The following is a 72,089-nucleotide window of genomic DNA, read 5'->3' on the forward strand; positions in this document are numbered from 1 at the left end:
ACCTTAAAGAAAGCACGGATTTCCCATTTACATCAGCTTCACTCAGGCATTATATCTGAACAGGATGTTTAAATACATCTAAAGTTTATAAGGTTCAATGCACATGCTAATCATATACCCCAGATACCAAGATCTACACTAACTCTTCCTCTATAACCGAATGGTAAAATCTGATAAAATCTGATGCTACTTAGACTATTTGAATAAGTGTAGAATTCTCCATGTGAACAGGGATTCTATGATCCCATATAGATTCAATGAGTGAATGCAAGTATCTTTAAACTAATTTTAACTTTTTGGTGCTGTTTTCATTATGCTATACAATGAAATGCTACATATATTTAGATTTTGATGCTATCTAAATATCTAGAGTGTCTAACTCTATGTGATGTAAATAGATGAAGACTGTATGCATAGGCATGCTGAGAGCCCAGGCCAGCTCCATGTATTTCAATGATGCCTAAGCAGGTCTATTTGAAACTTGTCATGCCAAGTAAAATGATATCAGTACTTTTTTCATCAAGTGGATGTGTGGATCAGTTCAATTTTACTGATTTTACTCCCTAAACATTTTCTAGTCCATTATTATTTTTTTAAAAAATGTGTCCTTAAAACGATTCATAAGATCTACATTTGGTTTAATTCATAATTTTTCTAACATATAAAGCTTTCTATGCTAGTTTTTAAAAAGCATTTTTCCTCCATTGTTGTTCTAAATATTCTGCCACATTTTTTTTTTACAAAATGTAATTCTCTTTCACTATTTTTTCCAGTTGCAAGTTAAGTACATGTGGAAGCAGGATTCTGAGCCTGCATCCTTGATTAGATGGGGAATTGCACAGGCTAGGAATTTAGCATTAATCAGAGATAACTTAATTTGACGTAAGATACAGAGGTACATTGTTGATCAGCTGTTTGGTAAAGAGCAAAGTCTCTTGGATAAGTCTCCTAAGGCTCTGGTTCTTGCCAAACAGCTGATAATTAGTATTCAGAATATGCCCAACCCAGCATTGTATCTGAAATATGCTGAAACTTTGCTTTTAGATTTTCTGTGTGAAGTTTATTTCCTGCTTGGTTGCTTGTACTAGTAATATAATAAAACACTGGGGTGCAAATATAACAGAACATTAAAATGATTCCTTTAATCCAAACAAGGCCATTTGATGACATTTTAGAACTAAATCTTTACAGTAATTGGCAAAAGAAAACTCAGGACCGTATAGGTTGGAAACATGTGGAAGAGGACTTCATCCTGCAGTGGACAGACAATGGCTAAAATGATGATTACATATATACAAATACATATAGGTATGACAGTAAAAGCAACAAGTAGTCACCAAAATGTCACAAAAGTGCTTTTCAAAAGGTAGTTGGATTTTCTTGGTTTTTTTCCTTGAAAACATTTCACTTCTCAACCAAGAAGCTTCTTCAGTTCTGACCATATGGTGGAGAATAGAAGGATTTATATTCTTTTCAGTCAACTGGTTGTTAGCACTCTGAAGGTCAGTCCTTAGCTCCCTGAGAGTTGCTGAGGCCACTTCAGGATTTACCTGTAAATCAGAATCAGAGTTGCAAATGGGTATGAAATCTTCTTGGGATGTCCAATTGCCTTTTGAAAAGCACCTTTGGGACAACCATGACCTGGATGATTGAGAACCTCTGAAGACTCTCCATACACATTTAGGCACCAAAATGATGGGTTAGATTACATTGCAATGGAGGGGCTGAGGTTTAGGCTGAGTTTTGGATTTCTTATCAAAATTAGAGCTAAATCAGATCTTGAGTTGTTTGGAAAAAGGGTTTTTACATCATATTAAGCCAACACAAACAATTCACATTGGAATATGGTTTACTGTAATGAGTGAGTCCAGCACTGTAATTTTCACACCATTATTTATGATTTTGCAAGTTGTGTGAACTGAGTGGGCTGCTACTTATTTAACAGAAATAGCTTAGTTTGATCCCCGTCTGTAGCCTCCAAGTCATTTCCTATGACCTACCCCAATACAGTTAGTCTTCAACTTGTAATAGCTTATTTAGTGACCGCTCAAAGTTACAACGACACTGAAAAATATGACTTATGGATGTTTTTCAAAGTTATGACCTTTGCAGCATCCTCATGACCATGTGATCAAAATTCAGATGCTTGGCAACTTATGACCATTGCTGTGTCTCAAGGTCATGTGATCACCTTTTGTGACCTTCTAACAAGCAAAGTCAATGGGGAAGCTAGATTCACTTAACAACCAGGTCACTAACTTATCAACTACAGTGATTCACTTAACAAGTGTGGCAAGAAAGATCGTAAAATGGGGCAAAATTCACTTAACAACTGTCTCGCTTAACAACATACATTTTGGGCTCAACTGTCATAAGTCAAGGACTACCTGTACTTTGTAGATGTTGCTACTGCTGCCGCCCAGTAAGATAGTGCTATGTGCAGTGTAGACTGGATTAAAAGCCCAAACAAGAAACTATTAAAATACAATACTTAAATAATATCACCCAAGCATGAATCTACCTCAAACCATAAAAAGATATGGAACCACATCCACATCAACAGTTTATCCAACTTCCAGACCCCATGTCTGAAGGAACATTCTGTATTCAGGTTCTTACAAAATGCTAGCAGGTTCAGGGGATATAGTGTTCCAGAAGTCATGCTTTCCAAGGCCCCTCTAGATGGCGCTGTTTAATAAACATGATCTTTTGGATCTAATGGGATGGGCAGAAACAATGGGAGAGAGATGATAACTGGGTCCCATGTGATAAAAGACTTTATAGGTAACAACCAACACCTTACATTTGAAAGCATACTGGAAATCACTGCAGCTCATGGAGCAGTCATGTAATGTGGGCATACCAAGGTGCAGTTATAATTGTCTGGGCTACTACCTTCTGGATCAGTTGCAGCTTCCAAGTGATATTCAAGGGCAACTCCATGTACAGTCTACTTGAACAGGGACCAAATCATGAGTGACTGTGTCCAATGCTTCCCAGTCCAGGAAACGGTGTAATTGATGGACAAGATGAATTTGTTCCACAACCACAAACAGAAGCTCAAGTCCAGGAGATACCCTAAATTGTACATCAATTTTGCCTAGGGCAGTGCTAATGATAAAGCTGGATGGGGTTGTTGCAGCATTATTTTGCTATTTTGCCGTAGCACTATTTTGGAGCTATAAATAAACAATGAACTAATTTAAAAATAAACTAGAAGACCAATCATATATTTCATGGAAGAGGATTCAATTTCATCATCACTTTGGAAGAACGTTTTGTTTAAAAATGTGATAAAAGAAACATCAGGATGAAATAAGACATCATTTTGGCAGTATGCCAAGTCTTCTAGTTCGCTTCACTGTTGGACAATTGCTGTTTTTGACCTGCTTTTAATATTGCACATTGCCCAGAGAGATTTTGAATTGGGTGGTCTTACAAATTTAAGACATTTAATTTAATCAATTAAATTAATGCTTGATAAATTTTTGGTGAGAAGTTCTGAGTCTCATATAAGCAACACAATGTTTAATTCCTTTCATTTATAAAATATCACACAATGTTTAATTCCTTTCATTTATAAAATATCAATGTCAAAATATAATTCTGCTAACTTTTTATATTTTTGAAAACAAATATACTGAAACACAGCCATTTCTAATATAGCCTGATTGTTATGAAGACAAGCAACAATCTGATCTCTAAGTTACAAACCTACTTGCTAACAATGCAGGAAAAAAAATAATGGTCTCCCTTACAAAGCTGTTGTACTGAGTTAATGGATATGAAACAGGAAAAATACATGTTTAATATTAATTTGAACTGGAAATGTGTAAAGGAAGATAGGTTTTTTACAGTCAGGGTAAAAGTGTGATTGGGGAATGTCTGTGGAGATTCTGAGTCCTTCAGGCCATAGTTGTCTCAAAGGTGCTTTTTCAAAAGACAACTGGATGTGATTGAGGAAATTTGATGGAAAAAGCTTTTTTGGTTCACATGCCAGAAAGTATTTAAGTTGGAAGAAGAATTTACTAGATGCTTTTAAAAGCAAACCATTCAAAAATATTTTTTTATTTTATTTATTTTATTTTTTATTACATTTATATCCCGCCCTTCTCCGAAGACTCAGGGCGGCTTACAAGCTTAGCAGTAGCCTTCATTCTATGTATATGCCTGCTTGTTAGGGCTTTCACACACACCCCAAGCGGCATTATTACAAAGTAAGCTTATTGCCCCCAACAATCTGGGTCCTCATTTTACCTACCTCGGAAGGATGGAAGGCTGAGTCAACCTTGAGCCTGGTGGGATGCGAACCTGCACTAATATGTCATAAAGCCAATACTTGAAATGATTTAGAAGTTTGTTTCATTTCAATTTTCAATTAAAAATAGAATATGTTTTAACTTTCCCAGGTATTTTAATAGAATTCATATGCAATGCTTCGACACTTAAAGGTATTTAAGCATTGCTTTGAAACTTAAAGATATTTAAGCATTTGCTAAAATTCTGAGATTCTGCTGGTCTAGGTTTTTTTTCCCCCCAGGGAAGTGTCTCTAGTAGCACAATGGTATGATGTGATGACTATTTGTAGAACCAGATATGTATTAGAAAATGGAATTATGAAATTACCATTAACTGTTTACCTGAATGAAGCTGAACAGGGAAAAAGCTCATAATTTTGTCCCAGAGATAATACATTAGGCCATGCTCTGGGCCTAATCCTTTTTGGTCCTTAATACAAGATTTTTCAGTCCACTCTAGAAGGATGTTGTTTTTCTCTCCAGCTTGGGCTTCCAAATATTGTTGTCAGCTTGTAATTTCCTTTGCTTCTCATCAGCCAGAACAGCTGAACTAGTTTAGTTCTCAGCAGTAATAAGAAGTTGCCAGAGAAAATGAATCACTAATACGTGAATTGCTGGCTAGTATGAAGTGATTCAGAAATATACTGTAGAAATATACTCTCAGCAAGCTGTTGCAAGCTGTGTCATTTCCATCAGGTGATTAATATTCTTTCTATTGGGTTAAAAATTCTATTGGATTAAAATTCCTAGAAACTGCAAAACAACAACAACACATAAATATAAACAAAGTGGTACTGTATGGAAGGCTAATACTCTCAAATTTTAAAAATCTCTATAGTGGGATTTTTGTCTTTTTTAATAATGAAAATAGCTGCCTGTATCCATGAGTTCTGTTTTAGAATAGTTTTAAGACTAGAAAATGTGTTGCATATAATTGAAAAATATCTCTGGATTTCTGGAGAAAATGGCTACTAGCTGTTTGAATTTTGATTTTTGCTGGTGAGAACTGAAATGAACTCAGATATGTTAATTTTTTCTATGAAAATTCCATAGAATTTTAGTGAGGTATTAAGCCTTACTGTTCAGTGGAACATAATGACTAATAAATACATTGCCAGTTTCTTATCTAAATGGTAAAGGAATCAAATGTTTCTTTATATAATCTTAGCAAGTTTGTGTCATTTCAATCTATATTTTTGAATGCAATCTAACAAAATTATGGACAAATTAGTTATGGACAAGCCCTTTTAATTAAAAAGCCTTCTCTTTACTTTGTAGATCTTCCAAATTATAGTTACAACCTCAAATATTGTATTCTTGGGCAAGTTGATAAGACAGGTGACAACTTAGCAGTAGTGTGTTAGGATAAAACAGTTTTTATAGAGCCATTTCAAATGGGGCATCATTCAGAATTTTGGTGCGGCATGCCATCAGTGATGCCATTTACTGCTTTGTACTTCCAAGGAGATAAGCACTGATAGTCTTGATTGTTGACTAACATTAATAATGGATTAGCTAAAATTTAATCTGGACAAGATTGGAGGTAGTGTTGGTAAGGATAAAATTGGACTCTGGGATTGAGATGAAGCTTGTTCTGAATGGAATTATACTAATAAACAGCAGGCTTGCATGTTTGGGTGTGCTCCTGATCTCCAGCTGTCACCAGGTTGATAAGTAGCAGCTTTGACAAGGAATATATTAGCACAATTATGGATACTGTACCAACTGCCATACTTGGTAATTTGGTTAGCCTTGGCAACAGTTATCTACATTTTGATACATCTTCTGCAATGTATTTCATATGAAATATTGAAAAGGCGGACAATGCAATTGGTAAAAGGATTAGAAACCATCCCATGTAGAGAATAGAAGAGAAGAGAATATACAGGTAGTTCTCGACATACAACAGCTCATTTAGTGACCGTTCAAAGTTACAGCGGCACTGGAAAAAGTGACGTATGGCTATTTTTCACACTTATGACCGTTGCAGCCTCCCCATGGCCTGATGATCAAAATTCAGACACTTGGCAACCGACTCATATTTATAACAGTTTCATTGTTCTGGGTCCTGTGATAATCTTTTTCAACCTTCTGACAAGCAGTCACTGGGGAAGCCAGATTCACTTAACAACCACATTACTAACTGAACAACTGCAGTGATTTACTTAACTACTGTGGCAAGAAAGGTCGTAAAATGGGGCAAAATTCACTTAACAAATGTTTCACTTAGCAACAGATATTTTGGGCTCGGTTGTGGCCATAAGTCAAGGACTACCTGTTTGTATAAATATCAACAACCTAAGATATGCAGATGATACCACTCTAATGGCAGAAAGTGAAGAGGAACTGAAGAGTCTCTTGTTGCGAGTGAAGAAGGAGAGTGCAAAAGTTGGGTTGAAACTAAACATTAAGAAAACTAAGATCATGGCATCCGGCCCTCTTAATTCCTGGCAAATAGATGGGGAAGAAATGGAGGTAGTGACAGATTTTATTTTCCTGGGCTCCAAGATCACTGCAGATGGGGACTGTAGTCAAGAAATTAAAAGACGCTTGCTCCTAGGGAGGAAAGCCATGGCAAATCTAGACAGCACACTTAAAAGCAGAGACATCACCCTGTCAACAAAAGTGCGTATAGTCAAGGCTATGGTCTTCCCAGTTGCAATGTATGGCAGTGAAAGTTGGACCATAAGAAAGGCTGAGCGCAAAAGAATTGAGGCGTTTGAACTCTGGTGCTGGAGAAGACTCCTGCGAGTCCCTTGGACTGCAAGGCGATCAAACCGGTCAGTCCTAGAGGAGATCAACCCTGACTGCTCTTTAGAAGGCCAGATCCTGAAGCTAAAACTCAAATACTTTGGCCACCTAATGAGGAGGAAGGACTCACTGGAGAAGAGCCTAATGCTGGGAAAGATTGAGGGCAATAGAAGAAGGGGACGACAGAGAATGAGGTGGCTGGATGGAGTCATTGAAGCAGTAGGCGTGAGCTTAACTGGACTCCAGAAGATGGTAGAGGACAGGAAGGCCTGGAGGAACATTGTCCATAGGGTCGCAATGGGTCGGACACGACTTTGCAACTAACAACAACAACAACAACCTGTTTGTAGCTCAGGATTGAATTGTGGAGTCCCTGCTACTCTCTGGGCTTGGTTGCAGGTGTTTCATTACCTGGCTAGGTAACGTCTTCAGTGCTAGAAGGGAGTGGGTTTTGCTCTCTATGTGCAATTGCCCGCCCTGTCATTGTTGGCATAAGAGTTGTATTCTCCTTGGAATAAGGATGGATGCGAACTTTTATCAATAGATGATGGGTTGAATTTCTTATTCATCTTTATTCTTACATTTCTCCTTCCTTTATATTTGAGCAGAACCATGAAGTTTAGAAAATTACAGTAAGTCACAGTAAAAAATGCCCTATATTTTTTTTGCTCTTAAATATGGAAGAACATTATATCATCTTAAGGTACTTTAAAAATCCGATCAATTTTAATGTATTCTTTGTATCTAAAAATATACGTTGCATTTGTTGCTATTTAATTGGCACAGAGAGCAATTAAAGAGATCCTGGAAGCAATGCTGGTTCACAAATGGTAGATTTGTGAAGACAATAATGTATGTTACAAAGCTGAATTTAATGAAATGCCCCTCAAAATAAGAAAGGACCCAGATATCCTAGTGAGCTTACCACAGATTAAGCTTTCTCCATGTTTTAGTATTGGAGGTACAATGTTAGACAGAACAAAAGAAGAAAAAGGTTTAGGCATGCTCAGAGCAGTTGACAGCAAAATGAGCAAACAGGGTTGTCAGGCAACTGAATGCAAACAAAATTCTGAGATGCAACACTAGAGGTACCACCTGCAGGAAAAAGGAAGATCCTAATCTCACTACGTGGGGCTTTAGCCAGAACCAATTTGTAATATTGTGTCCTGGTCTGGAGACGTCATTCAAAAAAAGATAGTGATAAGATTGAGTGAGTCAGAGATGGGCAAGAAAAATGGTGCAAGATCTGAGGGACAAAACATTTCAGGAGAAATTGGAAGAACTGAATCTATGCAGCCGGAGGAGTAGAAGGGAAAGGGGTGACATCGCCGAAGCCTATTAAGGGTGTGAATAAGGTTCTAGAAGGCAGCATTTTCAATTAAGCAAAAGTCAGGAACACGGGAGCATAACTTCCAACTGATGGGAGGAGAGTTCAAAAGGAATATTAGAAAGTATTACTTCACAGAAAGAGCAGTGGAAGCTGTGGGTCAGTCATCAGTGGAAACAGTGGGTCAGTCATCAGTAACTGAGTTTAAACGTGCTTGGAATAAACACATGTCCATCATCCAATAAAAATTTAAAATACAAAATTAAAATTAATAAAATATAAAAATAATTAAAAATAATAAATAAATTAAAAAGAAAACAAAAAATAAATTCAAAGGCAGACTTGCTAGACCACCCGAGCTTTTTCTGCCACCAGTTTCCTGTGTTTATAAGAGACAGTCTTTAAATGACATTGAGAATGATTTGAGAATCAAATAAATATTGGTATGACAGGGTCCAGGAATAAGATTTTAGAAAGGTACATCATATGGCACAAGTTGCAGACAAATGTTATTCTAGAAAGCAGAAAAAGGATTTGATTCAGAACACAGCTGGATTAATTTAGATGCCCTTCTTAGTTCCCCCTTTGTTCAGTGGCATAAATCAGGAAACATTATTCTTTGAGAGACCAACCTAAAGCTATTATTTGCAAAACAGATAGTATTATAATTTGTTGTATAATGGAGAGAATAAATTGCTACCTCAGCAGAGATTAAAAAATGAATACATTTTGAATTCTCTTAAATTCATTACAGCAAGGAAGCACATTTCTTTTTGGAATGCATAAATCAAGTAACATGCATCATCAGCGGCTAAGATTATAAGCTTTACTGTATATACAAGTCAATAAATTCCACTGTAATCTGTGGACCTTACTCTGAGTAAACATACTTGGAATCAAGTTATTAGTTTTTTCCTAATATAACACGCACGAAAAAATGCAGCTTTTATAAAATACAGTTTTATCTACACAGAGTAAATAGCATGTTATTTTTATTGAATATAACTGTCCTATTACAGGGCAAAGGGACGCGGTGGCTCAGTGGGTTAGGACACTGAGCTTGTCGATCGGAAGGTCGGCAGTTTGGCGGGTCGAATCCCGAGTGCCGCGTAACAGAGTGAGTGCCTGTTACTCGTCCCAGCTTCTGCGAACCTAGCAGTTCGAAAGCACGTAAAAATGCAAGTAGAAAAATAGGGACCACTACGGTGGGAAGGTAACAGCGTTCTGTGCGCCTTTGGCGTCTAGTCATGCCGGCCACATGACCACGGAGATGTCCTCGGACAAGCGCTGGCTCTTCGGCTTTGAAACGGAGATGAGCACCGGCCCCTAGAGTCGGAAACGACTAGCACGCATGTGCGGGGGAAACTTTACCTTTACTTTATTACAGGGCTGCTTTAAGTTTTCTCTGTTCAGTGGCATTCTGCTGTTACTGATACTTATGAACATTTTAGAGAGATCTGCAAAAGTGCTTTAGTTTCTTAGGCAGACATTATGAACTTGGAATGGATTGGCGACACTGTGATATAATAAACATGAATCATTTAATAAAAAAAACCAACTAAATTTGGGATCAAATCTATGGGATTCCCATGTTGATTATGTGAGAAACTGTTGAACATATTGTACATATTATTTTGGGGGCTGGGACTTTCAAACTTCCTTTGTGATGTATTATTGGTTCTTATTAGCTATTGCTGTAAGAGTGGGAAACTTCAAGACCCTGCTGCCAATTTTAAATTAGTAAGTAACCTATGCCAAAATCCATATTTGAATGTTGCTCTTTCTCAAGAGCGTCTTTGAAAGTTGGAAACAGATAATGATTATTAGGAAGCACAGTAAAGCAAGATGAAGAAACAGCCAGATCCTTCTGGCTGGAAAACCAGAACTGTTACCTAAGATAAAAAAGGCATTTTTCACTGTGAGAAATGCAAATCCCATATCTGCATAGCTAGTTATTATCAGTGGGCTGCTTTGCTTCACCTGATATTACTCACTTCCATGTTTAGTCCAAAGAGAAACATGAAGACTTATAACTCTTTGTTTCTCCTCTTCCTTGTTTACAAAATAGTTGAAGAGGTAATATAGAAAAGTGGAGGAAGAAACCAGGGTTAGCCAGCACAGTATAGTTGCTTTGGCTGGAATTTGGACCCTAGCACATCCCAGTGATGCTGGTCCCCAGGCCCAACTCTGTTTAGAAGGAAACTAATAGCACAAGTTTTCATATATACTTACTATGCATTCCTGGCTCTTTCACTTCTGATCAACCATGATCAACAAGCATTATATGGGCAGCATATTAATAAGAGTAAAATACTCATCCTTTTATTTATTTATTTATTTATTTAATTTATTTAATTTAATTTCTATACCGCCCTTCTCCCGAAGGACTCAGGGCGGTGTACAGGGCAATACAATAAAAATACAATATACAAAAGTTAAAAAAAAATTAATACTGCAGCCCAAATCCAATAAATTAGTACAAAATATTTAAAATACCCCAAACCCATCAGACCAGGCCAGCTTGTTTAAATAAGTATGTTTTTAGGTCACGTCGTAAAGAGCAAAGGTCGGGAGCCATCCGGAGCTCAACCGGTAAACGGTTCCAAAGGTCTGGCGCGCCCACAGAGAACGCCCTCCCCCTGGGGGCCGCCAGTCAACACTCTTTGACCGACGGCACCCTGAGGAGGCCCTCTCTGTGGGAGCGCACTGGACGACGGGAAGTTGATGCCGGCAGCAGGTGCTCCCGTAAGTAACCTGGACCCATGCCATTTAGGACCCATTTATTTTAATTTATTCTATCATTGATTTATTTATTCTATCATCGTTGTCATTGATAAATGCATCCAAAAAATTGTGGCATGTCACTTTTGACACCTGTTTCATAGGTTCAACATCAGTATCCAGAGGATGTGGGTGATTTTGGTTGATTATTTTGTATTTTGTATTCACTGCTCTGAGAAATAATGTAATATATTATAATACAAGTACAAAGTAAATGATTTCTCACCGGTTATTATCTCCAGAAACCATGATAAAAGTGAGAGTTACATTATTAAAAACAAATCTGAATAAATCTTTATTATGGTCATAGACCAACATAAGGAGGGTGGGATATATAAACAGAAGGTATATATCAGTAATATTTGACAATTCCAAGTTGTGATTAAAATGCTGTGGGCTAGCTTGGACTGAGAGTCACCCAGTTTGCTTCTGTGGCTAAAGATAAACTAGAACTGGTTCCCATATACCCAGTTTAATTTTTATTTATTTATCACATTTCTATACCGCCCATCTCCCTCAAAGATACCTTTAAGCACAACATTAGACTGCTGGGGTTTTTTTGGAAAAGGGTAACACTGTTACAAACATTTGATGGTTCATATGTTTCATTCAGCTTAATGCCATGGTTGGTTTGAATTTTCAGATCCCTTGATATAAATCTCAGCAGTTAATTTACTTATCTTAATTTTTATTAACTTTATGCAAAAATTAATTGTAAATAACGACGTTTGTTTTTAGTTCTAAAAAAATGGCGAAGATATCTCTTTTTTAAACGGCAAAACTACACTATAGAAAAATCGCTGAGAACCCAGTACCCTCCAGATATGCTCTAGGGGAGACAATGAGAATTTATAATCCGAGAGATCTAGAGGGCACTGTGTTGGAGAACGTTCCCATAGGATTGAAGAGGCTGTTAGGAGTATTTAAGATTTGAAAGAAACTGTTTTTTTCATTGGTGAAGTATGCTGAAGAGTTAAGGTGGGAGGTGAAATTGAGCTTTGGGTGTAATCTGAGAGATTTGAATGCTTTTTAAGATGAACTGAACTGTGTGCATATGTGTGTGTGTGTGTGTGTGTGTGCGCGCCTGCAAGAGAATTGACGTAAACTTCCTGTGAGAATTCTGTGTTCAATGGCCAGGCTTTGCTGAGTAACAGAGCAAGAAGTCAGAACTGTGATTATTTGCACTGACCAGAGCTTGTCTGGCTGGGGCTGTGCTGTCTCCACACAGTTGGACTAGATCACGCTTGACACAGCGAGAGAGGGAGAGAGCAGCTTGTGGCTCCAGCATGTCGGGCCCACTAGGCAGGTTGATGAATGTGCTGGGCTTTAAGAGCTTGCCACCCAGGCCAGGCCAGCCCATCCCATCCACAATGACTTACAGTTTCCCAGTCTCCCTCCCTGCACCTCCCCCTCACTTCTTCCCCCCTGCACCATGACTGCTCTCCACATAAACACTGCTACTCTATCTTCAAAGCCTAGTCATCATGTCAGTGTGTCAGTTTAGAGCAGGCTGGGATCACCCTGCTGGAAAGCCAGGCCGCTGTTGGCTGAGCCTCTTCAAATAAACAGCGTTAAGACAAGGCGTTTCTTTCTGTTTTCTAAATTGCAGAGACTGCTTTCCTCCTGGAGGCGTTGAAAGTATTCCTCCCCCCCCACACTCCTTAAAACCTAGGCAGGACAGCACCAAATTGATGTGAAATATTTCTTGCAGGGTTGTGACACATTTCCCCATTTATGCCTCTTCCCAGAGGTTATGTTGTGCCTCCTCCTGAGAACCTTTGCAGTGGAGACGTCTGTGTGGGAAGGAAGCCTTGAGGGATTGCACAAGGCTGTCATCTCTTCGGAAAAATGTGCTTTACTTTCATATTGTTCCCAGCAGGATCTTCCCATTCCATGCATCTGTTTTCATTTTCTTCCCAATAGTCATTTCAAGATATTTTCTCCTGCATCTTTCTTTTCTCTTCTTCACCCTCTGAAACCCATTCAGACATGATGAATTTCTTCTGTGCTTGGAATAGGGAAAGAAACAATAAAAATTTATGAGTGCCTAAGGAAGGATTGTTCAACAAACCATCACTAATTCCACAAGTCATCTCTGCAAATATTCAGTATTAAAGTCTTAAAATGCATGTAAATACTTGGAACACAACATAAGGAGATGGACCCAGGAAGTGTTTTTTTTAATGATGTAAAATTGCTTATGTTTAAATTTGTATAATTGGCTGTCAGGGTAAATAGCATGGCTGATTTGACAATGATTGATCCTTAATATGATTTCAGGTTTGTTTGTTTTGTACATATTTTGGTGGATTTCCACTTTTAGTATATCACATTAATGTATTTATTTAGTTAAATAAACAATGCACTACTATGTGAAGCAAACTATTGGCACTGATACTGAATGCATTTCTTATTCCAAAGGAGTATTTTTGAGACAACAAATACTATTGGCATTTCTAGAAGATGATGGGTATCACTAATTCAGTTGATCAGGCGATGATAGTTAGAAAAGAAACAAATAAAGCTTCTTTTTAGCTGCTTAAGCTGCAAAAGTCTAGTGAGAGATGTTAAGATGTTAAGTATAAGCAAAAGTCACCATCCATCCTTCCCAAACAGAATGGTTGGACAGTGAAACCAGTTATTGAGAGATGCAGTGGGCTTTCTTTCAGTGGCTGTCCTCAAACAGCTAGAAAAAAAATGCTTCAATGGAAAGCTTTAATAAAAAAATGCTTTAATGGAAAGAAGAAAAACAAGCGCGAGGGAGAGAACCACACAGAAATCCTTCCTCTTCTATCTCTTCTCCTTCAGGCTTGCCCCACAGAAACCTACTTCCTCTATGTTGCAAAAGCAGTTTCAAAGTAGATTTAAAGAGCTTAGTCTCCATGAATAGGACATACCGCTTTTCTGGAACCCATTTTCTATTGGCACTGAAATTTTGTTGATCCGATTTACCAAGTGGAACTGGCCGAACTACAGAATTGTGACTCTCTGAAAGATGCATTCAAGTCAAGAAGCTTTACTAATTTCTATGCATCTCTCCCCTCTGAGACATATCTTAAACTCAGGAACCATGCACTTAAAATGGCAACCATCTTTGGCAGCACCTATGTCTGTGAACAGACTTTTTCCGAATAAAACATCTGAAATCTCCAACCAGATCCAGACTAACTGATGCTCACTTGCATCACTGGTTACGACTAGCAGTGACAAATATTTATTTATTTTATTTATTTATTTTTATTACATTTATATCCCGCCCTTCTCCGACTCAGGGCGGCTTACAAGCTTAGCAGTAGCCTTCATTCTCTGTATATGCCTGCTTGTTAGGGCTTTCACACACACCCCAAGCGGCATTATTACAAAGTCAGCTTATTGCCCCCAACAATCTGCGTCCTCATTTGACCTACCTCGGAAGGATGGAAGGCTGAGTCAACCTTGAGCCTGGTGGGATGCGAACCTGCACTAATTGCAGGCAGCTGGTGTTACTTAAGGAGGCATCAGCCCACTGCTCCACCAAGGCTCTTGTAATATGGAAATATGGAACCGGACATTGACTATCTTATAAGCAAGGCCCATACTTCCCATTGAAATACTAATAAGCTTATGTTAATTAAAATTATTCTTCATATTAAATATTGTATTGTTTTCCCCCTGTTTTTATGCACTACAAATAAGATATGAGCGGTGTGCATAGGAATTTGTTTGGTGCAAGTAAAAAAAAACAGATCCAGAAGAAAATATTCAAATATAGACAAATAATTAACTCAAATAATTTTTATTAATAAAAACTTATTAACATTATATCATTATTTTTTCCCCAAACTATAGTCAGGCCCTCCAACAGTCTGAGGGACAATGAACTGGCCCCGTTTAAAAAGTTTGAGGACCCCTGTTATAAAACAACTCTTACATCCAGTAGTATTGTGATCTGATGTAATGCCTAAACTTACTTCCTATTTATTTAATTCTGAGATCTTTTGTTGCTTCACTTTACCTAGTACAATTTAATTTTACTAATAATCAGTGAAGCTATACTATTCCCCACATCAAATTTGGGGTGGGACTGTGTGTATAAAGTATAATATTGTTTGATCTAAGAAAAGTCCAGTGTAAACATAACTAGCAGTACTTTTTTTTTGCTTTTTAGCGAAGCCATAGTTTTAAAATATGTCAATAACCTTCAGCTTGTGACCCAGGTATTTTATATTTAAATTTAAGAAAAGCATCATTAGAAGAAAGGATATAAACATGCTGTGAAAACACCTGCTCACTCTCTTATACATAACATGCAAAAACAAGTTGATTTCCATCAAGTCTGTATTTGTTTCCCAACAGGTAAACCTGGCATCATTTTTGGCATGATTTGCAAGCTAATTGGCATTCATGCTGATCCTGTATTGAACTGATTCCAACCACATTTTTTTTCTGTGTCCTTGAATAATAATACAAAATTGCAAACTGTTATTGGCTGTTTCTCTCTTAAGTTCATCTGCTTGCACAGATTGACTCACTGTATTTAGTCTCTGTGGCATTTTGTTGTCTGAAGCATAACAGGTGAATATGCAGGCAGATCTCATACCTGGGATGAGTGTCCCAGGGGATTAAGAATAGCTTAAACAACTTGGTTTTTATAAACTGTAATGGTAGAGAAAACAAAGGTGGGGACTTCCAAAGAGACTGAAGAGCAACTGAGTCCAAACACATAAATCTGGGAGATATCATCTAAAAGTTATAAATTCAGCTGGAAAAAAATAGACATTTTTGTAGGCTTCCCCCCTCCAGATTTTTAAACTATTGTTCCAGAGTGTATGTTCTGAATTTTAGAACGTGCATTTACCAGAATTGGTGAATTTCATAGCTGCGCATAAATTTAATAGCGTTTAACTATTTGTGAGTCAATAAAGGTCAGGTCCATTTACATAACTGGTGTCCATGTTAGAAAGGCATTAATCTATACTGGCAATAAAAATAATTAGGTAAAGTGTGCAGGAAATGCTTATTTAATTCTTTTCAAACCCTTCAAAATAACTCTGCTCTAGTCATATAATTGCTAAGGAAGAGAAAGGAAGTTTAACAATAGTTAACAGCTGTCAAATATACTGCTGAGTGGTCTTTCTCTTACAGATACTTTGGGGATATTTTCACCCTAGATTGATTTCCCCCCCCCCCTGGATTTGGCCTATTTTCGGACTCAGTCTTTCTTTCTTTGGCCTCTCCTCCTAGACCAAGTGTGGTCCTATTCTGTTCTCATACAGTTTTCCTGATGATGGACAGAGTATCAAACATTTTATGATTAGTTTACAATATTCTGTTGGGTTAAAAAGAATAAAACATGTTAGAAACATTCTTAAACTTGATATTTGTAACAAATACTATCTTTATTTTTTACGGATGTTTGTAATTGTTCAAGAACTTTTTTTAAAAAATGAATTATTCTGCTATCATTTTTCAAAATATAATTTCCTCAGTCAGGCTTCTTTATTACCAATTTTGCCAAAACATACCCGGCTTGACATTAATGCATGTACTCCTCTGAATTTGGTGAAAACCAAATGCCTAGAACTGCTCAGTGAAAAAATGATGAAATTGTTTTTTTATTCAGAAAGGTATGAAACATGTTTATAATCATGGGCATTTATCCATGAAAGAGGGAACCCTCTAATTTCCTGATTTTAGGGAACCATGAAGCCGTGTAGGCATTTTGCAGCTATCTCAAATATGTAGAGTGACCATATGAACAGGATGTCATCTTTTGAGGAGATCACAAACCTCAAAGGCTTCAGTTCAACCATTAAGTCTATTCAATAAATGGGCTTATAGTCCCTGAGGGTATCCATCCATAGCCCATTGTATAAGTTTTGGATCTCTTCCTTGAAGCAACCCTTAAATCAAAGTAGGAAGAACATATTTCAACATATTTTGACTCTGTTTTCCTCTATGAAATGAGATATTAGTAATGAGCTTACCAAAGAAAAATTAATTGAAAGATTGCAGCTTTGAATAAAAACTATTCACTTGAAAATAATGGATGGTAAAAAGTAAAGGTAAAGGTTCCCTCGCACATGCGTGCTAGTTGTTTCCAACTCTAGGGGCCGGTGCTCATCTCCATTTCAAAGCCGAAGAGCCAGCGCTTGTCCGAGGACGTCTCTGTGGTCATGTGGCCGGCATGACTAGACGCCAAAGGCGCAGGGAACGCTGTTACCTTCCCACCATAGTGGTCCCTATTTTTCTACTTGCATTTTTATGTGCTTTCGAACTGCTAGGTTGGCAGAAGCTGGGACGAGTCACAGGCGCACACTCTGTTACGCAGCACTCGGGATTCAACCCGCCAAACTGCCGACCTTCTGATCGACAAGCTCAGCGTCCCTAATGGATAGTACATTTCTCTAAATGTTTGTCATTGTGCCAGTTAGTTTATGGTGAAAGCTATTTCCTACTATTTCCTACAGCTTGCCTTCAGAAATCGTGGGCACTCCATCACTGGAGGTTTTTAAGAGACTGGACAGTCAATTGTCTGAAATGTTATAGGTTCTCCTGCTTAAGAGGGGGGCTGAACTAGAAGACCTCCAAGGTCCCATTCTATTCTATTCTATTCTATTCTATTCTATTCTATTCTATTCTATTCTATTCTATTCTATTCTATTCTATTCTATTCTATTCTATTCTATTCTATTCTATTCTATTCTATTCTACTGTATTCTATTCACTTTTTTCTGATCTGTCATAGTTTTATGTGTATGTTATACTCTTAGAATACAGTGTTGTATATGAAAAAAATTCAGTGTTATTTTTTATAAACTACAGTATAGTTGCCATTTAACTAATTTAATAGCATTTGTTAAAAATACTAAAGTATACATTTCTGAAGGTTTCTTCTATTTTGTTCATGTGCTGAATTCTCTGATTATTTTTAAAGCAGGGCACTATTAAAAATATATGTAGCTATGCAAAATTAAGATCAAGCTAGACCTGTTTTGTGGGTATCTAGGGAGGAGGTATGACTATTTGTGACCAATGGTACTTTGCTACGGATGAGCACCCATGCTAATTTTATGATATTGAAGGAAGCAGACCAGTTTTATAAAAGTGACTGCACATTTAAAATGTTAATGCCATGTTGATCTGTCATATAAATCTTTCATTACTGCTTTTACTGTAAGGATAACGTATTAGCTAATAATCTAAGCCAGTCTTCCTGAACATGTATCCTCCAGATGGATTGGATTGCAGATCCCATAACTCCAAGGCTAATAATTTTTGATTTGATTGTATTCTAGTATAGAGGCTTTCCAGAAAGCAAATGTTCATGAGCATTGTAAAAATAATTACTCTGAAAATGTTTACTATATGAAATAGTTTTTTATCAGACTCATTTCCCCCCATACTGCATGATTGTTATTAAAAATGGATAATCACTTACATTTATTTTCTTATTTTCTTGATTGCTGAATCTCATACTGTAAAATCAGCAATGAAGTTAAGAGATCTTTAAATAAGAGAGTTCAATATGGAGAATCCCCTTTGTCATTTCATAGATGGGGTTTTCCATTTTACCATTTATATATATATAATAGCAATTAAACATGCAGATTTAAACCTGCATCTACTGAAAAGTCTTTCATTTCCAAAGCTTTTCTTTGCTCTTCCTAAAAGCTTGGTATACACATAACTCACGGCTTGAATCATGGGAATAACCTCAGGATTATATGAGTTCTAGCTTCAGTATATTAATTAACAGATAGAATTAAGTCAGAAATGGTCAGTTGCATTTAAAAATTTCATTATCTTCACATTAACGTACAATAAGCAGTGGCAGGAAAGGAGGTGGGCTAAAGGTTGCCTAAAACTTTTCAACAGTGTGGGAATTTCTGTCAAAATCTTGGATGATGTGATTATCTTTAGGAGGTGAATCACAGGAAAAACAGTGTGATGTGTATTTATGTAGATTTCAGGTTGTATCTAATGTTCCTTGTTCAGAGAAAAAGGGGCTAAGGAGGATTGGATTCAGTATACCTTGCCTAGGAAGCAAAACTAAATGTTTGAGGATATCAGTTAAAAATGTAGCAAAAATGTCACGAGAGAGGGTTACATGTAGGAATTTCTGTACATCGTTGTGTGAGGGATAGAAATATTTAGAAGACCACTGCAAATTGGAATGCATAGATGAGAAGCTGAAGTAATGCCAAAGAACTATCAAGCTAAAGAAAATAAAAATATGTAGAGAGTGTTATGATTAGTGCCTAAGCTCTTTTCCAAATGATAAAAGCAAAACACTATTTATTTTAAAGCGTTAACTTTAAAAAAGGTCAAGTACAAGTTAATAATGTTTCCTTGCTATGGAGAGAATGAAAAGGATAGGCTGGTGTCTTGTTTCTTTCCTTTGGGTATGGTTCTTCAAGTATGAACCCTGATCTGAATTAGGACAATGATGCTAAGCAGGAGGCAGTCTGCTAATGTTTGCAATCCTTTTTTCAAAGAAAATATATATTAAAATAAAAAGACTGTATTTCTCATCATGTGGAATACTGTATCAAAATGACCTAGTTCCTAAAAATGATCATACAAAATAAAAAGTTGTCATCAATTGATGAGTTGGGATGGATGGAAGGAAACCACAATATGATCTTTTGCTGCAAACAAGCCTGTGATATCCATCTATTCATCCATGCCTGCATCAAGAAAGAGTTGGGTTGATTTTGCTTCCTCCACAGAAAGATTCAATTATCTCAGTTTTTTTTAAAGTTGGCAACCTATAATGTAAATCAGACTGTCTTGCCATATCAGCATTGCAGACAAAACACTGCTGAAACATAAAGAATAATACATATTTAAGATTTATAGTGATTTTTGTGTGGGCGTCTTATCTCTTTAAACTTTGTCCAAGTTTAGTCAGTTACCTCAGGAGAGGTCACAATTTCTCAGTATAGTAGCTAGGCAAAAATCTAGTCCCATTACAAAATAATTCCTGAAATTAAACATCAAATTTAACATTAAAAAAAACTTTATGAATTCTGTGTCAGTAGCACAGAGGATATTAGATGGTATTTTAAATTCTATCCTTATCTCTTAAATTCTTTGGTAGACTTCTAGAATGAGGTAATTTCTCATTGATATAAATTACTCGGAGAAAAGCCAAACCAGCAAAGAACACAGAGCATGGGAACATTAGTTGTACTTCCATTTGGAAAAGAAAATAACCTTCATAATTTAATAAGCTTTTCAATTCGTAATTGAATTTGTGTTTTTTTAATTAGAAAAAGGCCAGTGGAGTTGTGAGATTTCTTTTAAGAACTAGCCAGTAAGCTAAAAGTTTTTCTTGATAGAAGGGATATGTAAAACTACTTTTGAAAGTGAAACTTGATACAAGATATAGAACACTGTTCACTGTTTGTCTTCTAAAATGACTTGCCTCTTCAAATAATTAAACCATTATCAAATGTCAAAATAAAATCATTTTACTTTAGTAGGCTGTAAAATTCCAGACAACTATAAGATGACAGTAAACTCTTTTCTGCCATCTAGTGGTCATCCATACTTTTGCAGTTCAGATATGAAGCTCCACTTTTTTTACTGTTATTTTTAATTTTTCATTCATTATTCATTCATTCATTCATTCATTCATTCATTCATTTTTATTTATTTTTTTATTTTAATTCCATTTATATCCCGCCCTTCTCTGAAGACTCAGGGCGGCTTACAAGCTTAGCAGTAGCCTTCATTCTATGTATATGCCTGCTTATTAGGGCTTTCACACACACCACAGCGGCATTATTACAAAGTCAGCTTAATTGCCCCCAACAATCTGGGTCCTCATTTTACCTACCTCGGAAGGATGGAAGGCTGAGTCAACCTTGAGCCTGGTGGGATGCGAACCTGCACTAATTGCAGGCAGCTGGTGTTCCTTAAGGAGGCAGTAGCCCACTGCTCCACCATTCATTCATTCATTCATTCATTCATTCATTCATTCATTCATTCATTCATTCATTCAATGAATTACTCTGGCCTATGGATCACTCTGGCTTTCTATTACTTTCTTACACTTTTATTTATTAATTCATTTTTTAAAAATTCTTTCTCTGTTTTGGCATATGTAGAATGATAAAAACGACTGAAACACTGGGAGGTTTATTGGACTGCTTTCCACCAATACAGAAATTTAAAACATGTGGTTGTTTTCATTGTTACTGTTATAATTATTATTTTCATGTCAGTAAGTATGTAAAGAAAGTTTCGAATATGAAGGAGTGAGAAATATACTGAGGGTTCTTTCCTGTCTTCCCAAGGTTCCCCTGAGTCTTCTCTGCTTTCTAAAAATATACCAGCATTTCCCACCACTCTTCAAACACGATAGTTGTAAGATGTTGGTCTTTTTTTGTTTAAAAAGGGACATATCCTTTTCCAGTACATAGACTCTGTACTGAAAGCCAGAATGCTTTGTTGGATGGAATATTCATGCCCATGGTGATTTAATTAAGGTTCCAGTGCTATACCTAATTACTAGGAGCAAGCCAAACTAAATGTAGTACAGCTTACTTTGAATAGATATGTAAAGAATTATACTATAACTGACTCACAATCAACTGCAGTTCTCTTAAAAGGAATGTAGAAAAACTGAACTAAAAGACAAACAATAGAAGCATGTTTTAAATTGCTGCCTAAAACATTCTTGGAAATGCTAATTTTTATAGCTTTTGGTAAGATTAGAAAAAAAAATCCACCTTTCTTTCTTGCGTCTCTCTCTCTCTCTCTTTTTAAATGCATGTTAAAACCACATGAATACCAAGTCTCTGTAGACATGGTTTGTAATCCCAGAAATTACAAACTGCTGTTTGCATGAATTACTTCTCCTCCTTGATGCCCACCCTCCTTGCAACAATAATAGCTGAACTGTTATTACATTTGGCTCAACCAAGAATACTGTGGAAATGTTGCTCCAAAAGGAAGTGTTTCTACCGCTGCATCTCTTTCAAGAGTTATTTTCCCATGTCATTTCTGGAAATGTTTCAGGAAACCACATTCCCTTTCTTCTCCCCATCCAGCAGTCTGAGCTTTTCCCTTTTGGAGTAAAAGTCAGATGTCTTCAACAGAAAGAAGTAATGGGAACAAAAAACTAAGCTGAAGGGAAAAAAATCCTTTAGCCCTTTTTACACTTCATGATAAACTGCACTTAAAAGCACATATAATTAATACTAATGCATTTAGCTTTACTGTTTAGTTCTAAACTCTATTTAAAGAAGCATTTCATAATTAAAGCAAATTTTCCCCTTTGAATGATAAATATCTGTAGATTTAGTTTGAAACTTTTGGTATTTCTTGTACAATTCTGTGATGGTAGTGAAAGACGGTGTTGTAGTGGGTTATAGAATTTAGAGCTGCCACGTATACTCTCTTCTGGGACCTATAGCTGTGTATGGCTGGTATTGTCACCATTGGGAACATTATAGGCTTTATGTTGCTTCCATCAACAAGGGGTTACATGTGACTGTATTTTCTACCACTTGTATTTTTTACCTGGGGCTGGAAGAAAGGCATTTGGCTTACTTCTTTCTGGATTTGGCACCACATGGTGGTGATTTTCATTATTATGCAAGACCATCCATGAATTAGTTCTGGCTGAAAGGAACTCTTTGGTCATTTGCTGCCAGCTCTATGGTTCTCTTGCTGCTCTGAGGCTGGAACTCACTTGTTATCAGTCATTTGTTGGTGCCCTACCCTACAACTGTCCTTCACATCTGTTACCTGTCAGCCACATGCAAGTTTCAGAAGTAGCATTTTAGGAACAGTGCACCTGACAGGTCATAGGGAAGGCTGTACATCATTGATTAGCTTACATTTCCTTAATTCTTCTCCACTCCCTGTTGTAGAGATATTAAAAACTCAATTTTTTAAAACTCAATTTCATGTTTAAAAATAGGGAATGAGCTGCAATTCTGCATGTTGTCTTTTGATATATCTTATTAATTTCATGGTGATTTTTACATGTAGCTTTTTTTCCAAGCTACATCATCAGACATTTACAAATGCATTATTATTAATTAATAAATTATTTGGTTTAAATAGCAGCATTGGTGATGATTACCAGCATTTTTCAGTGGTCATTTGAACTTTATGAATTGTGAGGAAGAAAGATCAAAGTACAAAGAACAGGTGAAGAATGAGATTTTGTGTAAAGCCATGCCTATTCTTTTAGTCCCAGCATAGTCAGCCAAATAGAATTAAGTCATTCAATATGAAACAAAATGCATCTATAGGATATCCAAATTGGCTTTGTTGGACTGTATCCACTGAGCCTAGGATTTTGCTAATAAATGAATGTACTGATTTCTCCCCCTGTGACCTGATTAAAATGATTACACAGCATTTCCTTTTAATATGCTACATTTGAACAAAGAGATATGCAGACTCTATTGTCAGATGTTCCACATTAAACAAAACCATGCATCTTAAAAACACAGGATTAATTCATGAAAGGTGCAGGTCTCTGGCTCCATCAAGAATTCCTATCTCAAAATTCATTATTTTTTTTAAAAAAATACCCTGGCTGAAAGAAGTTACTAGTTGAAAATGAGCAAACCTTGGCCACAACAAACTGGGAATCTTACTAGTATTAGTCCCAATTAAAGGAAACTCATGCTTTTCTTGAATTAATTGCCATGCACTTCACCACCTAGCAAAGAGTTAGTATATGAAATGATACTCAGAAGAATAGATTCCAGATCCATTGTCCCACTGAAATCTTTCATCTGTTCTTTTAATTTGTCACTCTAAAGATAAAAGATCCAAAATCTGTCAAAGCAGTTGAGAATATCAGCCAATAAAAGCAGATACTTCAGATTCACATATGAAATTGCACCTTTCTTCCTGTAATGCAATCTCCAGAATTTGGGGATCTGAACTCCTCAGAGGGGTCTTCTTTCTAAGTCAGACCACCAACTACTGCTACTGGCCAACAGTTTCCGTACTTTTGTCAGTCCTTTGCTTCTTCCAAAATCTCTGGACTAGGTTACACCTTGCCCAACACTGTTCCATAGGTTTTCTGTAAGATTTTTCCAGAACCTCTTTAGGAACAATTTTTCCCTTTGACCCCTTTCAAAAATACCTTCCTTTACATGTGTGTACTTTTTTGAAGTACCCTTTCAGGAAAAAGATAGGATACACTTCAGTCAAAATTAAAAAATAAATAAATACAATTTTCCTTGCTTTCTTAATCTTTTCTTGATTGTTTTTCCTAGGTTCCTGTCACACTCTAATTTAGTCTTCTGTTTTTCCCTACTTTACTACTTTCTTTTGCCACAAGATGTTCCTGACCACATGATGCTATGTGCTAGCTATAGGTCAGCAGACTGGGTCTTATAAGAAAAGTAAGATATAAACAGCAATATTCTGTTCATAGTATATTTATTCTTCATTCAAAAACTTCCATGATCTACACTTCTTTCTTTGGCCAATGGAAAGTGAATATGTTATGACATCATAGTAGGTTTCTATATAAAGGCATATAGGTGACAGCCAGTTTTTGAAAGCATTGAAATAATAGCTTTTATTTGACACTGTATTTCTTTAATAAAAATGTTTAGGGTTATATCTTTTGCTAGAGCATATTATTCTCATGTAGATCTTCCTAATTCAATTCTGGCATTTTTATTTAAGAGGTGACTGTATTAGGTAGCAAGGCCAGGAATAACCCAGGAGATTTTTTTGCCTGTCAGCAGACAGCTCTGTGCTTTGTCTGCCATTGGTCTGACTCAGAATAAGGTAGTTTCATTTGTTCCATTCCTTTTATGTAGATAGATTACATCTGTTTCCTAGGTACATCTTCCCATAGGGGTGGCTTTACTAATTTGTATTACAACAAATGCTGAAAGTATTCACTTCTATAATCTCCTTCTTAAAAAACACAATGCTTTGACTTCTTTGCATCAGAGGAACAGCTAAGCTGCCTATTATATTTTTATTTTTTAAAAAGTATTTGAAAATTTGAACAGATCTGAGCTGTTTCTCATTCTTTTCCTGCAGAAATATGAATCAACTTTTGGTCTTCAAATATAAAATCAGGAGCGGACTATATGAATAGTTCAACAATAAATTTAAAAACCGACATTTTTCTTGTAATAAAATATAAAGAATTTAATAAAATTAATTAAGAAATATGTTGCAATATAATTTTAAATACAGGTTTAAATGTAATATGATGCTACCCTGTCACTTTTAGGAAATAGAAATGTTTGAATCTAGGCCACCAAGATGTAATCTTGGTTGAAATTCTATTACTAAAATGTCCACTTAGTAATTGAAATGGAAAGACAACATATTTCCCAAGAATTACATTGTGTTTTTACTGTGCTTCATATATAATTGAAGTGTTAATCTGGCTATATTTTGCATTTAATTGTTTTGTCTATTCTGGATCCTACCAAATTCTCAAAACCTTGCCAGTAAGTTTAAGTTTAAGTTTATTGAATTTATATACCGCCCTTTTCCCGTAGGACTCAGGGCGGTTTACAAAGTATTTAAAAACGTCAATACAATACAAAAGTTAAAAACAGTTAAAAATAATTAAATTTGATCCCTGAAAAATATAAAACCCCATTTAAAAAACTCTCAGCCTGGGCCGGAAAGCTCAAAGAGCCAGGTCTTCAGGTCCAGGCGGAATGACCGAAGGTCGGGGGGCAGTCCTAAGCTCCATGGGCAGCTGGTTCCAAAGGGCAGGCACACCCACTGAGAAGGCCCTCCCCCTGAGTGTTATCCGCCGGCAGTCTTTTACTGGCGGCACCCTGAGAAGGCCCTCCATGTGGGAGCACACAGGACGAAGGGAACTTGATGTTCCCTCAAATATCCCAGACCCAAGCCATTTAGGGCTTTATAGGTCACCACCAGCACCTTGAATCTCACCCGGAGGGCAACCGGAAGCCAATGCAGCTCGCGGAGTAGAGGTGTAAACATCTGTGAACAGTAGGGTAAAGAAATATAAATGACAATAAACTTCTATATATGTAAAAGTGAAGGAACTATGGCCTCTATAAGCATTTATAGAACACAATGTGTTAAATATTTTTATTCAGGATTTTAATGACTGTTTCAATGCATGAAAATAAATATATAACATAGTCAAATATGATTAAGATAGTGAACACTTTTCAGCACAATCTTGTGAAAGAAAAATTGAATTTAAGAATTATGATAGTATGCCTTTATTAAAGTATTACGGTAGTAATTTCATTGAGAAAAATAAACATACAGTAATGTAGGGAAGCACTGACTATACAAGTTGGAAAATCACCTCAGGTCTATTTATTCAAAATCTGGATCTATTCCTGAGCAGGGAAGCAGGACAGGTGGAGGAGGAGGGTGGGTGGATCACAAGTTTATTATATTTTGCTTACATTAAACTACAGCATTGCTTGTGTAATAGTGATGGTTCCTGCTTGCTTTTAGAAAAGTGGGAAGATTAGGCAAGACCATCATGGCTATACTTCCTTTCCTTTTTTGTTACTAGAGACATAAAAGATTCAGAATGAAAATTAATTTCTTCTCTATCTCTGTATAGTTTATTGGAACTATCATGAGGTCATGGCAGCTGGCATCAGGGTTGATAAAGTATGGCTAAGATATTCTCAACAGGTTTTGGAGTGTGCTATGTTTAACTAACTGTCCTTGGTTGCTCAATTCCCTGTATAAAACAATGAATGGCACCAGGGTGCTTTGATTTAGTCAGTAATGTAGATTTAAGAGCATCTCTCTTAATGTTTTACAGAACAGATTGAACCTATAGATATCTTTTAAAGGAAGAAGTCTGTCAAAGACAATGGATTCATATTGTCATTGCAGGAGGTCACTTTGTTGGTTAGCCTCCCTCTGTGCTGAAGAAATTCCTTTACAGATTCTCTCAACAGTACTCACATGATATATTGGGACCCAGTGTAAGGGTCATGGTATTTACAAGATCTCCTGTGTTTTCAGAGAGAGAGAGAAAGGTGACCAGAAAATAGATTTTTAGCCCTCAGGCTGGAAAAAAAGGTGTGTGTGTGTGTGTGTGTGTGTGTGTGTTGGAGAGGGTGGGGGGGTGTTAGCGAGTGCAAAAGAGAGATATTGGTTTGGAGAATGCAGTCCAGAAGGCATATCTAATTGATTGAGAGGGCTTTCATGATTCTATGTAAACAGTGTTTTGCACGGTGTAATTCTTTCCTTAATTAAGCATCCTGAGGATTAAGTTAATCAAAAAACAAGTGCACAAAGTCATCACTCTTGAGCAGTCAAAAAAAAGCTATATCTATCAAGTCTTACTGAAAAAGAAAAGTTTGTGATTGGCAGGCATGTCAAAATAAAGGGTTTAAAGCTAGTTTCCAAAGTCCCCATGTATTGTAAAGAATTAATGGTCTGATTTTCTAAAGCATTTATAACAAGTATAAAATAATGACTGAATAAAGTAATATGAAAAGTAACACAGCTTGCCAAATACTTAGGATTTCAAAGATTATGGCTAAGGAGCATCAGACATGTAAATATTAGATAAGAGTCACCAAAGCAGAAGGCTCAATCTTCGTATTTCCAAAACGAGTTTTACATTACCATTCCTCACCCTCATCCCCCTTTCTTGACTATGCATTAAAATTTTTAATGATGAAATTGCAATTGTGTTATCTGAAATACAAAGGATGATCTACTTAATGGAAAGGATTTTGTCCTATCTGTTTATACTGCTTTTCTTCAGGGACTTCGCATTATATACTGTACATACTAGTTATAAACTCATTTAATGGTCACAATAACTTTGTGAGATAGATTAGAGAAAATGGTAAGTCCAGAGAGCTGAATAAATTACTCACAGCTTTAAATCTGGTCTCCATAATTATTTTCCAGGACCAAAATATGCACTCATTATTATTTATGGCTATCCTGATGATACTCTATCAGTCATTTAAATCTCCATTGATTATGCATATGAATTTCTGCTTAGTAAGCCAATATGTATACATTAAAAAAGATCAACAGTATACGTTGATATAGTGACAATAATCCTAATAATCTAAATGCTAAACTCTAGTTCAGATTGCATTGCACAATGCAGATCTCAGAACCTGTTATATTATCCACAATTCTGATGAATAGCCAAATCAACTGAAAATTATCAATGAAAATGCCCTGGCTCTAGTTAATTAAAAATCATTATACTTCTTTCTTTTCAAATTTCTACTTGTAATTTGAATGATGAACTTTAAAGTTTGAAGCTGACTTACAACCATTCATTTAGTGATCATTCAAAGTTACAATGGCACTGGAAAAAATGTTTTATGACCGTTTTTCACACTTACAACCATTACAACATCCCAATGGTCAGGTGATCAAAATTTGGAGGCTTGGCAACTGACTCATATTTATGATGGCTGCAGTGTGCCAGCACCAAGTGATCACCATTAATGATCTTCTGACAAGCAAAGTCAATGAGGAAGCTAGAATCACTTAACAACCATGTTATTAACTTAATAAGTACAGTGATTGACTTAATAGCTGTGGCAATAAAGGTCCTAAATGGGGAAAACTCACTTAACAACTGCCTTGTTTAGCAACGGAAATTTTGGGCTCAACTGTGATTTTAAGTCAAGAACTACCTGTACAGGCACTTTCAAATATATATAAATACATTGAGGCCTATGTGAACATACCATTTTTTTCATTTTTATTTACCATTTGTCTCTTGGAGGCCCTGGTCCTTGAAATACTCACTTAATGCATCTGCCTCTTCTTTTATTCTTCAATTCATTTTCAAATGCATTCCCCAGAATGCTGTATTTTTTTTTCATAGTAACTCAGAATTCAGGTCCACTGAGCTGAATAGAATTGACTTGCAGGGATGTGTACATAGTGCAACCACAACATGCTCATTGCACATGGAAGAAAGATTGATAACATGTATTCTAAATCAGGGGTCCCCAACCTTGGCCACTTTATGACTGGATGAGGAATTCTGGAAGTTGAAGTCCACAAGTCATAAAGTGGCCAAGGTTGGGGACCCCTGTTCTAAATGATGTTTCTAAAGTTTTTTTAAAATTGTTGAGATGTATTCTAACTTTTGAAGATTATTTTTGAAAAGACATGGAAGCCTCTTGTTTGTGAAATGTTACAATACGAACAGTTTTCCCAAAGAAATCTCTACTCAGTAGGCATGTGACAACAATATAGTACAGCATAGTGTTTAGAAAATAAATACACAGCATAAAAATAAACACCATCTTATTGTAAGAAAAGTAGAAGATCCAAAACAGGATACCTTTTTTTACTGACCAATAAATTCTCTAATTGTCCTTCTTCCTTAACTGCAATTTTCTGTCTCAGAAAGGTGCAGGCATGAAACTTTATTTTCTTATTTTGATTACTGAGGGCAAAGAGAGAGAAATCAGTTCTGCTCTGTATTTTGGGAAAAGCAGAAACTAGATTATTCCTATTCTTTTCCACTGTCTTTTTGGTACCTTTGTTCATTCTCTAATATTGATTTGTTTTAATTAAAAATTTAATTTAACAGAAGGGAACTTATTGCATGATTGATTGCCTGGAGAATGATTGTATTCACTAGATTTAATTTTAATTAAATTTAAAGATAAATGAAGTCAAATTAGATTTGGGTTTTGTTCTGGCAACTTCTCCTAGTTTTGGAATGTAGCTTCCATTAAGCTATTCAGAGGCCAAAGAAAGAGAGGGAGGGGGAGGGAGGGAGGGAGGGAGAGAGAGAGAGAGAATATGAGAGAATTTGTATAACCATACCTTAACCAGTTTCACAAATGACCTTACTAGGGAGCTCAGTATAGTTAGTTTCCAATAAGATTGCAGCTCGGATTTTTCTCATCTAAGTAATGATCTTTTATCAGTTCCCTATAAATAAGAACTTGTTGGACCTTAGCTTTGAGACACATTATATTTTGGAAACATATGGAAGCATGTTTGCCTGGAAGATATGTAATGAAACTGGATTTTTGAGGGGAAATAGTATAATAAGATTGATTGAAAAGATTTAATGTGAAATGGTGGTAACACTGATGGGATATCATGTAAATTCACATCTGTTTTCCAAGTGGGTTGAAGCTGTAAGATTTCCTAAAGACAATGACACAAAGCAGTTCACAATGCAAGCCTAGTTCTAGGCTCATCACTTATATGGCATTTTTTCAAAACTTCTTATTTATTGTAGTTCACACACTTTTGGCCATCTCCTAAATTTTGAAATACCGTATTGTACATGTAGTTGCATACAACAAAATTCAGAGAAAATCCCATTAAAACAGATATATCTATCAACACAAAACCAACAACAAAAGATATTTCAAAGGTGCCATTCAGTTAACCTGCTGGAACAGTGCTGCTATAGCCTAATTTTGAGTAATAGGATTGTAGAGTAGGGGGTCATCCACACACTCAAGGGCAAGTGGGGGTTACTATATGAGGGTCTGTTACTGGTCAAATGAGGAAAGGGAATTGCAGTGGGCCCTTTCTAAATGATTAAATTGGTCAGGCTGACCAATTATCAAAACGTTGCCTGATTATCTTTTAAAGATGATAAACAGTGCAATGCCCCTTTTCTTCATCTTTTCTTTTCCATCTACCACTATTACCCTTATGCTCTTGATATTAAAAGTGGTTTAATAATATTTAATAATAATATTTAATAATATTAATACAATTTTAATCAGTCCAGTTTAGTGATTCATACATTATACTGTAGTAAGGATTTAACTGTACTTTATGGGGAAAAATTGTTCTGAATATAACACCATTTGGTTTTATTGAAAGCTTCTTTGTATGATTCTCATACTGTTGTTGTTGTTGTTAGCTGCGAAGTCGTGTCCGACCCATCGCGACCCTATGGACAACATTCCTCTAGGCCTTCCTGTCCTCTACCATCTTCTGGAGTCCATTTAAGCTCACGCCTACTGCTTCAGTGACTCCATCCAGCCACCTCATTCTCTGTCGTCCCCTTCTTCTATTGCCCTCGATCTTTCCCAGCATTAGGCTCTTCTCCAGTGAGTCCTTCCTTCTCATTAGGTGGCCAGAGTATTTGAGTTTTAGCTTTAGGATCTGGCCTTCTAAAGAGCAGTCAGGATTGATCTCCTCTAGGACTGACCGGTTTGATCGCCTTGCAGTCCAAGGAACTCGCAGGAGTCTTCTCCAGCACCATAGTTCAAAGGCTTCAATTCTTTGGCGCTCAGCCTTTCTTATGGTCCAACTTTCACTGCCATACATTGCAACTGGGAAGACCATAGCCTTGACTATACGCACTTTTGTTGACAGGGTGATGTCTCTGCTTTTTAGTGTGCTGTCTAGATTTGCCATGGCTTTCCTCCCCAGGAGCAAGCGTCTTTTAATTTCTTGGCTACAGTCCCCATCTGCAGTGATCTTGGAGCCCAGGAAAATAAAATCTGTCACTACCTCCATTTCTTCCCCATCTATTTGCCAGGAATTGAGAGGGCCAGATGCCATGATCTTGGTTTTCTTAATGTTAAGTTTCAACCCAAGTTTTGCACTCTCCTTCTTCACCTGCAACAAGAGGCTCTTTAGTTCTTCACTTTCTGCCATTAGAGTGGTATCATCTGCGTATCTTAGGTTGTTATTTCTTCCGGCAATCTTAATTCCAACTTTTGATTCATCTAGCCCTGCCTTTCTCATGATGTGCTCTGCATATAAGTTAAATAGGCAGGGCGACAGTATACAGCCTTGCCGGACTCCTTTCCCAATTTTGAACCAATCAGTGGTTCCATGTCCAGTTCTCACTGTTGCTTCTTGACCCGCATATAGGTTTCTCAAGAGACAAATAAGATGGTCTGGTACTCCCATCCCTTTAAGAACTTGCCACAGTTTGTTGTGATCCATACAATCAAATGCTTTAGCATAGTCAATGAAGCAGAAGTAGATGTTTTTCTGGAACTCCCTAGATCCAGCGTATGTTGGCAATTTGATCTCTAGTTCCTCTGCCTCTCTGAAATCCTGCCTGTACTTCTGGTAGTTCTCGATCCACATACTGCCGAAGTCTAGCTTGTAGGATTTTAAGCATGACTTTACTAGCATGAGAAATGAGTGGAATGGTGCGATAGTTTGAACATTCTTTGGCACTGCCTTTCTTTGGAATTGGAATGTAAACTGATCTTTTCCAATCCTGTGGCCACTGTTGAGTTTTCCAAATTTGCTGGCAAATTGAGTGTAGCACTTTTACTGCACTGTCTTTTAAGATTTTGAATAGCTCAGCTGGAATACTGTCACCTCCACTAGCTTTGTTGTTGCTCAGCTTTTCTAAGGCCCACTTCACTTCACATTCTAGGATGTCTGGCTAGAGGTCAGTGACCACCTCATTGTGATTATCTGGAACGTTAAGCTCATTCTTGTATAGTTCTTCTGTGTAATTTTGTCACCTCTTCTTAATCTCTTCTGCCTCTGTTAGGTCCCTGCCATTTTGGTCCTTTATCATGCCCATTATTGCATTAAACGTTCCCTTCATCTCTCCAATTTTCTTGAAAAGATCTCTGGTCCTCCCTATTCTATTGTTTTCTTCTATTTCTTTGCACTGTTCATTTAAGAAGGCATTCTTATCTCTTCTAGCTATTCTCTGGAATTCTGCATTCAACTGGGCATATCTATGTTTTTCTCCCTTGCCTTTCGCTTCCCTCCTTTCCTCAGCTATTTGCAAAGCTTCCTCAGACAGCCATTTTGCTTTCTTGCATTTCTTTTTCTTTGGGATGGTTTTGGTTGCTACCTGTTGTACAATGTCGCAAACCTCTGTCTATAGTTCTTCAGGCACCCTGTCTATCAGATCTAATTCCTTAAATCTATTTGTCACCTCTACTGTATATTCAACAGGGATATGATTTAATTCATACCTGAGTGGCCTAGTGCTTTTCCCTACTTTCTTCAGTTTAAGCCTAAACTTTGCAAGGAGAAGCTCATGGTCTGAGCCACAGTCAGCTCCTGGTCTTGTTTTTACTGACTGTATAGAGCTTCTCCATCTTTGGCTGCAGAGCATATAGTCAATCTGATTTCTGTGTTGACTGTCTGGTGATGTCCATGTGTAGAACCGTCTCTTGGGTTGTTGGAAAAGAGTGTTTGCTATGACCATCGTATTCTCTTGACAAAATTCTATCAGCCTGTGCCCTGCTTCATTTTGTACTCCAAGGCCAAACTTGCCTGTTATTCCAGTTATCTTTTGGCTTCCTACTTTAGCATTCCAATCCCCCATGATGATAAGGACATTATTTTTTGGTGTTAGTTCTATAAGGTGCTGTAGGGCTTCATAGAACCGGTCAATTTCATCCTCTTCAGCACTGGTGGTTGGGGCATAGACTTGGACTACTGTGATATTGAATAGTTTGCCTTGGATTCGAACTGAGATCATTCTGTCATTTTGAGGATTGTATCCCAGTATTGCTTTTCCTACTCTTTTATTGACTATGAAGGCTACTCCATTTCTTCTGAGGGATTCTTGCCCACAGTAGTATACCTGATGGTCATCTGAATTAAATTCACCCATTCCTGTCCATTTTAGTTCGCTGATACCTAAGATGTTGATGTTCAGTCTTGTCATCTCTTGTTTGACCACGTCCAGCTTGCCTTGATTCATGGATCTTATATTCCGGTTCCTATGGAGAAAAAATCTTTACAGCATCGGACTTTCCTTTCACCACCAGACACATCCACAGCTGAGCGTCCTTTCGGCTTTGGCCCAGTCGCTTCATTCTTTCTGGCGCTACTAGTACTAGCCCTCTGCTCTTCCCCAGTAGCATATTGGACGCCTTCCGACCTGAGGGGCTCATCTTCCAGCGTCATATTGTTTTGCCTTTTGGTACTGTCCATAGGGTTTTCATGGCAAAGATACTGGAATGGGTTGCCATTTCCTTCTCCAGTGGATCACGTTTTGTCAGAACTCTCGGCTATGACCTGTCTGTCTTGGGTGGCCCTGCACTGCATAGCTCATAGCTTCATTGAATTACGCAAGCCCCTTCGCCACGACAAGGCAGTAATCCATGAAGGGGTCTCATACTGTACAGCATTACTATTACTACAGTAAAGAAAAACAATATTTATTCCTCTCAATGATGGTGTAATTTTACAGTTACATTGTAGGTGAGTTGTTCCTAATTGTAGATTATTTTAGAGGCCTTTTTCAGCTCTACAAATGAGGAAAAGAGGAATTGAGAGCAGAATTGCATATCACTGATTATTCAGCTCTGAACCTGCTGCAACCTGCAGGCTACACAAGATTGTGACTAAAAATGGATACAAGCAAATACAGCCTGTCCTAAATTGCCCAGTCCATTCATACATACAAAGAGATACAGATGAAACATTAGAGGAGAGCAGAAACACACGTTTCTTCATTACACATAACAAAATACAGATGTCTGTACAGCCACTGCAAGTAAATGAGGTGGAAAGATTTCTAGAAATCATACTATACACATTTTCCCTACCTTTTAAACATTCATGGAAGGAACTCACATGATAGAAGCCTACATATACGTACAAATTTAATCATTTTAAGGGGATCACTATGCTAGAATAATTTGAGTTTGTTTTCTGTAGGAACTTTTTTTTTTAATGGAACAAGATTCTTTCAAGGAGGGTATCCAAACTGTTGCATGACCTTAAAGGCCTGACTGGGGATAGATCATCTTGGAAAAGATGTCAAACCTTTGAGATAGGCCAGGTCAGGAAACAAACCCCCGTAAGAAATACTAGAACTGTATTTATGTAAGATGTACTAACAGAATCTTGAAAGCCTGAGAGTCTTTCACTTTCTTTCCATTTTCTATCAAAGAAGGTCATGGCAAAGCAACCTTAAGTTTCATTCTCACACTTTCTAATTTTCCTGAACTGAGCTCATGTTTTGCTAAACATGTTCACTTATCTTCTCCTAGGCAATCTCTTTTCTAAAAATATACTTTATTAAATTTCTACAAAGGAAAATCCAGGTAATACTCGACTTATGACTAAAATTGAGCCCAAAATTTATGTTGCTAAGTGAGACAATTATTGAGTTTTGCCTCATTTTACAACCTTTCTTGCCACAGCTGTTAAGTGAATCACTGCAGTTAAGTTAGTAACATAGTTGTCTCTTTTGCACAGTATGTAGATATTGTTTATGTCTATGTGTCTATTGATGGTTAATTTGTCAGGATGCTAGGCTTCTAGAAATTCTCTAGCATTTTTGGACTTGGCTTGGTCTAGGACAGGGGTGTCAAACTGCTGGCCTGCGGGCCGGATGTGTCACCAGGAGACCACGCCCACCACACTGCCGCCAATGGGGAAAAAGCTCCGATACGTCGTGTGACATCACGTGACATCGCAAGTTTGACATGCCTGGTCTAGGATGTCAGAGTTTCCCAGTTGATATGTTCATATGTTGCGAAGTTAAAGAGTTTTCATCATGTCTTCTGACTGCTGTTTGGTGTTCATGGATATGTTCTGCTAGTCTTAAAAGGAAGTAGCAGAAAAAGGGAATTAAAAAGGAAAAAAGAATAGGGAAGATGCAAAGGAATAAAAAAATAAATAGAAAGTGGATAACTTTTTTCAATAGTTACTAGTATAAAGTATATTCACTTTTTATCTTAAAGTCAGTAATAAAAAGTATTTTTATAGTTATAAACAATCAAATCTCCAAATTAAGATAGCATTTCCTTCGGTTTCTAGCAAATAGTCCAAAAGTGGTTTCCATGTAGATACAAAGCTAGGCAAAGTCTTTTCTCTAATCAAGGTAGTTGGTTTTGCCATCTTGATGAGTTCCATTAACTTCACCATCCATTCGTCCATTGTGGGAATCTATAAGTCTTTCCATCTCTTTGCACATAAAGGTCTTGTTGCAGTTATTTTATGTAAAAGCAAAATCCTATATTTTTCTCCAACTGGTTATCCATTAAACATAAAAGAAAAACTTCCAGTTTCAGTAGTACTGTACATTTATTTTAAGAATTCTCTGAATTAAAGTTTGTATTTGATCTCAATATTTTTTAATCTCTTCCCCAGTTAATCTCTATGCAACTCTACATATGATCTACAGTTATCGACTTATGACCGCAACTGAGCCCAAAATTTCTGTTGTTAAGTGAGACATTTGTTAAGTGAGTTTTACCCCATTTTTACAACTTTTCTTGCCACAGTTGTTAAGTGAATCACTGCAGTTGATAAGTTGGTAACTTGGTTGTTAAGTGAATCTAGTTTCTCATTGACTTTGCTTGTTAGAAGGTCGCAAAAGGTGATTACATGATCCTGAGACACAGCTATGGTCATAAATATAAAACAGTTGCAAAACATCTGAATTTTGGTCACATGATCATGGGGATGTTGCAAAGTTCGTAACTATGAAAAATAGTCGTAAGTCACATTTTTCAGTGTTGTAACTTTGAACCATCACTAAATAGAATAGAATAGAGCTGGAAGGGACCTTGGAGGTCTTCTAGTACAGCCCCCTGCGAGGACTACCTGTATCATCTTGAATTGACAATTACTTGAAAGCACACTATCAATCAAAAGTGGATGTTATCTGATTGCATAATTTTTCTATCTACATGGCTCTACTTTTGTAACCAGATTAGATCTATCTGGCCTAGGCCTCCTTTTCTCCAAGACCTTAAAGGGCTTAACTAGCATTTCTATCTTTAGTTTTTGTCCATAATCACAACCTGAAGGGTACAATGGGCTGAGATAGAATGACCAGTGAACTTTCATGGCCTAGTTTGAAAATTTAAGCACAATACTGCAATCTTAAATAAATTGGTCTACATATAAGTTTATTATCTCCTCTGATTTTTATGACAGGTAATCCTCAGTTATGTACATTTTTTTCCAGATAGATGAGAGGATGAATTGTACGTCAACTTGAGTGCTTTTTAGTTCTGTGGTCTGGCACATGAAATAATGTTATGATCACGTTTTCATAGGACCTGAAGACTTTTTTATATTTAAATTCTTTATTTAATTGAAAACTGAATATGATAACAGGATGTCACCCATTATCTATCTATCTATCTATCTATCTATCTATCTATCTATCTATCTATCTATCTATCTATCTATCTATCTATCTATCATCTATCTATCTATCTGACATTTCTTATAGTGGGTATTACAGTCTCCAGAATATAACAAAACTGAAAAATGGTAAAACATTTATTTTTTACTTTACTGTATTTGTAGCAAGATGGACAGAAATGGCAATGTATGTAGTTCTGAAGTGGTCTCCAAGAAAGCAAGCTGAATGCTTCATGCATTTATGCTAGCAAATAAATGTTGGAAGGGTAGAAAAATCAAAATATTCCTTAAATATTGAATCTGCCACTTACTTCAGTGACATGAGTTTCTACAGTATTTTGGTCGAGGTGGGGAATAAGCCACCAATATATCAGCAGCCTAAATCCATTACCCTCTCATGATTTTATATTATAGATGTAATAATTAGCTTAGTTTTCCAATCTACTTTGTATTATTCTCACTCTGATTACAAGTTGTACTAAATGTGTGCCTCTCCGGGAACCTATAGACAGCCCACTTTTACAACCGCCGCAGAGCATTCCTTTAACGCGCAAAACATTTTCAAGAAAGTTTGCAAAAGTATTAAGAAGCTCCGCGTTCCTCCATTTTCTGCACCGCTTCTTCTGGCCCCCTTCCGACTTCTCTCTTACTGGCTCTTTCCCATTCCTTCCTCCTCCGCCAGTTAGCAGCACAAATTTCTGTTTGTGCCAGTGGGGTGGCCTGGCGAGACCGCAATTGCTCTACTTCACAGATTGACGAGCCCTCAGATGCCGATTTACTGTACATGGCAGCCACTCTGGAGCCGAGGCACATCTGGAGTGGAGTAAACTTACCGAGAAACAGGGGCCAGCTTTAACTGGAGCCAGTGGAACTGAGAGCTGCCGATGAAAAGCAGCTTTCCCGCCTTCTCCTTCCCCTCATCCCCGGGTAGATTTCCTAATGTAAACAGAGCTGAAAGGGGGGGAAGAACACAGTAACTCTTTGCAGAATGTTTGTTGTTTAATGTTCTTTAACTATTTGAGGTCAGAATAGAGCCTTAGAAAAACAGAAGCACTGCTTTTCATCTAAATAACTAAAAGCCTACATATTACTGTAGATTTTTCTCTTTAAAAATATCAAATAAAATGGAAAAGAATGACACTTTAGTGTTTATTTGTTCTCCTATTATTATTTAATGGCTAATTTCGTCATCTGGAGTTAAATTAGAAACAAACTTTTTGTGCTTCTTTAATATACAGGAAATACTTTAAACCACAAACAGCATGCATTTTTCCCCCTTATAGCTCTATTGTGTTAATGGGGTGGCTAAATACATGCACATATCCACCACAGAATATAAAACTATGGGGTTGTCTCCTAAAAGGTAACATAGATTACAAAAAGAAAGAAAAAAGGGATAAATGCTTTGTTTTACCAATTAACAGCTTGTATATCCTTGTGGCAAAAGGAGCTGATTTATTTTTCCAGAAATATGCTATTTGCCAACAAATTATGTTTTTTAAAAAACTAGATTTAATGTAGAATGAGGAATTAGGTCTTGTTTTATAGGTGAAGTTAGTTAAAATATGGGAGCTATGGACAGAATAAAGCAATTATAATAGGGTTTCATATTTCAGAATTACTATAATTACCTGGCTGGAATTTTTGAAATATTGCATTTTTCAGTTTTAATGCTAACCCACCAAAGATAATATTAAAACATGCATAGTCAGAATATGCACTCCAGATTTTTGGATTTTACCACTTATTAGTTTATGGCAGGTAATTATAGAATTGTAGTCTAAAACATCTGGAGGATGAATTACATTGACTATTAAGAAGGCCTACAAAGCACATGAATATCCTCACCAGTATTTAAGAATTTATTTTCTTTATGGGCCAGTTGCCAGTATTGTCCTATATTGAAAGGGAAAAGTGTGCAGTTAATTCAGATTCCCACAAGGATGTGTAGAAAGATCAAACTCAGAGATGTTCACATGTTTGAAAAAAACAGCATACTGAGTTTGTACACTTGCTAAATAACATCATCCCAGTTAATGTATATATTTAGTTTTCTCTCCAAATATGAAACTATGACATTTAGAACAATGAGGCAAAATAAATAACATTAATGTTTACTTACTTTACTTTCTTCCCTGCTAAGAAAAAAGACTAAAATGCCAGAAAACAACCACTGATAGATAAGAATAGTTACGAGTTGGAAAAATTAAGAAATACTTTATATTATATCGGTGTGTTTATTGCATTCTCAAATTTATTTGATTTCTATAGCCACCCATCTAAACGAGTGCCTGTGGATGGTGTACATCAAAGAAACATGAAACAATTAAAACAGGGCAGAATATATATGGTTGCTATGTAAAACTATTGCCAAATATGTTAATACAGCCAAGAAACGGCCTTTAACATGTTTGGGGGCCCAAGCATATAACCAGGTCATCACGGTCATAGGAAAGACAGCAGAATCGAGGTAATTCTGATCCATGAAGGAAGAATGTTCCAGAGGGCAGGGAGTATGGCAGAGAAGGCATATTTCCTAGTCCCTACAGCCACCACTCCTTGGCAATAGGATCCATAACAAGCCTAATCTGCCTGACCCAATTGGAGGCATAGAAACAGCTGGGAGAACACACTTATGTTTATTATTTATATTTATGTCATGTTATGTTGGGCTTCTGCTTAGGTAAATTTAATATTTAATTTGGTAAAATGTGTATTAAATGTTTATATGGCAAGATTCTTGGAAATGAAACATAGGATGCATTAATAAATAAACATTTATTAGACAAATATTTCTCTGAGAACTCCTTTGCAATGATTTTATATACTTGCTCCCTATAAATACTTTTTTTTTTAGCTCTAAAAAGGAAATAAATTATATGGCTCCTAATTTAGAGGGTTATATGAACTTTGCCCAGCTGAAGTGTAGCACTAATCGATAAGCTGATGTAATTTTCTCTTCCTTTAGTTTATGCTCTGAAAAAGTCAGTTTGGGGTTCCCCCTAAAGCCCAGACATTCCAGGGATTCTACATAGAGGAGAAATATTTTTTGTTCATAAATTACAGTTCATTTATTTTATATATAATTAGATTAATTACCTATCTTCAAACTCAAACCATAGGTTTAGTCCGCTGCAGGCCTCCTTTTTTATTTTAGCCAGAGGATTTCCTCCCTATGTGAATAATATTTGTGAACAATCTGGAGAACAGCCATTTATACTCCTTTTCTTTGAGTAGGCAGTTCAGAATTGATATTTATAATGCATGTAACATAAAAGGTTGAACAGGAAAACTGTAAGATAAAAATAGTAGAAACAGCAGTCATGATTATTCCACACGGATGAATACAGAACAGTTCTGAAAAGTTGTGTCAGCCATTCAGGAACAGATACTTAATTTTTCTTCCAGACGCATGATAGGGAAGTACTGTAACATCACAGACACTATGGAGCCATTGCTTTAGAAATGCATGAAACTGCTATCTGAATTTAGTGTAAGACTTCCAATCTATGAAATGTTTTAGTTTTAACTCAGCAAGTGTACAAAAATTATATGTATTCACATTAGTTCTAGGCTTAAAGCCAAGGAAATAGTTACTTTGTGAAACACATGCCCAGTACTGAAGTTTTTATTCTGGACTAAAAAAGTTTTCAAAATTTTTATTTCAATGGCAAGGAATTATGTAAATGCAGATATCTATAGGAAGAGATTCTAAAAAAAATCACATGTAAACATATCCAAAAGATTAATAGTAATACAGATATATTATTTGCTGTTCTAATGAAATTAGGTTGGTGAGCTTCTTCAATTCATACTCATCAACTGGATTGATAACTATTCCATTGAAGATGGGACAATGTGTTATCTATCATTCAGAACAGCAAGCTAGATATAAAACAGGCCCAACAGTGTACAGAGTTTTATTGACCAACACTTCACCCTATTTGAAGTGATTGCCCCACACTAATCAGCCTGGTTAGCAGAAAAAAAATAGAATACATATATCATTTGTAAATAGCATCTTAAAACAAAACAAACCAGACAAGTAATATTTTCCCAACAAAATATATACTTATTGCATAAATTTTCAGAGTATAATTCCATTCTAAGTATAAAATTATCCCAAAATAAACCACAATACAGTTTAGAAATAAGCACAAACTAAAAGAAATTGAGAGATCCACTAGAAAAAAAGACAAAAACACTAGGAAAGGAAACCACAAAAATGGGGAAAATGGCAAAGATTTAATAATGTGCTGAGTAAGCATAGTAGGCTACAAAGTACAAATAGATGAAAAGAAAGAATAAAAATACCACAAGTTAACTGTCCAATGTCAGATATAATAATCCTTCTTATATGAGTCATATTCTATTTTCTTATAAACTAAATCAGACTTGGAATAATAATGATTCTGTGGCGGAATAAGCCTATGATTCCTGGAAATTAATAGAGAAAAACTCCACAACTATTACTGGGTGCGTTCTGTTTATAGTGCTGCATGTTTTCATCTATATGGCCAGATTCTTCAACAAGAAATCTTTTCACAGAGTATGGCACACTTATATTAGATTTATATTCATGTTCATTAATCTGGGAAATAGTTACTTCTAAATAGAAAAATATTAGTATAAAGAATTATTCATGAAGATAATAATTCAAATTATAACATTCAAGTATTATGTTTATTTTAAACACAAACACATATTATGTTGGACAATAATGATACTGTGTTAATGTAAACATCTGTATTCAATGTAACAACATTATTTTAGAGAAAGATAGAGAATGGGAATAAAACATTTGGCCAAATAGAAGTAAAAGGAGGTATCACTATGAAGTGACAGCTATGCAACTAGGAAAAGTTGAATGCCAAGTAAAAATAGGAGCCAAGCGCAAAGTTGATACATTTAGTGAGAAAAATAAAATGGTTCTGAGTGGACCATTGAGAATTATAAGAATAAACTTCAAGTACGTCCTCACTTTTGGATATAAATTTAAAGGAATCCATTCAGCTCAAATTTGCTTAGTCATAATCAATAATTTAGACTTTGTGGAGTAGACAAGGGCCAGAAGTCAGCAGTGGTGGTCGATGCTGCAGTGCCAGGTGGCAACAACCTCAGGAAGAAGGAGTATAAGAAGCCAAAGAGATACCAGGACCTAAAGGAGGAACTAGAAAGAATGTGGAAAGTAAAGGCCAACGTGGTCCTGGTGGTGGTAGGGGCACATGGGGCTATAAATGGAATTCTATTTTGCCAGGCAAAAACTGGGATGCTTTCACAGTAGCTCTTTCTTATCTTCCATTCATACCTCTTATATGGAGTCTGTTTCTCCTAGTGTTATCACTGAATAAATTATGGAGGAATTTTGCATTTTCCTCTATAGCACTTTTTCTGATAAAAAAGAGTAAAAACTATGCTGGGGAAACATGGAATGAATATTTACAAAGACTATACCTGAGGTCCTATAAAATTCCAGAGGAGGCATGGTTAATGTATGATGAAAGCCTTGTCTGGAAACCCTCTGTTGTAATCTAACATTTTCTTTTGTCTTATCTCAGATCTAATTTATGGCACATATACCTCTACATTCAGATATATTTAAAATGTATTTCCATATAATGCCTCCAATGTGGCAAAAAAATCAGACAGCTTTTAAAGTTATTGTGTTCTTAATGGCCTCCTTTTGGTGTCAGCATCTACTTAAAATTGTTTGTGCATCAACAGTGGACCATTTATTGTACATTGTTTCCACCTGAACTAAAGTTAACTAAATTATAAGTTGCTTAATGATGTTCTCTGTTCATATAAAACAGGTATGTCAAACATGCGTCTCACAGCCCACTCCCACCCCACCCCAGCCCCACAAAGGCAAAAAAAGTCCCAATACATCATGATATGGGCCCCCCCCCCCCGATACGGTCGGGTTTGACACCCTTGATATAAAAAGAAAAATGGAGGGACTGGCTTCCTCATTCTACACTACTTTCCATTGTTTTTTACAATTTATATCATAATGCTGGATCAGGATGACAAAACTGTAAAAATGCTTTTTGTTTTGCCCTCCCTCTCAATGCATGTCAATCTGCAACTTCAAGGAACCACACAGATTCTGATTTCTGATTGTGTAGACCAACAACAAAATGCATGTGACCTGAAGGCAGAAACCCACCTTAAAACCTATGTTTTCCCTCTCAGCTTAAGACAAAGTGATATAACATTCTGACAGCACTTGCTGTCAGGTTTTCCAGACCCTAACAGAAAATTTTGATTCCCTAACTTCACACAGCTTAACTTGGCTGTTAGGCTTGGATTCAGTTGAAGTCTTACAGACACAAGCACAATACTACTAAAATTATTTATGGTGAGCTAGAATGAAACCACATTAAAAGGAAGGTTGTCCTCTTTTAGTGTAGTTTCACTTTTATTAACAACAGAAATTTAACCCCATTGCTTCTTTTCCCCACAGTAATTAAGTTTCAATAGACCCATTGCCTTGGATTTCATGCTTTTGAAACTGAGTGCTTGTTGGCTTAATTTATATTCCCAACCTGAAAAGTTCAATGCCACTCCAGGGTTTTGACAGTAGAGAATTGCATATGTCAGTCCAAATGTTAACCTGCATGCAGGGCAAGAAAGAAGAATGAAAGAAACATATGTCTGCATTAGGAAAACTGGTCCCAATGGAAGGATAAGGTCTTTGAGGTTGCTATTACCAGTGCTTTTTTGTAAAAGAAAAAGGTGCCGGAACTCACACATGTGATACAACCCACCTTGCCTACCCTACGAGGTTCCATCCAAAAAAGGTGCCGGAACTCCGTTCTGAGCGTTCTATGAGAAAAAAAAGCCCTGGCTATTACATAGCCTCAACTACTAGCATGGCTTGATTAGCCAACATGTAGTCCTTGTTTAGTGACTGAAATTGGTTTAGGTGAAATAGCTATGTGATATGGTCAAAATGCAAACCTTGTGACAGAGAGACATTACAAATATTACAAATATTCAGATAAAATTCTCTGCTATATTGTCCTGTGCCTGACTCATTTCCCCCTCCCCACCCATAGTGTGAAAAGATGGCTTAAACAAATCATCTTTTTCTGAGCTGTTTTTCCCCAGCATAGCAGCTTCCCTAAAAAGTGCAAACTGTAAGTTAACAAGCTGAGCTCTGTGACCTTAATTAGTTGATTAGAACCCTCAGGCTTGCAACTCCTGCTTGAAATTGACCAGATCTTAATCAGTTTCACATTGAAGGCTTTTGTTGTCCTAGAGCAGGGTTGTCAAACTCGCAATGGCAGATAATGTGTCGTGATGTATTGTGACTTTTTTCCATTGCCGGCAATGGGGTGGGCGCGGTTTCACCAAGATGCATCTGGCCCGCAGGTTGGCAGTTTGACACCCCTGTCCTAGAGGATTGGTTGCAAAGTTAGCATTCATAACTAGTTGCTATCCCAGACAATTGCTAAATGAGGACTACCTGTATTGCTGTATAATTCCCTCAGTATCCTTTTACCATGTATAAGATAGGTGTCTGCATAGGTTTTCTAAATAAATTAGACACATTGATCCCTTCTGCTCTGCCCTTCATAATTGCTGTGTCCTTGAGCTACCCTGTTAGAAACTGGTTTTTCACTACCTGAATCAGTCTTACCTGCATGAGCTCATTGGGCAATTTTATACTGCAGCTTACATTGTTTTCCTTCCCTTCTGCTCCCAAATGCTTCTTAAGCCAATTAAAAAACTTACACTCTGGATTGCAGTGAGTTGGTGAGAGGGCTGAGCTGGTGATCACTATAGACTGTGGCCATAACAAGACTTGAGAGGTTGATTCTTGCTTCTTACCCTTCCCACCCTTACCGGAAAAGCAAGCAGCACTAGCCAGATTGTCTGCCAGTATCAGCTTTGCCCCTTTACAAATTGTCACTCATTAGTCCCTGTTTCTCCCCCCCCCAGATGTTTGCACAGATGAATAACTGCAACCACTTTTCCACATTATTTCTGTTTACACCAAAACAGACCCTCTGTATTTTGGCACTGTTGAGCTTATACAATAAACAAAGCTATAAAGTAACAGGTTCTTTGCTATCAAACTTCCTCTGTAGTCCATAAAAAATTTATAATAAGGAAAAATTGGAAGCAAAATAGCAATACTCTTACCTCAGTGTAGATATGATTTATAAAATAAAAGTGAAAAGAAGGAAGCTTTGCATTATTATGGGCAGAAGTAAGAAAGCCTGGGGACCATGCTTCATCCAGCCTTGGCAGAAATGAAAGGTTTCCTATAGGGAGACGTTAAGGTAGAAAGCAGCATGAGCTTCTAATACTAAGGATAATTAACGGACAGTGGAAATATAATAAACACACACACACTCACAAATACACACACACACTTCAGCAACTACTGATGAGCAGAGATCTTAGCAGTCTGGTAGCCCAGGATCAAATGGTTGTCTAGGGCAGACACCAGCTGCTGGAGGAAGAGGGTATGAGGCTGTCATAAGAATGAACAAAGCACTAGACATCATCCGCTCTAAAGGACTTAAGATGGCTTTGGCCAGAAAAGAGCAGTTTTGAATTTAAGCTGGAAAACATGGTGCAGACTACATTTGTAATGGGTTGGGAGTAGGAGGATGATGTCATCCATTCTTGCACTCAGGAAGTGGTGAGGGGCCCATACTGGCAACGGGCCCAGCAAAAAGTGCAGATCTGCCCATCGTCTCCTGGAGCTGCTGCAGGTGTCTGATTGCCTGCTGGCTCCTCAGGCTGATGGTCTGTCTGTTCTGCCTCTGACTCAACATTCAGAGGAGACTATAGGACTTTGCAAGAAACTTATGTGCACATTACTTAAAGCCCCAATTTATTTATATGGAAGAAATAAGAGTGTTAAGAAAATACTAGATTCCCACACATAAAGATATATCTTGGTAGAATATATTAATGAGTGGAAGGTGCTTGCTAAAGAAACATCCATGTATCTGAGTATGTCATCAGAGTTGTATGTGTGTATGATGTGTTTCACATATTTGAAGTTAGGCTCCTTCTTCACACCTTTGGCAAAGCTGTTCTGTCAGTTTTAGTAAAAAGCAGCAAGAAGTGATTTGTGGCAGTAAAATAAGTAAGACTTCATTCATCTCCATGTTCCTTTATTTTATTTTTACATATGAAGTTGCTTGTTTTCCTTAAATGTTCCATTCCCTCTCCTGGCTAATATCTATTTGAGCTTGTTGGTAAAGCTGGTAATAACTGTGGTGACTGTTGAATTGTGTCTGTGAGTAGGGGGGAGAGGAAGGAGACCCGAAAGAATAAAATAAGTGTTAAGGAATTCATTGTCTGTCCTCCACCTGTTGTTATTCTGGTCCCAATCAACCTGCTCGCCAGGCTGGAGCCAGTGGCCATCTGGAAACACTGCTCTGTTTATAAACTTGGCATGAAGCAGCACTCCCAGGCCCTGACCTCCCACACAAATCTGGAAACAATTACAGCAAGATGATAGGCAGGCAGGCAGGGAGAGCCGGAGCCGATTGAGAGGAGGCTGCAGGGGAGAGAACAGAAAGTTCCTTGGTTTTAGAGCATGAGAGGACGGTGGATGTTTCTGACAGAAATATTTATTCGTAAGGCTTTTGCCAAAAGATTATCCCATGATTTCCAGATAATGGAGGTCTACAGACCATTGCAATCTCGATTTTTCAGTGGGACCCTTTTTATTAGTTCTGATATTTTTTCACTTATACAAGAAATAAATGGAAAGGAGGAACAGACCACAACCACAACTCAAAGCAATCTTTCTGGGAGACGAACACCCCCTTCCCCCAGAACATATGATATTGTTCCTATTCATTTTTACCAGCAGTAAAATCTGCCACCCGGGAAGCTCCTATTATTGTTCTTTCCATGGGGGAATGACTTCTCCAACCTAAATTTTTAAATTTAACTCAGTTTTAAACTCTGGCTGATGAAGAATCATTAGCCATGTAGGCTGCTTGCTAACTATGATTCTGATTCAGTAGAGATTTGGAAGGCAGGAAGAGAAGGAGGAGAGAGCCCGTAAAAGAACAAATCAAACAATTCTTTTTCTAGGGCAAATTGTAAAAGGACCTTTGTTTTTCCTAAATCTGAATAAGTTTGCCACAGCAAGTACAGATGCCAACGTTACTACATTTTTTTGCAACTTGTCAGTTTAGTAGAACCCAATTATTTTTTAAAAAGTCAGATTTTAAAGTAGTTCTCATTTGCATGATTAAAGGGAAATTACCTTTAGCAATTATCTATTGCATTACATTTAGAATTATTGCCTCTCCTTGAGTTTACTATGCTGTACAGATAAGAAATCACAATGCTATTGAGACAAACTTCCTAGGAAAAGTTGAAACTGAACCATGGATCCAGAGATATTTCCAGATGGCCTGATGTGAGAAACAGGAAAAGCTGTTTTACTTCTTAAATTAAATACAAAAGAATGTAAAGAGAGGCTTGCTGGATCAGACCAATTAGAATAGTGCAGTAAATAAAGGCTGTAGGAAGCTATACATTAAAAGGATTGAATATTAAATGATTCTTCTACCTACGCCTGTGATATAGATACAGTGACAATACATGCACACAATATTTCCAAAGTTCTTAAATGAATTGAAAACTCTCAACACAGATGTTGTTACTACTTTTTAAAATCTAAGAGCATCTGGGAGAGGGGATCTAAACCCAACTTACCCTCTTTGTGAAATGGTAGCCATGGTTATTACAGAGAAAAGGAGGCTAAAAATTTTAAAGATATAATTTGGTCAAATTATGAGAATGTTTCTAATCTCTCAAAGAAGCTCTTTTGTAATACCAGTTTGGCTTAAAACGAATTGATCATCCCAATTTGGTAATATATGAGGAAACAAACTTGGCTGATTAATCTGGTATAGGAACTACTGGTAATGTTGGGAACCTCCAAGCTGGATGGCTATAATATTTGTGTTGAGGCTATATTGTCTGGAGTAGCTCAGGAGTTCATACTAGTTTACATAGGGTTAACAAATGTTGCAGGCTACTCTTGCAATTTAATCTTTTGTTTTGAATACAAGGTATTTAGGGATAAAGATGATACAAGCCTCCCTGCTGTCAGTCAAATGGGCCACATATGGCTGTGATCGATCAGTGGTTCCATTTCATCTCAGTAGAAATAGTTGACCTACTAGGAAGGTTTGACTAAAAAAATGTGTATGAGTCCTTGGAATGGTTTGTGCTTGGTCCCATCAATACTGAAAATTCAAATTCAAAACACTCCAGTTTTGAATTCCTCAGATACAACCATTCATGAAATGCTTTCCACCCAGACTGATGGCTTACTATGATTATTATTAGAATACACTTGTTCTTTCTTTCTGTTTTTCAGCAACATAATACAAGGCAAAGGCCAAGGCTAATGTTGTGGTCTGGCCAAAGGGCTCCTTGAATAGGTCTGTGAGTTGATACTTTTGAAGTGATAGAAAGGAAGCACCAGGGCAGTGTCCTTCCTGACTTTGCCTGATTTCCTGTATGCTTTCTTGATGAAATATTAGTCAAGTAGCCAGTTACAGTTCATACTTATTCTCTCTTAACTAGATGACTCTGATATTTTCATGAAGATGCATCCTCTCCACTTTCCGACTACTACATAAATTTATAGTGGCAAAGGAAAAGCTAAATCTTGATGTAAATTGTTAACCAGAAATCAGGAGAATGACACACTTAATTCATCTACTTAATAATGCTACAGCAAACACAGTTTAATTAATATTCAGCAATTTACAGTCTACAAGTCATTTTTTTTACTTAGTCCATTTGTTTAAAGCTCAGGAGCCTATTGTCTTAGTTGACTTGTTGCTAGAAATATCACTCAATTTCTTAGGGAGTTTTTACAAATTTGGGAAAAATAAGAGAATGAAACAAGTACAAATAATGGTCAATTTCAGAATATAGTTACAAAGGTAGGCATTTGTACCTCACAATAATCCTCACATATCAGTGAGATTAAAGTAAGCTTTTAAAAATGTGTTTCTTGGCTAACAGTTCATTACCTAGTTCTCCATTATTTAAAGCAAATTTTGCAATATGGTTGACAACTTTGGTTTTTATTTTAAAAACTATGATATATGAACTGGGTCATAGTTACAATTGGGCCAAATACTGTTAACCCTTGTGACTGATGCTGACAGATATACTGGGCTTAAAAGGTTGATTCTGGACAATTACAGCTTCAGCACTGTCTACCAAGTTAACCAAATGGAAGAGATACTGGAACTTGCAGTAAAACAACCTCTCTAGGGTTTTATCCTCTCCAACTTATTTAGTTGCTACCATACTTCTAATATATTCTATATAACCACACATATTTTTCTATTTGTGGGCTACCAAAAGTTGATATCTGAATAGAGGGATTAAGAATAGAACCTAAAGTTTGTGATGAGATTTCTGAAAAGAGCAGGTCTGCATCTAGTATTCTTGATACATTCTATACCCTTGAAGTCACCAGAAACTAGATCATTTCCAAAGTAATCCTACCTGGCTTGAACACAAATAATTCCTATTTTATTTAATCTAAAGCAGAAACAATTTGTATGTTTCCTTTTTTAATAGCTTATTCACTTTTGGTGATGGAGCATATCTCCATAATTAAATCATATGTCCTGACTTTAATAGCATATCCCCTGCCTCCTAAACCTACTTTTTGTGTTCTTGGAAATTGCTCGGAAGATATACCAATTTTTCCCATTTTCATTGCATATCAACTAGAAAAGATAGACCTAAATATAAAATATACCAAAACTTTGTGACATTATTGGGTGATTTCAGTGCTATGATGGGACTCATTTGCATGATCAATTATATTGTCCAGCAAAGGTTCAGTATTTACAGACACTACTTGACAGAACTACACATTGGGACTGTAACAAAAAGATTCACTTATTTTCTTCAAGGGAGGTATGGTGGCTCAGTGGCTTAAAAGATGCTGGAGAAGGTCTATATTCCAACGGTTTACCATTGTGTGACATAGTATGCTTCCATCAGTTGCCTTGCGTTTTGCCAGCCTAGCAGTTCAAAAGTATGTGGTATAAATGCAAGTAGATAAATAGGTACCATTTTGTTGAAAATGAAACAATGTTCCTTGTTTTGCCAAATGCCTTTGCATTGTGGCAGGATGTCATGCTGACCACGTGACCACAGATAAGTCTTTGAATAGTGCTGGCTCAATGACTTAAAGAAACAGAGATGAGCACTGCCCCCTAAAGTCAGCTACGATTAGCGGAGTAAAACCTTTATATTTACCTTTTATTTCTTTCAAGACACAAACACATATGGTATATAGCCATTACAAGCTTAGACTCAGGATTATTCAAGCTGAGAAAATGTTATAACCAGTAGCCAGCACAGGTTTGTCAAAAACAGATCATACCAAACCAATCTTATTTCATTCTTGGATAAAGTGACTAAACTAGTAGACCAGCAAAACAATGTGGACATAGTATACCATATTTTTCCATGTATAAGACACTATTTTTTCCTGCAAACACCCTGTTCAAAAATCAGGTGTGTCTTATACAAGTGCAGCGTCTGATACATGGAGCCCAGGGCATGCCTGTGTGGGCGTCATGCTACCTGGTACAGGTGTCAAGCCCCTGTGGGCTTGACACTAACGGGAGGGGCGAGTGGGCAAGATCATTGGCCGTCGGAACTTCTGGATTTGCTGGCTCAGCTGTTTGACGTTCCTCCGAACAGCTGATCAGCATGGAGAAACTCGCATGCCAGAGTATCTTATACAAGGGTGTGTCTTATAGACAGAAAAATACAGTACTTAAACTTCAGTAAGGCATTTGACAAAGTAGACCACAACCTGCTGCTTAGTAAGCTAGAAAAAAAGTGGGATAGACAACAACACCATCAGATGGATCTGTAGCTGGCTGACAAACCATACTCTGTGAGTAGTCCTCAATGGTCCTTCATCCACATGGAGAGAAATAAGCAGTGAGGTACCACAAGGCTTCATCTTTGGCCTAGTACTCTTCAATATCTTCATTAATGACTTAGATGAGGGAATAGAAGGTGAATTCATCAAATTTGCAGATGACACCAAGCTGGCAGGAATAGCCAATACTCCAGAAGATAGGCTTAAGATACAGGAGGATCTGGACAGACTTGAACACTGGGGCTATATAACAAAATGAAATTTAATGGTGAAAAAGTAATGTTCTACATTCAATATCTTCATTAATGACTTAGATGAGGTAATAGAAGGTGAATTCATCAAATTTGCAGATAACACCAAACTGGCAAGAATAGCCAACACCCCAGAAGACAAGCTCAGGATCCAAAAAGATCTTGACAAACTTGAACAATGAGCCCTATGCAACAAAATGAGTTTTAATGTGGAGAAAAGCAAAATTTTACATTTAGGCAGGAAAAACCAAAGCTTTAAATATAGATTAGGTGAGACCTGGCTCAAAAACACCAACTGTGAGAGGGACTTTGGAATCCTAGTGGACAATCACTTGACTATGAGCCAGCAGTGTGCAGCAGTAGCCAAAAAAGCTAATACAGTCCTGGGTTGTACAAACAGAGGCATAGAATCAAGATCATGTGAAGTATTAGTACCACTTTATAAAACCCTAAGACCACATCCGGAATATTGCAATCAATTTTGGTCACCGGACTACAAAAAAAGATGTTGAGACCTTGGGAAAAGTTCAGAGAAGGGCAACTAAAATGATCAAAGGCCTGGAGACTAAAACATATGAAGAACGGCTGTAGGACTTGGATTTGGCTAGTCTAAGGAAAAGAAGAAACAGGGGTGACATGATACCAGTATTCCAGTACTTGAGGGGCTGCCACAAAGACAAGGGGGTTAAATTATTCTTCAAAGCACCAGAGGGCAGGACAAGAAACAATGGTTGGAAACTGATCAAAGAGAGAAGCAACCTAGAATTAAGGAGAAACTTCCTAACAGTGAGGACAATTAACCAGTGGAACAGCTTGCCTTCAGAAACTGGAGATTTTTAAGAAGAGACTGGACAGTCACTTGTCTGAAATGGTATAGGTTCTCCTGCTTAAGCGGGGGGGGGGGGGGCTGGACTAAAAAAAGACCTCCAACGTCCCTTCCAGCTCTATTCTATTCTATTCTATTCTATTCTATTCTATTCTATTCTATTCTATTCTATTCTATTCTATTCTATTCTATTCTATTCTATTCTAACATATTTAATAGAACATGTTGGTGTCATGCGTAAAGATGATGCTTTGATCTAAACACATACTGTTTTGCATTGCATTGTGCCAGTACAACAACCTTTTAATCCTCTTCACCCACAAAACTCATAGACATATGAGGGAAGTGGTCTAGTATCCCTTCATAATAAGTTTGGTTCATTGATATCATCAATCAGTATTGAGCTAGATACAGCTTAGTTATGGTAATACCTTCTAGTTTCCTTCAGCCCACCTTTAATTTGTATGTATTGGGAGAATGGGGAACAATATCACCATGTTCCATGGCTCTTTATCAAGAAAGAGGGGTCATTCAAAGAGGTTACTTGGTAAAAGTAAATATGTTCATCCTTCATCTGGCTCATGAGATGTAGCTGCTGATTTTGGAAGTTTGGGGACTGAGGGAAAGCAAATAAGATGTATTGCAAATAAGATGTATTTTGCATTCTATAATAACTGTGGTTTTAATTTATTTTAGTTCTTCTGGCATAGGAGGCTAATGCTAAGAATCAGTTTTGTTTAGCATAAGGAATAGATATTATAAAGAGCTGGATGATTTTACTAATGAATGTTATTTGTCCAAAGAAAATTGAATATATGCTGAATCTGAGTCACCTTTTCTAAAATAGATAAGGTAGAAATGTAACAAAAATGTAACACAGATGATCAAAGGCTAATAGGAAATTCTCTACAGATCAATTACATCTATAAGAAACAGCTATAAGAACAGCAAAAGAATACTGGAAAACAAGAACTTTTTCAGCTTTATGAATGAAATGTGTCCATGGATCCTAGTGTTTAGAACTCTATGGCTTTCTCTATTCTGCTCTTTTATATTTGCTATTACTATAAAAATTGTAAGTTTCAATTACTTCCACATTGTTTGGATGAGGACCAATAATACTTTTCTTCCCTGGCCTTCTTCACAATTTTCTTTTCACATCTTGTCTCTAGGGTTTCAGATTTGGGAAAAAATATATGTTCTTCACCTCTGTCTTGCTCAGTACATTTGGATGTTCAAGAAGTTTTTTTTATTTGGAAACATTTTGTAATTTCTTGCAACATATATAAGCTTTAGGGATTAAAATGTATAATATTGTTTCCAAGAGCATATTTTTTCAATCTTTTATGGAATAATATGAATATTTACCAAGAGGAACTCAAAATATTATTTCAGTAGAAAAGATCATATGATCTCTCTTGCTGATCAATATTCCCTGATTAATTTGCTTGTAGTTTTTAAAAGATATGTATTAAAATTAGTAGATCCCAAAGATGTCAGTTTTAGATTCAAAATATGGAGACCTTATTTGAAACTGTAGCTGAGTCTTGGATTAAATAAATCATGCCTTATTCCAGTTTTGGAACATGACAGTTCTTGTGAAATTTCCAAGTGTTGCTACATATGTTGCAGAATGGAAGTAACTTTTTACAGTAAATGAGATAAACAGTATAAAGAAAATTGCTAATAACGATAAAGGAGTGATTAATAAAAAAATGTTGATTACATTAAGATTAATATTTCCATTTTTTTTAAAATCCCATTTATATCCCGCCCTTCTCCGAAGACTCAGGGCGGCTTACAATCTAAGCACAAATCAATGTGCTTAGCAATAGCCTTTATTCTATGTATATGCCTGCTTATTAGGGCTTTCGGGGCCCCCCAAGCAGCATTATTACAAAGTCAGCTTATTGCCCCCAACAATCTGGGTCCTCATTTTACCTACCTCGGAAGGATGGAAGGCTGAGTCAACCTTGAGCCTGGTGGGACTCAAACCTGCACTAATTGCAGGCAGCTGCTGTTACTTAAGGAGGCATTAGCCCACTGCTCCACCAAGGCTCTATTTATTGTAATTTCCAGCTAAATATTTTGGTTTTGTTGTTGTGGCTTCCAGTATTTAATCACAATACAATTTCTGTTTTTTTCGGCCTTGTTATATGCATTTTTGGCTTTCTTCAGCTAGATACCCTCTAGTTATCTTGGATTGCAGTGTCTATAACTCTTGGTCTAGCCATTGGATTTCTAGGGACGAGAGTAGAAATCAGTGTCTGAAATTAGTAAAGGGGGTCATGTTGAAGCTTAATTCAGATGAGATAGAAGTATTAGGTAGGAGAAATCAGTTCAGTATCTTCTGCATACACCTACTAAAAGAAGAAATACCAAGCTTTATTTCAGATAATGTAGAGGAGACTGGACAGAGCTGTTTACCCAGCATTCTAGTAGACTAATATGGGCCAATTTTGTTAAATATTAATGTGTTTTGGTTATAAGCAGATCACTTTACTGTGCTTCTTTAATAAATAATACTTTATTGCTATACAAAGGTCTACAATATTTATTTGGCATGGTAGATACTTTGATCACAAAAGACTTTCATGCTTGAGTAATGCAGCATTATAACTTATTGACAGAAACTTAATTATCTAACCATATTTTCCAAGAATTATATTAGTTGCATTACTCCCAATTTGTTTCTGGATCATGTCAGCATGATGATTGTTCTTATTTTTAGGATTCTTTCATTCTAAATTCTGTGGGCTTTAAGATAACTGGAAGGGACCTTTTTACATATAGCTCCACTCTGGGAGGGCAGAGGACAGTACAAAATAAGATGTTAAAATTAGGGAAGATTCATGGCTCATCAAATCTACATATCTTACTTCATATTTGGGACTTAGTTTCTGAAATGCTCTCTTTTGTGTTCCCTGAAAATAGAAAATATCCACAAGAAGAAAACAATTGGGCTACAATCATTCCCTATGCTATAATTCTCTTTATCTTTGAAGAAAACTTTTTTTAAAACTGAGAAACTATTCAAAAGGAACCTCCTTGACTTCTGGCTTGAAATGAAAACTCATTTTATTCCTGAATCTGATTTATATGTATGTCACAGTGAACATATTGACTTCTGGCATAAAAAATGCTATTATCTGTAAAGAATGCTATCTTCCAAGATAAGCTATTTGAAGCAATTCTTCTATGGGTGTAGTTATGTGGATCAACAAGACAAACCATAGTAGTATAAATATATGACATACGCCACCATGATGTAGACAGACTATTATAACAGCAAAAAAAAAAGTAAATACTTTCTGGGATCAATGATTCCCAAGGGAATGAAATTTGAGGAAGTAGTCACTTCATCAGTGCTACCAGCTGTTGCTGTATTGCTGCAGTCAGCTGATCTTCATTTTCAATATTCTATGACAGTTTCCCAGCCTGTCTTGAAATCCCTTGCTCCACCCTCCCCCTACCCAGCAGCAAGGAATTGAGTCATCATGCGTCTGTTAAAGAAGCAACAACTTTAAGGTACATGAAGAAAGGCCTGGATATTTTTATTGTTTTACAGTATGTAAAACATATTTGTATCTTTAATACTGAGAGATCTATGGGTGTACATAAGGAAGGAAAGATGGTTGAGGATGCTGGGCAACAAAAGATTTAACAAAGATCTAAGTATAGACATAATTGGGAAAAACAATGTGTTGTAAGCCTACACAGAAGTAATTGTATTCTGTGATCTATAGAGAAAAAATATAGAGATTTCATAGAAGAAATGCAAAAGATCTACATTATTTTACATAGAAGAATACTTATGTTATTAGGTAGAAAATAACGAGTTGAAATGTCAAACAAAATGTATTCTGTTTTTATAGTAAAGATACAAACTTTATTTAGGAAAACTGTAAGTAATATTCAGAACTATTTGACATAAAGAATGAAAGCTGTCTTAACAATTTCCCATTTACAGGTACAGAATAGTAAAACTTGAGGGATTTGGGATTTGAGACCTGCTAAATGCAATCTGACCACAGGTTTAGCAAAAACAATTTTTAAATGTGTGGCTTAGTTTGAGCCTACTTATAAATTTTAATCCTATGTACATTGGAAATAAAGCCTGTGGAAATATAATTTGAGTACACATACATTGGACTGCACTAATAGTTCATTGTCAGCTCCTCTCTACCAAATTAGACAGTGCCTTGAAATGGATCAGAATTGTGGAGGAACTCAGCCAGGATAAATTTTAACGGGAAATTTACCAAATGCTAACAACTAGGAATGTATTTACTGAGAACCAGATGTATTGTGAAATATTCTCCAGTTGCAATCCACTCCACGTTCAGGTTCAAATTTAAGGGGGGGATTTTGCTAAACAAACATTGTATACCATTTTTAGAAGTCCCAAGTGCAACCGTGTTAATATACTTTAGTTGTGCTACTTCCAGTTTCATTTGCTCTGCATTTTACTAACCTTCCTTTAATACTGAATCAATCTCTACTTAAAGACAATAGATATTTATAACTGAAATTCTTGAGGGTCTGGTGAAAAGTGCATAGAGCAATAAGTAGTACACAAAATTCAAGAGCATGCATTTTTTTCTAGATATAAATGCTTTAAAAACATTGTTATAAATGTTGTCACACATTATTTTATCAGGGAGATATTGCTATCCCAGGATCTCATTAAATATTCCAGTATGTCAGTCTGAAATCTTCAAAATATTATCTCTCAGACTTCCCAAATTATTCAGGACAGCCAAGGCGGCTAATAACACAAAACATCACTGTCTTCCAGCTTTTAAATTCTCTGCTAAAAACCAATCCAATTCTCTGTTAATAAATAAAAACATATCTTCCTTTTCCTTCATATTCTATGGCTAGAAGATAGTAATCAGTTTTAGTTATAGCAGGTGTGATTTCTTCTTTCATGTATAAATTATTCTTGGTTACTGAAGCTAAAGTCATAGAGCAGACATGTCACATGACGTCGCACAATGTATCGGGACGGTTTTGCCATTGCCGGCAATAGGGTGGGTGCGGCTTTTCTGTATGACGCATCTGGCCCGTGGGCCGGCGGTTTGACACCCCTGTCATAGAGTGAAGAAACACATAACATTATTTCATCTTGTAGTTTTGATACCAGAAAGGATTATGTATACTCAGTCTTTTCTATTGTTACCAATGTTCTAATGTGTGTGAAATTTAAAGGAAGTATTTATAAGAGAAAACTTGTAACATATGCCTAATATTTGGTCATAATCCACAATGCTAATCAATATATCATAATTGTGCCCTCCCAAATTTTCTCTTTTGCACAGTTGGGAAAATGATACTTCTTTCAACAGAGTTGCTAAGTTATGACTATTACCTATTATTGCTCTCTAACATACCCATAGCTTCCCTGAGGTTCCTGAGCATTGGGAAATAGCTGCATAAGAGAACCTCAGATGAGAATAATCTATATTAGCATTTTATCCAAATGGTGGGATATCTGAATTACTCATATGCCTCAGAATATACAGTACTCCCCAACCTTTTCTCCTGGTATATTTTCTCCTTTTCTGTTGATTTTCCTGCTAAAAACTACTTCTGTCAGTCTTCTTCATTAAATGTGATTTATTGTTCTACCACATTCTGAGGGCTTCCATCATTGTAATTCATGGAGAATGACCTTTCTTTGTCTACAACTACCTCTGATCATTTAGTAGATATGTCACTGAGCTAAATATTCACCCAGTGTGCTGCTCCCAGGCATGATACAACTAAGTAACTTTAAACCTTAAATTTAATGGTCTGACAGAGGTCTTTATTTGATCAGTTAGTTTCACTGTATTACCTCAAGAAATGCCATAGTGATACCTGTTTTCCTTCACCTCCAAATCTCCCTCCGTATTTAATAACTGTTTCTTTATTCCTGGTATGAAGGATAATATAAATTGCATACTATTTTATCATATAAATATTGTATTATGTTTGTACACTATTTAGAACCCTGTTGAGATAAACGTTACTATAAATTTCAAATCAAGTAAAAAGCTACCTGTTTGTTAAGACTGATACAAGATTCTGAATACGTGCATTTTAAACTTGCCTTAATTATTATTGTAATTCATGGTTAGAAGAATGAAATGGAATTTTGTTTATCTTGAGATGTTTTGTTTTGAGACAAAGCATGATTGTATTGTAGAAAAAAAAAGGATAACAACATGTTTAAGTAAAAAAAGGCAAATGGCTGCATGCCCCCATTTATCTATATATTGCTAAAAATTTGTCCCGTAACTTTTAACTGGTGAAATGCTGGATCATAGGGAAACATTTTTTGAATCTCAAATGGGCGTATGGAATATGTCCAAAGGCCAGGACTCATGGTTCTCATGGTACTGAAATTTGGCAAATATTATAAAACATTTTATGATATAGAAATTATCAAAAAACAATTTATGACATAATGTTGTTGTTGTTGTTAGTTGCGAAGTCGTGTCCGACCCATCGCGACCCTATGGACAATGTTCCTCCAGGCTTTCCTGTCCTCTACCATCTTCTGGAGTCCATTTAAGCTCACGCCTACTGCTTCAGTGACTCCATCCAGCCACCTCATTCTCTGTCGTCCCCTTCTTCTATTGCCCTCAATCTTTCCCAGCATTAGGCTCTTCTCCAGTGAGTCCTTCCTCCTCATTAGGTGGCCAAAGTATTTGAGTTTTAGCTTCAGGATCTGGCCTTCTAAAGAGCAGTCAGGGTTGATCTCCTCTAGGACTGACCGGTTTGATCGCCTTGCAGTCCAAGGGACTCGCAGGAGTCTTCTCCAGCACCAGAGTTCAAAGGCCTCAATTCTTTTGCGCTCAGCCTTTCTTATGGTCCAACTTTCACTGCCATACATTGCAACTGGGAAGACCATAGCCTTGACTATACGCACTTTTGTTGACAGGGTGATGTCTCTGCTTTTTAGTGTGCTGTCTAGATTTGCCATGGCTTTCCTCCCGAGGAGCAAGCGTCTTTTAATTTCTTGACTACAGTCCCCATCTGCAGTGATCTTGGAGCCCAGGAAAATAAAATCTGTCACTACCTCCATTTCTTCCCCATCTATTTGCCAGGAATTGAGAGGGCCGGATGCCATGATCTTGGTTTTCTTAATGTTTAGTTTCAACCCAACTTTTGCACTCTCCTTCTTCACTCGCAACAACAGACTCTTCAGTTCCTCTTCACTTTCTGCCATTAGAGTGGTATCATCTGCATATCTTAGGTTGTTGATATTTCTTCCAGCAATCTTAATTCCAACTTTTGACTCCTCTAGCCCTGCCTTTCTCATGATGTGCTCTGCATATAAGTTAAATAGGCAAGGCGACAGTATACAGCCTTGCCGGACACCTTTCCCAATTTGGAACCAATCAGTGGTTCCGTGTCCAGTTCTCACTGTTGCTTCTTGGCCCGCATATAGGTTTCTCAAGAGACAAATAAGATGTTCTGGTACTCCCATCTCTTTAAGAACTTGCCACAGTTTGTTATGATCCACACAATCAAAGGCTTTAGCATAGTCAATGAAGCAGAAGTAGATGTTTTTCTGGAACTCTCTAGCTTTCTCCATGATCCAGCGTATGTTGGCTATTTGATCTCTAGTTCCTCTGCCTCTTCGAAATCCTGCCTGTACTTCTGGTAGTTCTCGATCCACATACTGCTGGAGTCTAGCTTGTAGGATTTTAAGCATAACTTTACTAGCATGAGAAATGAGTGCAATGGTGCGATAGTTTGAACATTCTTTGGCACTGCCTTTCTTTGGAATTGGAATGTAAACTGATCTTTTCCAATCCTGTGGCCACTGTTGAGTTTTCCAAATTTGCTGGCAAATTGAGTGTAGCACTTTTACTGCATCGTCTTTTAAGATTTTGAATAGCTCAGCTGGAATACTGTCACCTCCACTAGCTTTGTTGTTGCTCAGCTTTTCTAAGGCCCACTTCACTTCACATTCTAGGATGTCTGGCTCGAGGTCAGTGACCACCTCATTGTGATTATCAGGGACGTTAAGCTCATTCTTGTATAGTTCTGCTGTGTAATTTTGCCATCTCTTCTTAATCTCTTCTGCCTCTGTTAGGTCCCTGCCATTTTGGTCCTTTATCATGCCCATTTTTGCATTAAACGTTCCCTTCATCTCTCCAATTTTCTTGAAAAGATCTCTGGTCCTCCCTATTCTATTGTTTTCTTCTATTTCTTTGCACTGTTCATTTAAGAAGGCATTCTTATCTCTTCTAGCTATTCTCTGGAATTCTGCATTCAATTGGGCGTATCTTTCTTTTTCTCCCTTGCCTTTTGCTTCCCTCTTTTCCTCAGCTATTTGCAAAGCTTCCTCAGACAAATGTCATAAAACATTTCCTCTGGTGATATTTGATTATGCTATACAGTTCAACATGGGTTATTTTCAAGGCAGATGTATCTCTGAATGAATCCCAACTTTTGCAGAGAAAGCAGTATATCAGAAGTTTTTATTTTTTTAAAGAACATTTAAGAACTTTGCAACTACCATTCTTGAAGGCATTGAGGAATCTGTAAGGAAATATCTCTGAAATGGACCCAATAGATAATGGGTTGTATACTAACTTTGTAAAAATGATGCAGTTGTTGTTGTTGTTGTTGTTATTGTTGTTGTTGTTATTGTTGTTGTTGTTATTGTTGTTGTTGTTGTTGTTGTTATTATTATTATTATTATTATTATTATTATTATTATTATTATTATTATTATTATATCAGCTTCCGGTTGAGCTCCAGATGGCTCCCAACCTTCGCTCATTTCGCCGCAACCTGAAGACTTGGCTATTTGAACTTGCCAGCCTGGACTGAGGGACTGGGATTTTAGATCTTAAATTTTAAAAATTTTAAATTTTAGCATGTGTTTATTGTTTAGGGCTATTCGATTTAATTTCATTTTAATTTTTATACATTATGTGTTGTTTATAGTGTTTTAATTGCCCTGTACACCGCCCCGAGTCCCTTCAGAGAGGGGCAGTATATAAATCCTAATAATAATAATAATAATAATAATAATAATAATAATAATAATAATAATAATAATAATAATAATAATAATAATAATAATCCAGCACAAGCTCTACAACTGAGTGTAAGGTTAAATCTTATGGAAACTGAAACACTGGAACAGTTTTAAAGCTGCTGTTTATGTATTTTATAATTATTCTGAAGTGGAATGGGAAAAGCATAGTTAATTTGAATTAGTAAGAAGTCAGGAACAATCTATTTCAGCTTGCACTACATATAGGCAAATGATTTAAAACTGTGACTTTTGCTCTCACTTTTAGGAAATAAGGAAATCTAAGATTCCCAGATATGACATATGTAATGCAACCTTTTAAGACGATATTTCTCCCAAAGTAAAAATTAGCATTGATTTGAGTCAGCTGTCAGTAGGGTTTTTTTTAATCCTTTTTCTTTGAGGGGTGAGGGGAGTAAGGGCTGATTTTTGATAAGAAAAATTCAAAGATTGCTAGAATTTGATACTAATGTTCACTCCATTACAAAATCAGTGGGTACAGAATGCCCAGATATGCTTCCAACAGAATTCACAACAAAAGTCTTGTACTACATGGTGTTAGCTTTTTTACACTTTCATTAAATTAGCACTAATCTGTAAATAAAATGGGAATAATAATTTATATTTTAAAATCAGTATCAAACATTGGCCTAAAATGATTGTAGTCTCTCTTGTTTTACATGAAACATGTAAACATTGTTAGATATTCAGCATATTCTTCTTTGCAGTTGTAAAAATGATATAGGTAAAAGACGGGAGCACATAACACCAGCTGCAGACCAAATCCCCCAAGGAAGACCAAACAGGTGGTTTGAATTGTATTGACAGGTGTTGCTAGTTCTTGTGTCAAGGACAGCTGGTTTTCTACCTCTTGCACTGATTCTAGAAGTGAAATTTCTTGTCTGGAAACAACATTCTAAAGCTAAACAAGTGTGGTTCTGACACTGTCTCCTTCTTGGTCTCATCGGATGCTCAGTATGTCTGTAATGACATTATTTCTTCTTTCTAATATGTTAGATGGCAGCTCACATCCTACTTGTGGACTAATTAGATTTGTTTTGGCTTCCTTGCATTTGCTTGCTCAAAAGTCCAAATGTTTGTATCAACAGGGAGTTTAAGTTCAAACATTTATCAGTTGGAGTCACAGTGCAAACACATGTGGAAAATTTGCATCTATGTGATATATATATGAGGTTGCTATTAAAGTATGTTGTTAAAATAACCTTGGAAGAATTGGAAAGAGCTTTGAAAAAAGAAGTATAATAAACGTTCTTATATAATAGTGTTGCCCATACATATTATATAAAAAAAATTAAAAAATGAACTGCATTTAATGGCCCATGTCCTTTTTCCAGAAAGCACAGTGTACATTTATAAAAATGTATGCTGTGCTTTCTGGAAAAAGGACATGGGCCATTAAATGCAGTTCGTTTTTTAATTTTTGTTTGTATAATATGGATGGGTAACATTATTATATAAGAACATTTGTGAAAACTGCTGTCTTGTATTTTCTTGATCCATTCTTCTACTGTTCTTTGTTGGCTGCTAAACTTTTTCCTCATAGCTTGTTACCAGGGAAATATCACTGCTATCTTGGTTGACATCACCTTCCTCTCTTAAGAAGAAATAAAGCAAAACTACATCAATCATTGCCCTGGTATCCCTTTCTCCTCATTGACCATAGATAGGGGCAGGGAAAAGTTCAGGATATGATGCCACAAATGAAGGAATTATTTCTACATATTAGAGAAAAGAAAAGTACTGGCATATTTGTCAACATCTCTAAATTTCCCATTGTGTATAAGGTTCTTTTAAGAAATAACTAAGGATTAAAATAGATGCATTTTTATTGATAAAGGGCAACATAGAATTAGGAGCCAGAAGATGTATTTAAACAACTGTGCTACAAAATTTTCTTATCATACAATCACATCAACAAATTCTGGTATTAATCTTGAACAACCATAATCGGTAACATTTGATGTGAAGTGATATATTTTCAGCCATGTTAATAAAAACACAAACATGAAAAGATATCCAAATCAACTCAATTCTTACTAGGTGTAAACAAGTAAGACATAATTATTAATTCATTAGTTGGAAGGATTTGAAAATGTGTTGGCCAATTTGCACAATAATACATTTTTTTATCTAGGTCACAAAGTAGATAAAATTGCTATATATTCCATCTAAATTAAATTTTGGACTAATTATGATTCTTGGTTCTAGAAATCAGCCACTGTGAAATAGGACCAATGGCTCCAACTGTTCCAACATTCTGTCTTCAACAGCTTCACTGTTTTGAGTTCACTTTCTCTGTAAATGTTGGTCAAAGATGTCTTATATTTTTTAAACATGATTTCATTCATGTAAAATTATACAGAGAAGAGTTTCCCGTGCTGTAGTTTCCCAAACGTTGAAAGTGTGCCATATATATGCTGATTTTTACGTTGAGAAACATGTCATACTTTTGAATTATACAAATTAAATAGGGCTCTCCATTTCCTCTTTCAGGTTTAATATACTGTGTAAGTAATTGCTAGCTGCCTTTGTCTTTTCAAATGGCTGACAGATTCAAAGATACTATCTTGAACTTTCCTCAGGGGACAATTTCCCAACATTATACAACAATGCTGGAAATATGTGAAAATAATAAAAATTGCCCAATATAAAATAAAATATTCCAAAATACATATTGTAACATGGGCACAATTACACCAAATATCAATTAGAGTTCAAGTAAATAATATATATCATAATGTTATTGATTGTTTGTGTAGCAATGAAACATATGAATATATGTTGGCAGCTACGGGTGACTATAAATCATAGGGTTGTTCCATCAAATAATTTAGATAACCATCTATACACAATTTGTATCAATGTATTATTAAGATACTTTTTACCAATCAGAAGCTTGAAGCAAAGGTTTTTTCTGCCAATTATTACCCCTTTGAATTTGGGTGCTTGATATTTTTGCTTGTTTAATATCCTGTTGTCCTATCATAAATTTTAGGGTATTATGTACTGATTTCTTAATTGTCTTATTTAGATTCATTGATCAGATTTTGGGTTGCTCAGCTCAGCTTAGTATGAAATTTTCTTTCTCTCATGTTTTGCAAACATAGAGTAATATGAATGGCCACACTGTAGAAAAAATGCATTAACTTTGTAAATGCATTAACTTTGGTTTTCTTCTCTCTTTATATGTTAAAAATGTTTTTAGGTTCTTTTAACTTTTTATATGTGGAAGCATGAGTTCTAAATAAAGCCTAAAATGTGCCAGGGAAATTCCTGTGTGCCAAGTTCCTAGAAGACCCAGAAGCATGGGAAATCCTGTTAAACCTTTTATTGTTGTCATGAAAAAAAAATCAGCATGGTCCTATATGAGGTTAACGTATCCTAAACTCTTGTATTTCTATGGGGGCTGAATGAAAAACAACGCTTTGTCCTCCATATATTTAGTTTAAATGGAATATTTTAATAAATGAAGGAAAATTAGTCTTGAAATATTTTTTGTTACCTGTATTAACTTTTTTGTATAATTACTGACAGGGGGTGTGATAGCTCAACAGTTAAAGATGCTGAGCTTGTCAGCTGGAGGTCTGACAGCCTGAATTTGAGATCTGAGCAGCATGAGACAGGATGAGATCCTGTCTTGCCCAGCTCCTGCCAATCTAGCAGTTAGAAAGCATGCAAACGCGAGTAGGTAAATAGGTACCACTTTGGTGGGAAGGAGATGGTGTTCCATTCGCCCAGTGTATAATCTTGCTGGCCATGTCACCATGGAAGTGTCTTTGGACAATGCTGTCTCCCTTGGTTAAGAAATGGAGATGAGCACCACCACCTAGAGTCAAACAAGACTGTACAGGAGAAACCTTTCACTTTCCCTATAATTACTGTCATTTACTATACATTTCTGCTAATGATGGACCAGCTTCTTTAAGCTGCCATGAAAGAACTCCAATCTTTTTCTCTTTAGTCAAATCTTGTCAGTCCTTTCCACTTCCTTATTTAAATCACATGGATGCCCCAAAGGAGTTTCTTCAGTTTTGGGAAAAGGTAGAAGTTGCATGGTGCCAAGTCTAGGTTGCATGGCAGATGGGGTAAGATTCAACTTCACAATTATCTCACAGGTAGTTTATGAGGTTTGAGAGTTAATGTTATCAACAATTATCTCACAGGTAGTTTATGAGGTTTGAGAGTTAGTGTTATCATGTCGCGGCAAAATTTCTTTTGTGCTTCTGAATTCTTCTTAAATGATGATAGTTTTAATGGTTGTGATATACTGATCTGAGTTGATAGTTGTGCTAGATTCAATGTAATCCATGTGAAGAACACTACCTTCATTTCCCAACATTGTAACCATCAGCTTTCTAGTTGAAGCACAAAAATTTGAGTTTATTAATTTTTTGAATGTGAAGCTTTGTGATGATATTTCATGGAGTGATGCTTCATTTCTGGGTTATGATGATGAATCCATGTTGTCAGCTGTCACAATGCTTTCAAGAAATTACTTGCTTTAGTTTCTGTAGCACAGCAATTGTTATCTAAATTAACTAGTGTTGCATAAGCCTCTGATACTATATAAGATTGAATGCGACTTGCATGTTTCTGGGAAAAATCTACTTTGATGGCAACATTACTTTGAGTAATCTATTGATTGTTCTTGATCAGTTTATCAACTTTTCTCATGGGTAATTTGTTTCTTGCTGTCACAGTTGTTTAATTAATGTTTGGTCTTGGTTCACCATCTTTGTCTCTTTTGGCCTAGCAACACACAGAACTCACATCAATGCCATGAACAATCTGCATTTGGTGATAAATTTTAATTTATCTGTATTTCACTAAGGTGGTTAGAAAAATTCTGGACAACCATTAGATGGCAGAAAAGATGACACTGCTGTCACCTGGTATTCACCTGAATGTCTGTAGCCCATACATAGCATTTCTGTTTTTCCTCTTTTGTTCACAAGGAAGAGAGTAGTGAGAAATCAAAGAAAGTGGCCAGCAGGGGAACCTGTCAGATTAGGAGATGTGTGCAGCAGTGTGGCAGGGGTTCTTCCTTCTTTTGCTCTCTCTTTCTTTTTATGCTGCTCTTGTATTCTACTTGGACTCTGATCTTCAGCTCTCATGTATTGGTTGCAAACATCTGGACAACCACTTGACACAGCAGCAAATAAAATTCTTTGCCAGCATCTAGTGGTGGTCTGACTTTTGCAGCTCAGAGGTAGTAGGTTTATTCCACTAATCAAGTTTGTTGAAGTTGGGGGCAAGATATTTATGTATTTATTCATTCAATTTATATAGCTCATCTTAGATGCATGACTCTGGGTGGCTTATAACAATTAAAAACTACAAAAAGAACAAAAGAGAAGAAAGTACAATCTTAAAACATATAAAAAACATATAAAACCAAACACGAACTAAATAAATCAGCAGCCAAATCTAAAAAACAATCTTTGGTTCATTGGTGGTCTCTGAGCTTGGCTGTTTGCTTCCAGATATTTAATGAAACATCTGCAGGCAAACAACCAAGCGCAGAAAGCACCAAGGACTCCACAGTTCAATCCTGAACTACATCTATTCTCTTCTAAAAATTAGTCTACATTCAACATTCCATAAACATAATATATATTCAATATAACAACCAGTCCACTAATCAGAGAAAATGGCAAGGAAGTGACAGGCAGCTGGGAGAAAATGGAACTGCTTAATTCATTCTTTGCCTCTGTCTTTACACAAAAGGAACTTATCAGCTTATTTTAGGGATACAAGTCAAAATAGCCAAGAAAATGGTGGGAAAATACCTATCCAGCAATGGATGGAAGATTATCAAAGAGAGATCCAACCTAAAATTAAGGAGAAATTTCCTGACAAAATAATTAATCAGCGGAATGGCTTGCCTCCAGAAATTGTAGGTGGTCCATTACTGGAAGTTTTCCAAAAGAGATTGGACAGCCATTTGTCCAGGTTGTGTAGGGTCTCCTGCTTGAGCAAGAGTTTGGGCCGCTAGAAGATCTCCAAGGTCCCTTTCAACTATTATTCTAATTCTAAGCTATTGTATAGGTTCTACCGCACCTCTAGATTTCCATGCTTGGTCATGTACCCATGTCCCTAAATAAAATGCCAGTGAGATTGGGGCCAATCTGATCTCTGGGGGATGGTGTTCCACAGGGTGGATGCCATGACAGAAAAGCCACTCTTCCTGAGCCCTGCCAGATAACATTCTCTAGCTGATGGGATTCAGAACATGTCTCTCCTGCTACATCTAGTGGGGTAGATAGTTGTAACCAAGGAAAGGTGGTCCTACAAATAGTCTAGTGCCATGAAAGACTTTATAGATAATTACCAGCATCTTGAATTGAACCTGGAAGCATACTAGCAAGCAATGCAGCTCATGGATCAGAGGTCTAACATATGCCCTATACGGAGTACCCATAACTGCCCATGCAGCTATATTCTGCACCAGTTGTAGCTTCTGGATGCTCTTCAAACTAACCCCATGTAGTAGCATTCAGAAAGTGATCTTTGAGTGACTTTGAGAAAAGCTTCCTGAATGGAGAGGGAGTCTGATGGGTGCCCTCTAAGGCAGCTCCCTTCCCTGCCTTCACTAAATTTCCTCTACTGGCAAGAAAAAAAACCTATTCTGAATGTATTCACTGCATATAAAAGAGACAATAGTTACACTAATTATGAAGTTGCATTGATGAATTGCTTTGGAGTGCACATGGTTACTTGAAGGTAATACCCTAGATAGAACTCACTTCTGAATGATCAGATTAAACAGATTTAAATTGCACTTATTAAAACATTCTAGACCAGATATGTCTTTTAAATCTGTGTATGTTGATCAGGCAGAAATGTGGATCCAACAATTTGTCTTTCCCCATGATTTCCCATTTTCTTATTCCAGGTCAATACATGCATGTTTTACCCATGCCATCTTTTTCACTGTTGCTCTTAAAATAGTTATATTAAAGATGACTAGACTCATAGACATAAAGCTCTGTGTAAATAATGCTAACATTGACAGAATCTGACACAGAGCCTGGAAATTCAGAGCTACAGTTGGCATATTTTCCTGAATTCAAACCACTCTACTTTTTATTTTCCACAGGAACATTTTTTCCAGCTTTAAGTATGGATTTTTAGTTGTTATTATAGCAGTTATTTAATTGGTGGGTTTTATTTTTACATTATTTATATTGTGTTGCCCTCTCTGAATTATTCTCACTTTAGAAAAAAATCCCTAGGACATCTAGACAATATCTTTCAATATTAGCACTAGTAAAGCTATTTTGCCTTGATAAGGAACAACTATATCCTTGTCCAATCTACCCACACTGGAGATGAATCAATGCAATTTGTTCAGTCTAACTATATAGAGATGGGAAGTTTTAAATAATGCTAGGTAAATATTTCTTAAGTTTAGCTAGAATCCTAATGAGCATGTGGACACATCCTGTCATTTTCTTGACAGCAGTACTGAAATCAATTGCCATAACCTCGTTTCGAAGTGGCTTTACAATGCCCCATTCTTGCCTACGGTCCTGTGTTTCCCTGGAAATCTCCTCTTCAAGTGTTAAGCAGACCTGACTCTTCTTAGCTATTAAGATCAGCAAAATCAGCCTAGTGCTTCCAGCTACTGTTGGCATCAAATTACAGTTCTTAGCAAAATCTATCTCCTGAAACAGATAAAGGAAGTTTAGGGTTATGCAAATATAGGTCTAGCCTGAAGGCTCAGTTCGATTGCCAAACTATGGATTCTTTTCTAACATCCAAGTTTTTGTTCTGAATTCTTGTTTCTGCAATGACTAAAAGGCAACTTTAAACTTCATTCGCAATGTAAACATGTTATTTTTCTTCTGAAAAGGGCAACACTCCTTTTAGCAATTAGCAGATGAAATCAAATGCTATTCACAAATAAAAGATCTATTAATAGGAGTCTAGGCTAGGGCACTATTCTAAGTAGACATGTTTAAATACATGAAACAAAACTTGGTCATGATTGAATTTATATTATTCTTTCAATTGTGCTATGTATGAAATCAGGCTTCGAGCAATCATTCCTGCCATTAAGCTTTAAAGTATCCTTATCGCAAAAATGAGATCTTTCTTAAAATAACTGAATCTGAAGTGAATTTCACTTTTTTTTAATGTATTCATGGGAGCTTTTCTACAATTAGCTCCAGAATTTGCATAAGAGGTATGAAAAAGAGATACCACTTTGTCACTAATTCTTCCAAATCATAATTAAAAGTAAGAATAACAATTCCATACTAAGTGATCTCCAAATCCCAAGAAGTGTTAGACTTTCAAATGTAACTTTCAGTTTCCCGCCTGGAGATAGTTTTACTTTTGAAATTAAAAACAATTGTTATTAGTGATATTTTTTTAAACACAGCCTTTAATAAATGATCTCCAGCATTTATATCCACACTGAAGATTCAGGATACCTCATGACAAAATTGTGCACATTTAGGCTGCCAATGTATTTGACACAGAGTTACAGAGTTCCATTTTTGTGAAATAAGGTCATCTCCAAGTGATTTCTGTGGGCTTCATGAATATAACTGTTAATTTACTTGGCAGCAATTCAGAAGCAGTCTGCCATTGCCTTCTTCCAAGATTATTAATACAGATTTTTTTTAGTTTCCATCTAGGTTAGATGGAGTCCTTGTATTTCCTAGAAAGTCAACCAATCCCAGTTCTGCCGAGCTTTCAAGGCCAGATAATCAGCAAGGTGTAGCCAGCTGCTGAGACTCCATGTAAGAAGGGAGCCAAATATCTTGTGTTAGAAGGCCTTATCTATGTGAAGTTTTCCATTAGTCATCCTTCCCTATGTTGGGATGTGTCCTCATTAGTGTGTATTTTGTCAAGTTCAATAATGTCTTCAGGTATGGACTCTCTTAATCTTATCTGATGACAACGAAATGTACTTTTTAGTTGGGAGAGAGCAGTGCATCCTGTCTGGTGAAACTTTCTTCCTGTCTGTAGGAAGGCATTGCCTATCTCATGGGACAAGTGTTTCTTGCCAGACAATGCAAAATGGCCTCTCACCTTTCCTTAGAACTAGAGAAAGGAAATAGAGCAGCTGCCAGCCAGAGATCAAGAGGGGAAAAAAGCCACATCATTTAGGGCTAATAATTACCAGAAATTCTTGATAATTGCAACTTATTCTTAGCATTTTCCATTTTACTAGGCAACATTATCAAACTATCTCATGACAAGTTTTCAAGTTTTTAAAACTACTGTCCATCATCTCAGCTCAATACAATTATATTAGCGAATAGAATTTCTAATGCAAATGTAATAAATAAGGCAGCTATTTGAGGATAAATATTGAATTAACAACATCCAAAAGCAGAGAACTACTGAAAAGTAACCCAACTGTCACACAATGTATATCTGTATTTCTTTGATAAGTCACTCAGATGTTGTCATTTCTCACCAGGAAGGTACTGGTGTAGAGTCAGACAATAAAGTAACATTGTCTTTCATTTTGGTTGATTAATTTGTTGTAGGTTTTTGTTACACATGACAAATCTCAGCAGTATCCATGATAGGAAGCAGTAATAAGAAGGGGAACCAAGATTCAGGCTATTTAATCCTACATCAGAGGTCAAGTTTGAAATATAGAAATGAAGTTCAAGGTTAGAGAGAGAGAAAAAATAATAAAGAAAAGCTGGAGAACAATGTGCCTGAGGGAGATCATTCTTCTGAATGAAGAACATCCATCTGATTTTAGTGCTGCTCCAAAATTGACTGTATTCTATTACATTCACATCAGGGGTATCCTGATATCACCTAGAGTTTATGTGCATTATGTGTGCAATACACATAAACACAAGCACAGCTTTGATTGCATCATTGTGGCCACCATGTTAACTTTTATTTTATCATTCCCTGTGGACATCCCAAGCACCCATGATCTTGTTTTGCTTGGGCAGACAAGCTAATTTTGTTTTCTGATTCAACTTCAGCATAGCTTAAGTTGCAATATTCCTTTTTTATAATTTGCAGAACTTGCATTCCATGGAGCCTGGGATGGACGAATTTTCCTTTTGCCTCACCTTGCATCCAGCTGTTTGAAATCAGAGCTCTCCAGTAAGACTTCATAGGCAACCTTATCAATGAGTTTGATTTTAGTCCTTCCAGTTTATTTCCATGATTCTACTAAAAAAAGGAACTGTCGAGCTCAATATTTTCTGTTTATTATAAATATCATACAGCAAAACATTGACTCCATTTACTTTCCAGACTATGTGCTAAGCACCATTAATTTCCCTCCCAACATTCATAGATACTCTTCACTGAGCCAGCAACAATGATTGGAATGATTGTATTTGGCCACAAAGCTAATAGTATTGAGCCATTGCTACAATTTTCAACTCATAAGCAGGAGAAAAGACAGATTAATAACCAACCATAACAACTTCTTAGACTGTACCAAAAATCCATGGAGTAAATGAGTATTTGTCACATTATGAACTGCTACAAGTAGGAGTAAAGGACTGGCTGCCAGTCTCTCCCCCAGACATTTATCTGAGTAGGAATTCTACAGGACTAGGATTTGTTTGGAGAAGCTAAACTTTTGCTGAAACTTTCTCATTGGTTATTCTTAGTGCCAATAAAGCCTGGTAAATCCATATATCTAACTGTTTTCATGATTATGTAGAAATTCCATTTCACGACAGAAATAATACATTCCAGACAGAGAATTTCAGGGTGATAATTATACTTCTTGGGTGGTTAAAGTTACTCCACCTTAGCTGAGTGAGTAGATTTGGCTGTTGGCAAAGATGGTAAACTTTTTTGAGTTTTGGCTGACTCTTAAAGGAGGAAGGGGAAGAAAATTCAGTGCTGATTGTGCTTCATTATTATTGA

This window comes from Vipera berus (assembly GCF_964194415.1).
Source record: "Vipera berus genome assembly, chromosome: 3".
Taxonomy (NCBI): domain Eukaryota; kingdom Metazoa; phylum Chordata; class Lepidosauria; order Squamata; family Viperidae; genus Vipera; species Vipera berus.